The sequence below is a fragment of the Leuciscus leuciscus genome (assembly GCF_965113295.1).
Source record: "Leuciscus leuciscus genome assembly, chromosome: 7".
Taxonomy (NCBI): Eukaryota; Metazoa; Chordata; class Actinopteri; order Cypriniformes; family Leuciscidae; genus Leuciscus; species Leuciscus leuciscus.
The window spans coordinates 33,467,171-33,528,118 of NC_138731.1; the positions used below are offsets into that span (position 1 = coordinate 33,467,171).

Genomic DNA, 60,948 nt, shown 5'->3' on the forward strand with positions numbered 1-60,948 from the left:
AGTGATGGGTCATTCTTGTTGTATAAAAGTTATTAATTTAAAACATATGTCATATGAAAATAACAATGTGTAAACAAGTCTCAGTTGAATCAAAAGTTACATTAACCAATAAATATTGAATGTTTGTTCTGTTAATTCCTAGGGGTAAAAGAACTAAAGATTAAAGAAGAACTCACCACCATTCTCATCATCATGATCATCATCATGATCATCATCATCATCATCATCATCATCTTCAGCAGCAGCAGCACTGGACTTTGAAACAAAGAGCAAGGCAAGGACTATCAGGAGATACACACTCCAGTTGTTCATGATATGTTCCTCTCTCAGTTACTTATCAATGAAGAAGTCTCAGTCTTTACAGCACAGATGAACAGGTGACACAAGTTATACCTGAATCACTAAACCCTGCTGTTCCTCCACTCATTTCCTTCCCGTTCTCTCCCCCTCACTTCTTACTCATAGGTCTAGTGTGAGAGAGGGTTCTGATTTGTAACTCTCTCACATCACTAGTTTTGTTTTAAAGTCTTTCTTATTATTCAGTTCACATTTATTTCTTGGGACTCTGGTAGATTCTTAGTAAATTTTTTGTTGGTGATTTCACCCAGTTATAGGGGAAACTTTTTAAGTTCTTTTGATGTTATAAAACACTTTCATGATATGTAAAAAATATCAATGTACTGATGTTTACTGATGTAAGAACCCAGGGCTTTACTTCAGGTAATGGATGATAGATTAATATAAGAATTTAAGCACCAAATAACCATAAAAAAATAAATAATAATAATAAAAAAATAAATAATAATAATCAAGTCAGTCAAAACTGGTTATTGATAGGAAGATGTTTCTTTGCTGAAATCGAATGCAAAAAAAAAAAAAAAAAACTTTAACAAGCCTTTATTTTTTTTAGTGTAGAGCCTATTATAAGAACCTGCAAATTAAGACATTATTCATTTATTATTGGTGTCAATTTTCGTGTGTTAGAAATTAATTGCCACTTTCTTTTCTTCTTTTTATTTGATTTATTAACTGTATTTTCATAAATGTGGCCAAGTTGTGAAATATATGTTGAATATTTTCCCCAACAGTTTTAGCTCTCAATATGATTATCTGGTATTTTCTCACTGTATAGAATTCACTTATCTCACCACAAGATCAGATGTAGCTACTTAGAACCTGAGGGAGGAAGTAAACAAGGGTCAGACACATAAATAATCAGGCTAATACACCAACTTTACTGAATGTTTTTCTTTTACTTTTGTGTGATATTTAAAACTTACCACAATGCTTACTAGTCTTCTACAATTAGCAATCACAAAATCCTACCACCAGATGTTGTGACTGTGCCACAAATAATAAAAATGATGTTATGTTATGAGTAATTTTTCCAATTTTATATACCGTAACTGTTAGTCACATATTTGTCCCATTAACCAAACCTTACAAGCAGCTTGATAATAATATGTGTTCCAACCACAGAAGACAATCAAATACATGCAACAAAGACCATTTCTTTCTCATGCATTGTACATATCATATATAAATGACCACACAAAAGCAGATGCAAGAGTCTTGCGTGCGAACAGTCACATGTATGAGCCTGGAGCTGGTTTTCTTTTTTTCTTGGTAATAGATAATGATCGTGTTTTTGCACCTAGATGTTCATTACATATTTCAAAGTCAAAGGGAAATGAGCTGGTGTTTATTTACCCTCTTGTCATGAAAACATTTTTTTTTTTTTTTATGTCCCAGTGCATTTACAGTATGTCTATTGAGTTATTTTGTCTTTTTATTCCAATTAACCTGCAGGTTATGTTTAAACATTCCATTAATATCTCAAAAAAACATGCTTAACATTTAAGAATCAGTTGACTTTTCCTAATTGTATGCAAACTGATTCTAAACAAGATCTTAACTTGATAACATGCACTAATCATGAAAATGTTACTCGGGGTCTCATTATATATAAGAATTTTCACATGATATGGTTTTCTAATTTTCTGACTTTGTTTTTATTTGTTCACTTATTTATTTGTATTTCTCTACTATGTTTTTGCTGTGGTAAGTTTGTGAATATTGTTTTTTAAAGCTGCAGTCCGTAACTTTTTTGGGTTAAAGATTATCCAAAATAATTTTTTGAGCAAGTACATAACCAGCCAGTGTTCAACACTCTCTGCTTGCCGTAGCTCAATTCAAAATGGTAAGCTTGTAATAATGTTTTTAATTCCACCAGTGGTTCTGGTGGATTTCCGCGGGAAATTTCGAGCATGTCTTTGCATCATTACGTCACATCTGTAAACATAAAGAAGGAGTCTCGGCTAGTAGGCTATATTGCGTGTGAGGATGTTGGTGGTGGAGATTTATAGCCTTTTCTCACAGCACCTGATATAATTAAACTTACCAATTTGATGGCGGATTCAGAAAGGTTCAAACGACAATCACCAGTGACAACTGGAGATTGACCTGTTGTAAAATGCAAAAGATTTCGGACTTCGGAGTGGCTACTACAGAAAAAGAGTCTGGAACCGGCCCATGCGAAAACAAGGATAAATATCGGAAGGGCATTAAATGCAGTCACGCAATGCTGGTGTTGTTAACATTAACAATTTGAGAACAAAGTATAATTTGCACGGTTTGACGTGAAATGATAAGCGATCGTTAGATTTAATCGCTCGATTTACTGCAATGCTTTAATTTCCCTTAGTTGGTCAGAACAAAAGTGGATGTTACTTACTTATTCAGATGACATTTGCCGAGGCACAACCCACGTAAAGTTGATAATTCCGCGAATAACTGCAATCGCAGATTTCGAACAGAGATGGCAACAAAGAGGAAAAACTACAGACTGCAGCTTTAATAATGTTTCTATGTGTTAAAAAATAATTATGTACATTTCTGAGAAGTGCATACAGTGCTAGAAATTGTCAACCTATTGGGTTATGAACATTAAAAAAAGAGGGCAAAATCAGAATAATTTGGCAAATTACAAATTCTTTTCTCATCTTTTTTACATGAAAATTCTTGAGGTCTCTGAGATTACAAACAAAGACAGTGAAATCTCTCAATAAATATATATATATGACGATAGTTTTCAAAGATCCACTGCATCCCACTGTTTTTTCAAGATCTCTGCTTGTAATAGAGATTAATGAGACTTGTGCTCAGCATTATTTATAAAACGTTGAATGACACTGACCACACCAACCTTGTCATTTCAATTGTGCCACAGAGAGGGATGGAACGCCGGTCTGGAGATGTCAAGGCAGAGAGTGAAGGGGAAAAGAGAGAGTCGACTGAAAAGATGAGGATAAATCTTTGAGCAGCACTCGATTACGTCTGGGCTGTGGAGCGGTTCTCCCCCTCTGGGAAGGGCTGCGTGTCTGCAGAGAAACCGAGCTAAGACGAGACCTGTCAGGAACAAAGAGCGAAATTCCAATGATATGTTTAGCTAAAAGGGTGAGAGAAAAGTGAATCAAAGCAGTGCACGATCAAAGAAACGCTTCAGTAAAGTCAACTTGGCCGCCAAGAGACCAGCAGGGGATGCATATGATTTATAGGTTGTTCTTCAGAACCTTCTGATGTTGAACAATTGATTGTTATTGTTGCTAGAGAGAAGAAGAGAGAGACGTGGGACTGAGGTGGAGGGTCACCTATTTGCGCTTCAAAAGTGGAGCTTTGTGATGTGCGACAGCCGTCAAACACTGGAACGACACCAGTGGTCTTAAACAGAGGCACTGGAACATGTCAGGGCCAATAAGCCACCGCAACAAACGGCGGGAAAGAAAGCGACAGTTCTTGTTTTTTTTTGCTTTGACCACTGACTTACTTACAATCAAACAAACAGCTGTTGAAAGTCAACATGACTGCGCGTGATGATCAATGTCTGTTTGTTTGTTTGAGGCAAGGGCACCGTAAAGGTCGACAAAAAGGGTCAATGTCAGGGATGTGGAGTAGCTAGTTGTGCTTCAAGAGTTTTGACTAAGTTTTAACTGAGTTTTACAAAACATTCTAAGTGCATTCACATTCAAAAACCTGTCAAATTAGTTCACATTAATTGTTATTAAAATTGAATGTTATCAGGTTTGGTCATCACTTACATTTTGCAGTGTACAAGACAACAGTAGCTGAGCAAAAACATGTTTATCGCAAGCTAACCACACTAACCACTAGTTCCTTTATGGAACTAAATGTATTATAGAACTTTCTCCATATCTCAGAGCATTATCAGCCTGACTCAAGCATTATAAAAAAAAAGTAAGTGCATGCTTCTTTTTTTTTCTTTCTATCTCTGCATCTTTTTTTTATTTATTTTTTATGGGAGGACATTATTTGCTTTCTGATGCTGAAATGACCTAGGCTACATTTACTTTTATGGTCATTACAGGCCTTAGTAAATCAACAGATTGATGAATAATAATAATAATAATAATAATAACATTTATCAGAATCATTAACAATTATAATCTCTATAGCATAGTCTACAATGTAGTTCTTTAAAATATAGATCTAGATTTAAATAATCTATATTTTATTGTATATTTGATATTGTTTTTAATTGGATTTTAATTGTATATTTTTATATTTTATTTTTTAGTTCTGCAGTTTTTTTCCCCCCACAAATAAAATGTAGAACCCTATTATTATTCTAAAATGTGTATAAACAAATTTACTGATAGTAAAAATCAGGGTTTTCCCAAATCCAGGGAGTTCGGCAGGGTTCGTGAGTTGATGAAAAACTAGTGATAATTAAATTGTAAAAAAATGTAAAAATTTTTTTTTAAATTTAAGCACTCAAAAAATAAATAAATATATATATATATGTAATGAAAAATAAAACCGTTTTCCTGCATGTCATGTGACCGTTAACTAACATCACAAAACTGTCAACATGTAAAGTGAAATATTAACTTAAAATCTTCAAGTAATATTTTATTTTTTGTTTGGCTGACATAAAAGTGTATGAATTCCTGGTATAAATCATTGATTTAATAGTCTAGAAGTAAAAAATTCCTTTATTTTCTAACAAGAAAGGTCTATCTTTTAGTGTAAATAAATATCAAATTAAGGACACAACACCCTTAAAGTTACAGATACATGCTACTGTTGTTGTTTTTCAAACAGAATGAAAGAGCATAAAGGTGCGTGACATGACAGCGAACATGGCATGCAAGACATCTGAAGCGAGCAGTGTGTGTATGTATGTGTGTGTTTATGAGATGCAGCCAGCAGACTGCATGGTAAGAGTGGTCCGCTGGGACAACTCCGAAATAACAACAAAGAGTCATCAGAGGTCTGGATGAAAGCCCTGTCATGAAATATTTCACTTCTCACAGTCCACACCTCAATGAGTGTTTGCTCATAGATTGACTGACTGAGGCTTCTGCCAGAGCACATGGGATTTTGACCACAACAAACCTCGGATCTAGTGGATACCTCAATATAGCCACAGTTAAAGGGATAGTTCACTTTGAAATTAATTTTTGGTATGTTTTAGCTTACCTCAAGGGCATCCAAGATGTAGGTGTCTTTTTTTCCGCAGTAGTTTAAATTTAGATATTTTTAGGTCAAACCGTTCTTGTCTGTCAGTCATATAATGCAGGTCTATGGTCATTATCTCAAAGAGCATGCACAGAGTCCAAATTAAAACAATTCCCCGTCGTCCAAATTAAACAATTCCCCATCGTAAGTACACATTGATGGCCTAAGACACGAAACGAGCGGTTTGTGTGAGAAAACGAACAGTATTTATATCGTTTTTACCTCTTATACCAACACATTCTCACCCCAAATCGTCACTTTTTCGTCACTTTCAACCATGCTTCAATATCCGACGCACAAAGCACCCTTTAGCGTCCATATGTGACGCTTCGGTTATGGGTAGGTTTAGGCGTCATGTAACTGACGCTTTCGAAAGTTCGTCAATATCCGACGCACAAAGCACCCTTTAGCGTCCATATGTGACGCTTCGGTTATGGGTAGGTTTAGGTATGTGGTAGGGTTATGCGTCTCATATGGACGCTAAAGGGTGCTTTGTGCGTCGGATATTGAAGCATGGTTGAAAGTGACGAAAAAGTGACGATTTGGGTATGAGAACAGGCTGCTTATACACAGCCATGTCCAAGTGATCTGATCTGACGTGTACGCAGACTGGTGCATAGATATATACACTAGATGTCGCCTTGTCTACGGCAGTTCATTGGAACGAATGTCTTTAAGGCGACATCTAGTGTATATATCTATGCACCAGTCTGCGTACACGTCAGATCAGATCACTTGGACATGGCTGTGTATAAGAGGTAAAAACGATATAAATACTGTTCGTTTTCTCACACAAACCGCTCGTTTCGTGTCTTAGGCCATCAATGTGTACTTACGATGGGGAATTGTTTAATTTGGACGACGGGGAATTGTTTTAATTTGGACTCTGTGCATGCTCTTTGAGACAGTGACCATCGACCTGCATTATATGACTGACAGACAAGAACGGTTTGACCTAATAATATCAAAATTGAAACTACTGCGGAAAAAAAGACACCTACATCTTGGATGCCCTTGAGGTAAGCTAAAACATACCAAAAATTAATTTCAAAGTGAACTATCCCTTTAATGCCATATAACACAATCACTGAAGCTCGTTTAACAGTGCTTTAGCTGTGATATCCGTCAAAGGCTTAGTAGGTGCTGTATCTCAAACTTTTTTTGTTGCTTTTTTCCTCAAATTATGTCAAAATGGCTTTAGATTTACTAGATTTACTGATCATTTCAGAATGGATGATGCCACAAGCAAACAAAACAGTACAAATATAAAGAATAACTGAGATAGAACAGCATGCTTTTAATGTTAAGAGTTTGTTGAAAGTTCATGTTTGTTATGATTCTAGATCTGTTTCTTCTAGCAGTTCATCTTACATCTCACAACCCTTACTTTGTCTTATTTTCATTTCAACAGTGCCATCATGTGGACTTCTTATGTCTGCTTAGCAGTTGTAAATTCAAAACATAAATATGAAAGCCCAGACATAATCGTTATAGTGCAAGGGCAGATTTTAAAAATGTTTCACCAAATTCCAGTTAAAATGTATGAGAATTCATATAAGGGAAAGCAGATAATGTTTTAATTTCATGTCACATGTTGTCAATGAACACATAGTTTTCTAAAGTATCAACATGTGGTAACAATTGTACATTTCCTGTTATCTGAAGAAAGTTAATGGTTTTAAACCAGTCATTTTAATATCAAAGCACTTAACACTAGTATTATAATTACTTGCAGGTTGGCAATTCCAAACCCCTGTCAAGGTTGCATTTGAAGAAAATTACTTAATATTTATCTGACATGTACAGTATCTTGGAGTCGGACGAGGCAGTTCACATTACAGAAGATTGCTTTGTATTATGGCCATTTTGGTAAATTACATTGGCCTTTGATCTCTGTCAGTTGATTGACTTGCATGGTTTTCATTATAAAGTCTAGCAAAGTCTGTCTGTAGTAAACAAAATCAGAGGCATAATAGAGAGACTGTGTCCAGCTGTGCTTAAGATTGTAGATCAGCCTTGATTACAGAAGCTTTGAAATGCTCTTGCTGAGAAAGACAATTGTTTTGCCGTTTCACCCTTTATTGCAATGGATGCTTATTGCTATTCTGTTAATACACAGTATTGGCAATTTTTTTTCCAGTTAATCTCTACAATCTACCATTCAGAATATATAAAGTACCAGTCAAAAGTTTGGAAACGTTACTATTTTTAATGTTTTTGAAAGAAGTCTCTTATGCTCATCAAGCCTGCAGTAAAAAAAAACAAAAAAAACAAAAAAACAAAAAAAAACGTAATATTATGAAATATTATTACAATTTAAAATAATGGTTCTCTTTTTTAATATACTTTAAAATGTAATTTATTTTTGTGATGCAAAGCTGAATTTTCATCAGCAAGTACTCCAGTCTTTGGTGTCTTATGATCCTTCAGAAATCATTCTAATATGCTGATTTATGATCAATGTTGGAAACAGTTGTGCTGCTTAATATTTTTTTTATAACCTGAGATACTTTTTTTAGGATTATTTGATGAATAAAAAGTTAAAAAGAACTGTATTTATTTAGAATAGAAATCTTTTGTAACAATATACACTACCGTTCAAAAGTTTGGGAACAATAACTTTTTTTTTTAAAAGAAATTAGTACTTTAATTCAACAAGGATGCGTTAAATTGATAAAAGGTGATGGTAACGATTTATATTGTTAGAAATGTTTTTATTTTGAATAAATGCTGTTTTAATGAATAAATGCTGTTAACGTTTTACTCATCAATGAATCCTGAAAAAAGTATTCCAAAAAAATATATTAAACAGCACAACTCTTTCCATCATTGATAATAACTGAGTATCAAGTCATCATATTAGAATGATTTCTGAAGGATCATAAGACACCAAAGACTGGAGTACTTGCTGATGAAAATTCAGCTTTGCATCACAAAAATAAATAACATTTTAAAGTATATTAAAAAAGAGAACCATTATTTTAAATTGTAATAATATTTCATAATATTACTGTTTTTTTTGTTTGTTTTTTTTTAACTGCAGGCTTGATGAGCATAAGAGACTTCTTTCAAAAACATTAAAAATAGTAATGTTTCCAAACTTTTGACTGGTACTGTATATATATATATATATATATATATATATATATATAGGGTACAACGGGGCTATAGGCTCCACTGGGTAAAATGCTCCTTTGATTTGATTTTCCTCTAAACCACAAGATGGCACAAAAACTTGCCGCAGCACTTTCCAAAACATCCACTTTTCAAAATGCACGTGGAAATTTGTCTGATCCTTGACGTAAAGTTGATTCTGCGCTAATTTGATCTAATATTTGATTTTTATTTTTTTTATGTTGTAGATTTAAGTAGCAAATCAGATTTGCTAAAAATATAGAATATATTTTGAGACAACGGTCTTCTTAGTGATTTTCAGTTTTGCTCAAGCTAATAAAGCAACAGTTTTTCAATATCGAAAGAATTATGTAAACGTATGGTATTTGGGGTAAAAGGCACAATATTTAAAGGGCAACTCTCGCCAAAATGCAATCTAGGGTCTTTTTGTTAATCTACCCGAGGCAAACCTTCGTTTAAAAGCATAATTAGAATGGAAACGCCACTTTTATGGCGTTTGAACGTATTTTCGTTTTCGGTCAAATTGCCTTTTGAATGGGAGTGCATGGGGCACTTCTATGATAGCATCAAAAGTCGCTATTTTTAAAACACTAAGAAGGCTCGACACAACATGAAACTTTGCTTGAAGTATCACCAGAGGCTCTACACATGAACTCGAGCATTGACAACATTGTTTGTGTACACAGAGTTACAAAAAAAAAAAGATTTTGAACAACTCACTGTAGCTGTGTCCGCCGGCATTTTGACAGTCAAAAATAGTCTATCTATTTTAGTCGATAAGTTGGCTGTCCACCTTAGAAATAATCACCATATTTAAAATGAAACCATCAGATTAAAAAAATATATATATATTAATCATATAATATAGGCTAATAAAATATGATTTGTCACTACTGAAAATCTATATTAAATTATTATGGGATCTCATTCAATGCTTTCAGAATCTTTACTTTTTAAAATAATTTTGTTTATATATAATACAAATGTATTTTTATATTAACATATTTTAATGAAAGTGTAGCCTTTTTATTGAACAAAAATGAATTATTTTACTTATCAAAATAAACAGAAAATAGTGCAAACTTTGCAAAAGTGATTATTTTAAGTATTAACTTAGACATTATAAAAAATATTTTATTTTAGCTAAAGTATTTGTATAAATAATCTCATACATTTATAAGATTTTTAAACAAAATAAACCACTTTTATGATTTATTTTCACAAAAAATCTGTTGCTCTATAAATGTTCAATACAAACATGGATATCTTTTCTGCAATCATGGGAATAGTGAAAAGCAGTTTGTTTCTTAAGGTGTGTCTTTAGCCCCGTTGTACCCAGCTATATTAGCTGTCAGTAGATGTTATGTAGGGACAGTGTTGGGTGTAATGGATTACTAAGTAACTAATTACTGTAATTTGATTACTTTTCCCTTGAAAAAGTCAAGGGATTACTCTTAAAGTCTTGATTTTTCTGAAATTTAATTAGTTAGGGGTGAGCGGGGCACAACCTAACGCAGGGCTAATTGTAACAGGCATGTTTTAAAAGTTTCCACACATGCCAGCATGACAAAACTTAGTGTAGCTATTTACTAGTTACCATATCAACACTATATAGAGAAAGAATTGCGCCAAAATTCAATCTTTGGAAGATATCACTGAACATTTATTTAACCATAGCAAATTTCTTACTGAAGTAAATTTTTCATCTCAGTTTTTAGTGTTTGTATACAGTACGAGACAAATCTGCATTATTTTAATCTCCAATTATTGTTATTTAGCAGTTGAGATTTAATGCTTTAATGTTGTCCTTTAATGCTTATGAATTCTATTGAGAAACCATGAGAAAGGTGAATAAAGACTGATAGTCAATGTTCAAAAATTATTAGTTATTATTGTTTTGAACTATGCTGTATTATTGTTTTTCGGTGTTCGTTGTCAAACTAAAACATTTGTTCATTTGTTTAATTATTAAAACGTATATGAAAAGGTTAAAATCTGCATTTTATTGACAAAATATTTTAGTTTGTCTTTTATATTTTTGGATAAGATCAGATAACATTTTAAGCTTTCATATGGAGATAGAAAATTTTAATGTTCATAAACGTTGAATTGCCACAAACCCTAAATGATTAAAAATCCAAAAACATAAGAGCATAATAGGGTATCCACTTTTATTGAATTCACAAGCATTGGTGTTCGTACATGACTGCAAGTTGAATCTGTAAGTAGGCTACAGCCTTTTTCTCCATAAAGTGTGGAATAATATTACAATAGCTCTACATGCTAAAAATGAGTGTAACGTTCCAGTGTCATTACTGAACTCAAAATACCCTTCCTTACTTGCCCTCACATTTATACTTCTAAAAGCGGGATCTAGTTCATCAAGATCAGCCTGACGCAACCAAACACTGAGACTGACAAGAAAATGACCATGAAAATATGACTCCCCTCATTATCCAAGATGGAAAATACTTAAGCGGACTTCCAAAAAGAGAAATCATGGAAATACACTTTTCGTGTCACATAAGGTCTGACTGTGAATGCCATGTCTCTGGCTCCACATTCTCTGCTGGAACACTTTACTGGGCTCTCTTTCATTGCTGAGACACATAGAGGGCAAATCTGTTGTGAATTAAAGCGTCATATTTAATACGTCTATGATTCCATCGGACACTTGCTCTCAGTTGGTTTTTCAAGTCCAACTTTGAGAAAACGTTTAAACTGTGGAACAGTATTCTGTGTGTTTGAACTCCACATTTTGTTTTGAGAGTGATATTGTATATCCTTGTAACCACAGACCTTGGCTAGAAGAACTGAAGGACTACAAGAACATGGTACTGTATATGAATGCAGAACAAAATGCTGTCGTGTCACGCCATCTTGAGGAGGAATTATGGTATTGCACGGTATAGACAACATTTTAATGATTACTTATAACGGCTCAGATTTATGGAGGAATATTATAGACAAAATCTTTTTTTTAAATACTTTTGAGCATAAATACGCAACACATTTCGCTTTATTTTTCTTTTTATAATTTTATCTGTAATATTTCTCTGGCTGCACACTTAAATCACACATATACAGTAGATGCTTTCTTTTGATACAATTTTGATTTTTTTTTTATCATCAAAGGAAAGAGCATTTTCTGAACATAAAAATATAGCAACCAACAGAATTAATTTAAAATAATAATATTTTTTTGCTTCTAACACAATTTAATTCAGACCACATCTGTGCGGAGTGGAGAGGGTTCGGTTAAAGCTTGACAAAACTGTGGTAAAAGCTATTCTACGTTCTTTTAGCATATGTTGTTTAAACATACTTCTTGAATTCATCATAAAGCACGAGCACAAATGCGCCCCCCATTCCTCTGAGTACATTAGACAGAGCCCCTTTGAAGAACGCTCTGCCACCCTCATCACGAGCGATCTTTCTCCAGCAGTCAATGGTTCCAGTGTACATAATATCCGCTGGGAAAACAAAAGACAAAGGCCTGAGTTTAAATAAATGCATATTTGATAGAGAGCAGGGAGTTATTCAAATGAGCGAATATGTTTGAGCATATGTGTGTTGTATACCTCCTTTGCGCCCAGACTGCATCATCATGCGACGCCGCACAGTGTCAAAGGGATAGGAGACCACGCCAGCCACTGCCGTCACAGACTGTGCAATCATCCAGCTGACCACAATGTGGGTGTTCTTAGGGTCAGCAAGCATGCCTGTACGCCACCACACAAGAAACAATGCATGGACCTCGTTTAATTCAGAACTCAAGAATTAGCCGTATGAATTTTAATTGAACTGGCCATATCACAAGTTTAACTGGAATGACAGGAAGAGGAATTTACTGAGTTGTAGCTAATCTAAGACTTTAGAAATACAAAAACAGTGCACTCATATTACTGTGAATGGGAGAAAGTGCAATGGCAATATGGCGGAATAAGTCCCGCCTTCTAAATAAAAGAGCCAATCGCCAATAGAGTGAAAAAGTAGGGTTTCGGAAGTAATAAACCTTTAAAGACAGACCTACTGTGAGCTACGAGGTTATTTATCCATGGTATTGCTTTCTTTCAGCTTATTTTTTAAAACATTCATGTTTAACAGTGGAATTCCTTGTGAAAAACTACACTATCCACGATGCTGTACAGAAAATTACACCAGAAAGTTCCGCCCACTCCCATGAAGCACTCCGAATTATGTAATCGAGTCGATCTCCCTATGCTCTCAAAATACTTGTGTATATATATAATGTAGTTTTTCAGAAGCAAATACCATGGATTAATAACCTCATAGCTCACAGCAGCCTTAAAAGGTTTATATGTTATCGTTCAAAATCAATTTCCTTGTAGAGAAAATGAATCGAGTTTGCACTCTATTCAAAGAAAACAAAGGTAATGCATTCTGGGAAGTGAAGTGTTCTTCTACCCTGGTCAACAAAAGTTAATTTTTAAATAGGAAGAAATATATAAACTAAATACAAATTTTCAAAGCTTGACTTAAAAAAAAAAAAAAATTCAAAACTTTCAAACCAGTGTCGTTATTATTAATTAAAGCGATTACAAGTTGCTTTCATTAATTTAAATATAGCTGAAATGAAATAAGTTGAAATACTAAAATTACTACAACTGAAATAAAATAAAGCTAAAAACCATAATTAAAACTAATAAAAATGACAAAAGCACATAACAAAAATAATTAAAACAAACTAAAATGAAAATGAAACCTGAAAATATACAAATAAAAGCTACTATAATACTCTGAATCTAGTCTCTGATCCTGAAACCTATTACCTTTAGCAGTGTCATAGACTCCGAAGTAGGCCGCCCTGTAAATAATGATGCCCTGGACAGAGACGTTGAAGCCCTGATACAGACCCCGCAACCCATCTGACTTAAAGATTTTGGCCAGGCAGTGGGCCAGCCCATTGAACTCTCTGGAGCTCCCAGCTTTCCCGACATCTGCACCCAATCGGGTACGAGCAAAATCTAGGGGGTAGACGAAGCAGAGGGAAGTGGCTCCTGCAGCTCCACCGGAGGCCAAGTTGCCAGCAAAGTATCGCCAGAACTGCGTGTGCCTGTCAACTCCACCCAAGAATACCTGTTTGTACTTGTCCTTGAAGGCAAAGTTGAGGGCTTGTGTGGGGAAATAGCGAATGACGTTGGCTAGGTTGCCACGCCAAAAGGCAATAAAGCCTTGCTCCTTAGGAATCCTCACAATACAGTCGATAATACCTTTGTACTGTTTGTCTGCAGTGATCTGCTTGCTGGCATGTTGTACCTGTAAAGTGAAACACAAAATCCTACAGTTACATGATATCTGGGTTGGAACAATATTTGTATCAACCAATCAGGGGTGCGTTTCAACCCGTACAACTATATAGCTCGCTGCTTAACTACCATAGTACGATGCATCGTTGGAGAAATCAACTAGCTAGTCACGACTGTTTCCCGAAACCGTATGTCGCAAATTACATTTGTATGTATTCTGAATAAATAAACGGGTTGTACTGAATGCCAGCTTGCTTGTTTTGCTAAAGATACGGATTTATTCAGTCTACATCTCATGTAAACTAGAAACTATGCTTCTAACCACAGCTCGAGAGCTGTCGTTCCAACCACACAAGTTTGCGATGCTGTTTGCGAACGTTCGTTGGCTAACGATGCTTTCGGGAAACGCACCCCAGTTTGATGAGTGGATTTAGTTTGATGTTTGTATCTTGAGGTTGGGGTTTTTACAGGGACAGATGGAGTTAAATACTGAAACCACCATAAATAGTGTCTAGTAATGAGAAATAAAAAAAATGTATGCTCACTAGGCTGTGTGTCCACCAAAGCGTTTTTAGCCAGCTGAAATCGCTAGGTGCTCTGCTGAAAACGGCTAGCTGTGGGCGCTTGAAAGCGTTTTGGTAGCGCAGCATTTTTTTCAGTTGAGACGCTTTGCTTGTTATGATACGGAATATCCGCGAAAGTGTTACTAGTATCTCACTTGTTGATTCTATATAAAAATGTTGATACAATGTAACGTATTTTCTCTGGCTCTTGTTTTCAATTATTTTGTTTCGTTATTATGCTTGTTGTTGTCATCTGTTGACGTTGTACAAGAAGAATGTGGCGGTTGGCCAGTGTGGTATTAGTCCCGCCCCTCCTCCACTGTGATTGGATGGTTGGGTAAAAAGTGACAGTGATGAGCGCTGCGTTTTACCCAAAGTTGAACATTCTTCAACTCTCGGCGACCTGTAAAAAACGCTGAGCGCTCAGTGCTTAAGCGTGAAAAAAAAAACGCCCAGCGCCTCGCTCATGGAGTTTTAAAAACGCGGTGCTCCCATTGAAAACAATTGAAAAAATACACCAGCCGCGTGAAAAAATGCTTTGGTGGACACACGGCGTAAAGCTGCATTTATTTAATCAAAAATACAGTAAAACAGTATTATTTTATAATACTATAAAAATATATTTTATAATAATTTAAAATAACTGTTCTCTATTGTACTATATTTTAAATGTAATTTATTCCTGTGATGGCAATGCTAAATTTTCAGCAGCCAGTCTTCAGTGTGAAATCGTTCTAATATGCTGATTTGGTGCAAAAGAAACATTTCTTATTATCATCAATGTTTAAAACTATGATGCCTAATATTTTTGTAAATATTTTGCAGGAATCTATGATGAATACAAAGTTCAAAAGAACAGCATTTATTTCTTTTTGTAACATTATAAAAGTCTTTATTGCCACATTTGATCAATTTAATGCATCTTTGCTGAATAAAAGTATCCACTTCTTAAAAATATACTTTTGTACAATAGTGTATGACAGTTTCCACAAAAAAATATTAATCAGCAACAACTGTTTTCAATATTGATAATAATCAGAAATGTCTTATGAGCAGCAAATCAGCATATTAGAATGATTTAGGAAGGATCATTCAACACTTAAAACTGATGCTGAAAATTTCAAGTGGTGCTCACTGCAGAGCCCAATGACGTCCAGCTCCCCCTCTCTGGACATAATGGCTGGAGCTTGTCCTAGTCCAGCTCCACCTCTGTGGACCTAATGGGTGGAGTTATGTTTAGCCATAGAGTTATGGGTAGGGTTAGGTGGTTGACCGTCCAGCTCCACCCATTACATCCAACGAGTTATTCAAGTTCCAACCACACCCTAACCCTCCAAAATCCCTCCACCCCTTTAGACGTCCAGTGAGGAGGAGCTAGACGTCATTTGACTCGGCAGCTAGTGCCACTGGTAAAAAGTCTCAATAACCTTTTTAATTCTGTGGCAGAAACAAGCCTCCAAAATATATTTTAAAATATATTAAAATGGAAAAAAGTCATTTTTAATTGTAACATTATTTCACAAAATTACAGTTTTTACTGTATTTTTTATCCAAAATGGTTAGACTATGCTCATTTAATAGTAATTTTGATCCTGTAAGATCTAAACATAATGTCGCGGCCTGTAACACGAGACAAGACTGCAGGGGACAGAATGTACCACCTAGCACGCAGATAGAAATTCACAGTTTGACCTTAAAATACATTCGAGTAACTACAATTTTGATATAAAGATACAAATAAGAGAACTCACGAATAGACACTTGTTATTAGAACGCAAATTTGAGAGCAGAGATGCTCGAGGGATGCGGATGTTGCGAACAGACAACTCAAAAATGGCCTCTGAAGGACAAAGTCGTGTCTTAACGTTAATCAACGTCAACGCCACAAGATAATTCATGTTACTCTTAAATGCGACAGAAAACGGGTTATGTATTTGCATGCATCATTCATAAGATATCAGAGTGCGCTAAGATTAGTCAAGGTGATAATCCTCACGGTCTCACCTGCAGCAGCAGTTTGACTCTCTCTATCGGTGCGACTGCGGTCTTGGAAATTGCCGCTGCGACACCACCAGCCAAAAAGTCTTTAGCAAAAGAAATGGCAGCATCAGCCATGGCAGCGTTGATTCTTTAGCTCAGTGTATTAGAAAACACGATGTACTGAACGTGCTTGCTTGCAGAAGCAGGAGGTAGAGTAGAGCGGAAAGTGATGGGGAGATGCGTAGTGTGTCCTGTCCTCTACAGCCAACTCTCGAGGATTCTCGCGATGTTTGCACCCGAATCAACAAGTCCTATAGAACATTTTATGACATGCTATTTTTAACTAATTTATAACCTTGTAATGAATTGGGTTATGCGTTATATAATGTAGAAATGCTAGTTTATGTTCTAACTGATTACATTTCTTATATGATTCTAATTTAAAAGAGTTTTGAACAATAAACCAACATACAAAATCACTGCTAAAGGGGGGGAAACATTTGTATGACCTTTTTTAATTAAAACCTCAGTTATGAGAAATAGCCCTTGTGATAACTTCCCAATATGACCACATATAAAAAACAACCTAAAGACAAGAACACTATAGATTCAAACCATATTTATTTCAGCATAACATTACCGGTTAAAAACTTGATCTGTAATTAATACCAATCATGTACAAATACTTAGTTTGAGCTTTTAGATCAGAAACATTCATAGTACTTGAGCACAGCTAAAAAAAAAAATTTCACAGTTGATGAACTAGATTAAGTCAATTGTAGTGTTTCCGATACAAATGCTGTAGTCTTTATATCACTCAAGTTCAGCAGTCTCAATGGATGCTGAAGAACAGCCTAGTAATGTTCTTTTGTCATTTGGATCTTCTTTGACAAACAGCATGGCATCCAGCAGGTTGTCTGTGTGTTGGATGTGTCTGAGAGTGAAGCCATGCTTCTCTAGTAAGTCACTGTATTCTGTGGTGCTTCTCTGCTTTCCTTCTGTCATACTGAGGGCCTGCAGCAGGGCCCGGCTCGGGCTTTTCCGCTCCTCATCCAGGAAGATCTCAGACACCAGAAGTCCACAACCTGTTTGTTATTAATACATTCATAAAGCAAACACTTCAAACAACAAAAAGTGGTTTACTTGCAGCTGTCTCCTCATATTATGCAACTGTAACAAAGTTACAACCAGTAACAAAGTCTGGATTTTGTTATTGGGGTCTACTAGAATAGGTTTTCATGCTTGATTGTTAAAAAAACCAGACTTCCCAGTCTGTCAGTAACACTCTGTTTAGTCTGACTCAAAATGAGCCAAGAACGGGAGATCCTCTGAGCTTGTGGACACGTGCAAATGAAAATCATATTTAGGTCAAGGCTGTCAGTTGTTTGTGAACTAAATCTGCTGTAAAAAGGCAAGCTGTTAAAGCCCATTGTATGAAATGCTTGAATGTGGACATGTCCATTTTTGTGAATTACCATCTGAACGGGGTAAGTTTTAGGTTAAAAATTAAACAGTTAAAATAACGCAGATTCCCTGCTGCCGTAAAAATGTATCCAAAGTTCCAAATGATATAAAACTAGCATGTTTGCATAGCGTTCTTCTAAAAATGTTAACACATTTTGCCCTTATGTGATGTCTGTTTTTATTGGAAGTTTATATTTGTCAACAAACTTTAATAAATCTTCAATAAATGTTCACTTGTTAGCACACTTGAATTATCAATAGTAATCAGTAGTTTTGGTAATAAAACAAAACGTTTTCTTACAGATCAATAAAGTATCTGCATAATCTTCCTTATTGTCTAGAGCTGGCTATTTGAAAATTAATTTGTAATGATTATCATAAGGACCCCATATGCGATAAGAAACAGAGCAGGGACCCCCGATATAAAATGTGTCAAACAGAGCTACATATTAGCCATCAAGCCTTCGATCCACTAACCATATTATGATCAAGAATAAGTTATATTATGTTAAGACAATAGATCAGAACTATACACAATTTTGTTGTTGGACATGCATCGATGTGTGTATATCACTCATAATAAACATGTTGCGAGAAAAATCACAATTCATTAGTTGTTTGCAGTTGTTGTAAATTATTTTAATGAATTTGCAGTCACACATTTTTTGTTTTATTAATCAGATGGACAATTAAACATTTAACTGAACTTTATCTACAAGTTTATAAAAAAATTATATTTAAATTTTACTGTCTGATGGAAAATTAAGAATCAAATCAATGAGTATGTGAAATGAGTGCGTGTTCTCTTGTAAAGTGCAGATGTAATGTGTACTTTCACAAATAATTGGAATGGAATTTAAAAATATCTTGTTACGAACATTTTTCTAGTAATCTATTAGTCTGCATTTACATTGCGCGTATCTATTTTGGCATGCCATATTTTTGTCCAGTGTCACTTCCAAAACTTTCCACGCGTAATTGGCCATCGGTGCTCTTTGCAACATAAAAAAACAATACTTTTATTGAATGGACTAATTTATAGCTATAGCCACGAAAGCGCGAAACAACGCTCACTTTATAATCACTTAAAAGCTGTCACTCATCTCAGTTCGGGATCTTACAACGTTCCATTAAAATCAATTAAGTTGTCTATACACACTGCATAATGAATCTCTAACTTACATTGTGTCTTTCTTAGTTAATGAGAGGATCCGCAAGAGTGACCAAACTCGTCACCGAACAAAAACTCCGGTGTTTTGAGCAGTGAGTGGATTCTAACTTAAACATCTCTGATTGGACATTGCATTCAAGAGATCAACAAACATGTCTGTGATTGGCTACATTTACATTTAAATGTAATGATTGGCTACATTTCCACCGCTGCAAAAACACGCTGTAAATAGGAACATTTCACGGTCACCAATAATATTATATTATTACAGTATCAACTGAGGGTGCTCTTGCTTTCGTTTCAGGGTGCTTAAATTTGACTTTTTATTTTTTAATTTTTTTTTTTACAAAAAAATTATTTGTGATCAAACATTAATTGGAGGACCCCCTGCAGTACCACTAGGGGGTCACGGACCGCCAGTTGAAGACCCTTGAATTAGGCCAAGGGTTTACAAGCAGGGGTGCAGAAAGCCCCAAGGGCCACAAGGGAGCGCTAGAGGACAATTTGCAAAAGGATCATCATATTAGACCAGGGATGAGAAACTCTGGCCCTCAAGATCCACTCATCAGCCTGTAGCTTTCTAGTAATCCTGATGACATTGGCGTTTAGGCGTGTTTTATTAGGGTTGGAGCTAAACTCTGCAGAAAAATAGTAGAGGGCCAGAGTTTCCCACCCCTGTATTAGAGGATCCTTGGCATCAAAACGTTTGATACTTCAGAATCAGGCTTACACTTTAAGAATTTAATAGTGTCACATTTTAAAGCACTTACCTGGTGTGCACATTTTGGACAGTTTGCTCAATAATACATGCAATTTCTCATCAGACCAGTCATGGAGGATTCGTGCAAGAATATACAGGTCTGCTTTAGGCAGGTCATCTTTAAAGAAGTCTCCTATTTTAAAAAAAAAGTAGGAACAAAAAGTGCAAGATTTTTATAAGGCCTTTTGCACATTCCTCAGAATAATAAATAAATTCCTTATATATTAGATTAATACATTTTTAAATGCTTCATCATAAAAATGGTTATATAAAGTATTCACTGACCCGCAACAAATGACACTCTGTCATCATCTTCTTTAGGTTTAAAGTGGCGTCTCATCTCAATGACTTGTGGCAAGTCAAATACAATAACTGACAGTCCGGGGTGGGCTTTTGTTAACTCGTACGCCATGGCACCAGTGCAACCTGTGCAAGAACGCTTTTCTTAACATGCATCATACCATAAAAATATACAGTTCATAAATCAGTAAAAAAATGTTTAACATGTTTTTGAATGAAGTATCTTATGCTCACCAAGGTACAGTAAAAAAAAAGTTTTTTAATATTGTGAAATATTATAACTATTATTTCTATTTTAATATAATTTAAGATGTAATTTATCCTGTGATGGCAAAGCTGAATTTTCAGCATCATTACTCCAGTCTTCAGTGTCACATGACCCTTCAGAAATCATTCTAATATGCAGATTTTTTTAGGTTGATTTAGGTCAAAGCGGGAGAAGAAAATAAACAGAATACAATAAATACAGATGTCCTTGGCATAAAAAGCCCTTAAGAAAACTGGAAATTAGAAGCACATATAATTTGCATGACAAATTCGAAACTCCTTTTCAGATAAGCAGCTTTTGAGAACAAGCTCTTTCAGAATAAAATATGCATGCACTATCCTCTAGTGAAATCTCAAATTATGCAAGACAGCACATATATAAAAGACATTATTTCAATCTAAGTATACTACAAATCCATTAACATATTTCTGCACATCTTATCTTTGAACTCTCGTGGTCACTCGCTCCCGTCTCAATGGGAAGTCTGCAGGGCAATGTTTTATCTGTTTTTGTAATCACAGTTTTTTATAAGTGGGGAATGTTGAATAATCCTGAACATTAGAAAAAAATCTACCAGAAAGTTTTTTTTATTTATAATTATTTTTTTATCTATTTTTTTTTTTATTATTAAATACATTGCTTTCCTAATTTAATTAAATTTTCTTAAAACATTTTAAAATTTACTTCACTTTGAATCGACGTTATATTAGCGCTAGTGAAAAATAAATACATTAAAATGTGTTTCAAATACATCTATACAAATACAAGTATACTACAAATACATTTTAATATTAATGTACTTTATATAAATACCCTGCAATTTTACTGTCGGCTAAACTGATATACTTCAAGTCTGCTAAATTTGAACTACTAATTTTGTACTAAATGTACTTTAGTTATCCGGAAATAATAATGAGGTCCAACTAAAGATATACTTAAGTATATTTGATTGTGCTAAAGTGGAACTATTGCCAGTATACTTTAGGTACACTTTAAATATATTGCATTTAAAGACTGGTATTATACAGAGATCATACTATCCTTACTAATAGTGATATTAAAACACATTTTAGGCTTAATATTAAGAAATGTGCATTGTGCAATAAAGAAGTACTCCAAATAATATTTATATCAGTAAGTCTCAAGCGATATGTCAGTAAATATGTTAATGGACTTAGATTGAAATACATGTATTCTAAATACATTTTGTTTTTTTTAACTAGGGAGTGCTGTCAAATTCATTTAGTGTTTTCCCCACTCACTTTTACTTGATTTGCTAAAAAATAGTTGTGGACTGTATTCGATTTTAATCATTGATTTAATTATCTAAAAGTTAAGACTCTTATTAATCTCTATTTTTGAGGGAAGATCATTTACCTCCGATGTCACAGGCTGTTTTATAGGAAGAAAGATCAAACGCTGTTGCCACATCTTTTCCAGTCACTCTTGCAATGCTGTGCATTGCATCCATGAATCGTATCTTAACTTCATCTTTACTGTAGTAGGCATCCTAGAAAACAACAAAAAAATTCTACTCAGTGTTAGAATGTCAACAGATTTTAAAAGTGCACGATCCATGGGTGATGTAAGCAGAAAATGCGTGTCGACCTGAAACACATCCTCATTCTTCTTCCCAAAGGCCCGCTCATGTTGGCTGATGCCCTCCACGACAGCGTTCTCTAGATGACTGAAGAGAGGCCACACCATATCATTGCAGTGGAGAATGTAGCCATGCAGAGACACAGGGCTGTCCGATACCAGGAAGCGACTGGCCTGGTCTGTATTTCTATACACTGGAACAGACAATAAACAATGTTACATTCACAGTCCACCTCCGGACATAACAAAGAAGAGAACATGTGTCATACAGTAGGAGGAATTGCATCCATGCATGCAAGTGCCTTGATTCAATGAACAGAGAAACTATTTGTAGGTTATAAATGAACAATGAGCTTTGAGAGGTTTCAAAACTCACATTTAGGAAAACCACATGTGATTTCTACCACAGTAACACCATATATGAGAGTAAAATGGCAGTGCGTAAATCTTACCACTTGTATCTCGCTGTTTGACCCTTTCTAGCAACCCTAAAGAGACAGCAGCTTCCAGAAGCCTCTCAGTGCCTAAAACAGAGGCGTTGATTTGGCCAGCAACCTCTTCTAATGTCAGACTTTCAGAGCTGTTCAATACATCAAACACCTTGAGTTTGGATGCTGTGAATAGAGTCTGTCGAAATGCATTGTAGAACAGTTACCAAACATTTCTTCATTAATGATAAAGACCAATCCATGTATATATTAAAATAGACATTCCTTTCCGTTTGTATTTTAATGCTACATGTATTAATGAATGCACTGACAGCATAATATCTAAATTAAATAAACATCTCAAAGGGATACTTCACCCAAACATTAACATTTTGTCATTATTTACTTATTCTTGCGAAGGATCTAAGGATTCTCAATAGCAACCTGTGTGTGTGTGTTACTTTGAGAGAGCAACAAATACATCTGTGTTGTGTTTTACTTTCTTTGTTTTCATGTGGTTTAATTATACCATTTAATCATTTATTAATACTACCATTTTTTTTTTTTAAATATTACTTAATATTTCTTGTCTATTGTTGTTTAAATCTTATGATTGAGTGGTTTTAAGGGATGTTTGTCTTTATGACAAGGAGATAAGAGAATGTCTCTATTTCAAGGTTTTTAACGTCACATGACGATGTTGTGAAGCAGTAATTTTCCATTGTTTTTCCCTTGGTATAATAACACTTCTTGGATTTGTACTGGTCAGACGTATAAATCTGAAATATACGCAACTAAGATTATTCAATAAACTCTGCTATTTTTATTATTATCATCACTTCGTCTCCTGCTTCTGCTTTTCTCTGGCTTTATCAGTCAAACTCTGAGGCAGATAGAAGACTGTTAATAGAGTTTTGGGTTACCAGACAAGACTTTCTGTTAAAAGGTTTAACTGGTTTTGGACACCAGACAAAACAGATATCTTTTGAGAAGATCTGGCGTCCGAGATCGGATTTGACATTTCTGATGTGGGGGATTCCATCCGATCTAACACTTGTGCCAGTCAATTTTGTTGAACACAACAGGAGAATGTTTCACCAAAAATTCACTCTGGCATCAGAAGACTTGGAATATAGTGCATTTTTCATTAGAAATGTGTTAATGGTTTGTTTTTCCTTGAGAATAAAGCCCATAGTCACTATGAACTGTAGTTGAATTGAAAAAAATCTGTGTGAATTTCATTCCAAAAATTCTCCTTTTGTTTTAAACAGAAAAAACAGTTTTAAGCACGACATGAGGTTGTGTAAATAATGCCAGAATTTGTGTTTTTTAGTGAATCATTACTTTAATGATTCACTATTAAAGTAATCTAATCACTGTTACCTTTGAAGCTTTGAACCCATCCAGTAAGTTGATAATACGGTGGGGGACATCCTGTCTGCTGCACTTGGCACACTCCGGCCCCATCACATTCTGATCTTGCATAGACGCCCTACTGCCATCTTTACCATTCTCCAATAGCTTAACCTCCACATTTGCAGCACCTTCAGACAGGCTGTTAACCCGAGTCCAAGACGCATCCGAATCCCATTTGTTTTCGAGTGTGGGACTTTCAGGTGGGCTGTTGAAAATCAACCCCAGCCTTTTGCAGAAATGGTTAAGAGGGAAGCCTACCACGTTAAGAAAATCTCCTTGCACATACTCCACTAACATGCCACCCAATGCCTGGATCCCGTAACCACCAGCCTTGTCCCTGTCAAGCACAGATAGATCTGTCATTCTCGCCATTCACCAAATTTTGCAAGGCAGGTGAAATGCCAGACTACAGCAAATGGACTTATTTACTCAAAAGTGGACTCTTTACTTGAAATGTGCTTTGCTGAATTTTCACGAGTCATTTTCAGCACGTCATAGCAAACACAAAACGAATGACTCCACCAAGGTTCAAATTCCACAGGTTCAACAATTCACAGACCAAGCTCAAAAAATGTGATGACTGAGCTTCAGAGAATTTAGCAGAGGTGTAAAGTCCAGGTTCAGAAAATAAAAGTCCTCCTCAGTATTTTGTTCCAATCACCTGGATTTGCTAATTAGCACAGTTTTTCAGCCAGGAGATAGAACTAATTAGTGAAATCAGTTGGCTGAGTTCATGGGTGGAATAGACATATGGCAGGACTTTTACTTTCTGACCCCTAGACTTTACACCTCTGGAACATAGCATGTCAAAATCTATCCTCATAAACTCACATGGGCTCTCCACTGTTGATGTATTCCCAGAGCATCTCCTCAGATAACTCTGCAAATTTAACTTTTGTCTCTTCATAAAAATCCACTACTTTGTAGTCCATATCTGTACCTGCAAAAAAGAACAAATCATTATTTAAAATGACCTGTCTCTCTCACAAAAACAAGACTATAATTGTAAAAAAAACTAAAATAATAAAACAATCACATACCAGTGTTTTCATGGCAGATCACAATAGCAACACCTGTGAAGACGCTATGTTCCTTACCACTCAACCTGAAATAATGTATGCAATAAATGCCACAAATTCTCACTCAAGACAATAAATAAATAAATAAATGAAAATGCACCTGGACAGCATACGGTAAGCATCTTGTTTATCCGTAGGTTTCTCCAAGATCAAGCCATCAACTGTCTGAGAACGAAAGGAGACACATTTAGCAAGGCACTTTTCAGGAATGAATATCAAATGTAGAATATATAAAAACATACAGCAACTTACCACAACAGTGTCTGCTCCGATTACAATATCTGGACTTTTCAAGTGTTTCTGAACCCAGGACATATGAAATCATACATAATAAAAGGGACATTGTAAATTGACCGAAACAAAGTTAGAGAACAGCTGCTGTTTTCAAATACAACTTACAAATGGCATTCGTTGAGCCACCTCCAAAGCCTTTTGTTTAGCCGTCTCCACTGCATATTCATATGGATTTTTAAACAAGGATTTGTCCAATGTTTCTTTAAACCAGGAGGGAACAACCTCGAATCGTAAACCCTGCCTCATCGATGCAGAAGAAAAGATAAAGATAAAGAACTGATCATTTCAAGTTCAGTGCCTCTGTAAACAACAAAAAAAGAAAAAGAAGAAAGACAAAAAAACGTACAGCATTCGATAAAATCTCCAGTCGTCGTGGAGATGCACTTGCCAGGACAACAAGCTTTCCACTCAGCTTGGATATTACTGGATTTAACAGCATGTTGTTATCCCTCTCCTATCTATCACTTCCAGACGTCTATCCTGGGAATCAAGAGAAACACTAAATTCACGCAACTGCACAACAACTGTGTGTGCTGAACCATCAAATGTCTATGTTCTATGGGACCGCAAAATTGGTTAAAGGTGAGCTTGTCTTTGTCATTGTTTTTCGGAAATTCAACAGAAAAGATCAGCCTATCCGTTTCTAAGAAAAAAAGCTGCACGCACAGTGTGGCTGCATTAAAAGAGTTTTTAGCTACAGTGAATTCATACAAGACTTGGCGTGATGATGAGCGCTACTCATTTATGTTTTGATTTTTATTAATACAGTCAGGAGTAGACAATTACACATATCTAAAAGAAGCAAATGTTAATTTATCAGGATTTTACTAGGATTTTACCTGGAAAGGACTGTTCCACTCAACTCTGCGCTTCACGAAACGAAACGCAACGCAGCTGCAGCACTCACTGACCAAGATCCTGAAGAGGAGGAGTCTACCACGCGCATGCGCAGTAAGCTCTTGTAAAAACGTCACTCATAATAAAGAGAGTTTGGAAACATTGCTTTTAAATCAGCTGCAGCAGTATCATGCCAAAAGACGCAAATGTTATATAAAATGTTACACCAAAACTTATATATATTAGTAATTGTGTTTTAATAATCAGTTATGCCTATTAGTGAAAAGTTCATCAACCTAATGCTATTTACTGTTACAAAGAAACGAAGCAACTTGGCGCGTTCTGACGTGCGGTCCTACGCGTCGCATTCAATTCGAATTGACTCTCGAAACTAGTTTCAAGAAGCTTTTTGGAATGGTAAGATGACGAGGCTTTATATGGCAAGCCGTTTTAACATTTAATCATTTTAACCGACTAGTCTCTATTTTCATGCTACTAGTACTTATTTTTTAGATACTACTAGTATCTATTCCATTAAGTACTAGTACTTATTCATTAGCTACTAGTGCTTATTCTTTAGGTACTAGTGCCTATTCTTTAGATACTAGTAGCCTACTTATTCATTAGATACTAGTACTTATTCATTAGATACTAGTACCTATTAAATAGATACTAGTACTTATTCATTAGATACTAGTACTTATTCATTAGATACTAGTTCTTATTTATTAGGTACTAGTACTTATTCATTAGATACTAGTTCTTATTTATTAGATACTAGTACTTATTCATTAGTTACTAGTACTTATTATTAGATACTAGTACTTATTCATTAGATACTAGTACCTATTAAATAGATACTAGTACTTATTAATTAGATACTAGTACTTATTCCAATAGTGACTAGTAATTATTCTTTTGTTACTAGTAACAAATAAAAAAATTTGCCATTGAATTCTATGGGGATCTGTCATTTCTGACTAGTAGCCTATGTATTCCAATTGTGACTAGTAGGTATTTATTAGATACTAGTAGTTATTCTTTAGATACTAGTACTTATTCATTAGATACTAGTACCTATTAATTAGATACTAGTACGAATTAATTAGCTACTAGTACTTATTCAATAGATACTAGTACCTATTTATTAGATACTAGTATTTATTCCAAATGTTACTAGTAAGATTTTTAATTTTACTAGTAAGATTTTTAATTTAACTCTCCAGTGGCCGTTCTGACTAGTCATAACATAAGACGGGTAAAAAAGCAGTTGTGACTAGTAAAATAAAAAATCTTACTAGTAACATTCGGAATAAATACTAGTATCTTAAATAGGTACTAGTATCTATTGAATAAGTACTAGTAGCTAATTTATAAGTACTAGTATCTAATGAATAAGTACTAGTATCTAAAGAAAAAGTACTAGTATCTATTGAATAAGTACTAGTATCTAATGAATAAGTTCTAGTATCTAAAGAATAGGCACTAGTACCTAAAGAATAAGCACTAGTAGCTAATGAATAAGTACTAGTACTTAATGGAATAGATAGTATCTAAAAAATAAGTACTAGTAGCATGAAAATAGAGACTAGTCGGTTTAAATGATTAAATGTTAAAACGGCTTGCCATAGGCTTTACTTTTTAAATGTTGGGGAGAGTGGATTTGGCTAGCCAGTAGGAGTAACGTTAGTGGGTGTCATTCTACATGGCAAATAAAATTTAAAGCTAAAAACACCTTTTTCCAGATCTAAACGTGTAAACATGTTGTAAATGATTTTTCTCAAGACTACTAAATTATGAAATAAAATTTTTTTCTCAAAATGGTAGCTGTGGGGTCATATGAGACAGTTGATAAGCCTCCAAACTCAAGACAAATTATAAGAATTACATTTCTTATAATAATCTAAAAAAAATGATGTCACTGCATTGAAGTAGGCCTACTGAATAATGAACCTTGTCATTGCTGGTTCATGGAAATAAAATACATTTTCTTTTAAAAAAAAGTTAGAAAAGTTAATTTTCTTTAAAAGAAAAACATAATGTGCAACAGATTAAGACATTTATATGGGACAATGCATTATTGTTCAGTTTTTTGTAAAACACATTTATGTATTTTATTTAGAATTCAAATGACTGTTATTCATCAATGAATTCCCCAATCAATGACTTGCTCATTGTTATGACAGCTTACCCCTAACATTCTACCAACCCTTTTCATATTTCAAAAGTAAAATTGCTTTGCCTCTATGATATAGATGCAGACGCACACACACTTTTGCTTTTATCTTCTGTCTCATTGTCTAAAAGACAAATTAAGCAAACACTTACTCCACTCTGCCCTACGTCTCTGTAGGTAACTCTATAGTTTGATTTAGGCCTATTTTAATATATGTATCTCCTGTGGAATATGCTTTCTTTCTCGCTCTCTCTTGAACCATAATCTCACCTGTCTAAGCACACTTTGAAGTGGTATTTGCAACCTGCTTTATTTCCTTTTTGTGCATTGCCCTGGGCAATTGCAATAGCATTGAGTTATTGTACAACTGTATAATTCACATCAATATAATTCACATATCAATGACATTACAGTACTGATTTCCCAGAAGCCTTGTACTCATTTGTTTTACTTTTTAAAAGTTGTTCCATACATGCAATAGTTCCCAGCTTAAAAGGAACTGAAAAAAAATCTTGACCTCTCTGTGACACGCTCTGCAGGGCATGTAGCCGAACAACTGAAAATAGACATTAGGTGATCGTAACACGGATTTTGTTGAATAGTCCATATGTAATCTTTAATCGTAGAATGACAATAGATGCAAATTATTTACTCAAATGTATTTATTAAATTTAACTTTACATAATAAATGCCCCATATGACATTGTATACTTTATGTATATAGAAAAATATAGAAAAAAATGTTTCATTATGCCCAGCAATACAAACAAATACAAAACAGGTAACTAAGCAATACAATTTTAATAATGCATGCACATTATAAACAGCTTAAGTAAAATAAATATTGAAGCACCATGGCTCAATTATGAAAAAAAAAACAATTCAAATAACTACACATTTCACAGTATAAAAATAATTCATAAATCAGCGATATGTCAAAAATAGCTGCCAAAAGCAGTGAGATATGAAACTACTGAAGTTGATGCATAAGTTTAACCACACAGCATTGTATGAAGAATATGGAAACTTTTTTGGTAAGAGGATCTTGGATGTCTGATACCAAAAAAGAAAGCAAAAAAGAAAGATAAACAATATCATGCGCCCTAAATGCATGTGAGCAGCATGCTTTTCCTCAGCTGCTCAGTCAGGAAATCAACACAGAACAAAAGGGAAACACTACAAAACAACAAAAAGAAAACAAAATATGGGAAGTGGTTTGAATTTGAATTAAATAGATTCTTATAAACGCTAAAACACTGCGTCAGAGCCGTGGCCTAGTGGTTTGCGCTTCCTTGTGCTCTGACACATTTAACAACAGTGCGAGTTTGAATCATGACATTTTCTGATTCTAATGACATTTCCCCCATAATCTTCTCTCCTCCAACATAAAAAGTAGCAGAGACCAAAAGTAATAAAAAAAAAAAATTGGTCATTCTTCATTTGCATTGTACGTTGAACGTCCAGAGAAAAAGCTTTCTCTGTGACCCTCAATCATTTGAGTCTCACCACCAGTGCTGAGAGTCTGCAACCTCAGAATTTGCCTTAGCTTCCGACGAAACTCTTTAGATGCAAAATAATAAATAAATGGATCTACGCAACTATTAATGCAGCTAAGAGACAGCGAGAGTTTGTAGTAGATATAAAGAGATTTGTCAAAGTACAGCCTTGAGATTGAGTGGGCCAGGAGCAATATGTTATTGGGAGCAAAGCAAAAGATGAACACAAACAAGACAATGCACGCCAGGCGCACAGCACGGCCTTTCTGTTGACTATTGGTCTTTCTGATAAGGACACGGATGATGTTAACATAGCAATACACCGTTATGATGAACGGACAGAGGAAGAGGATGATGAACATGCCGAATAAGAATCCCGCCCAGTGAGCGACGCTAGGGAGCATGTCCTTCTTCAATATGTCAAAACATGTGGTAATATTGCGCTCATGTACATAATATGTCAGGTTTGTTTTTTCCAGAGGGCTCAGAATGGCAAGGACCAGCAGCCACATCAGTATACAGGCAATTATTGCAAATGCTTTCTTCTCCCTCCTCTCTCTGAAGCGCATCGGTTTCACAATCCCCAGGTAGCGGTCGGCACTAATAGCAGTCATGGATAAAATGGAGCAGTACATGTTGGCGTAGAATACCACAGTCAGTACATTGCACATGCCCGTGCCCAAAGTCCAGTTGTAGCCTTGCATTTGGTACATAATCTGAAAGGGGAGCACAGTGCCCAGTATCAGGTCAGTGAGGGTGAGGTTGATCATGAAGATGATGGAGGGGGTTTTCGGAGAGGTGCGCATCAGCAGCAGAAACAGAGACATGCCGTTACCGCTGAGGTTGGCCAGAGTCACAATGACATAGACGGCTGACACAATATCACTGGCTAATTTGTTGTCAAACATGGCCAAGGTGGCATTGTCCATTTTGACGATGTCCGGTTGCGAACCATTCATGATTGCCTTCTCCACCTGTTGGAAAAGGTTGAAGAGACAAGAAGAATACACTTACCATAAACTTTATCACTTACACCACAAATTGTGTGATAAACATCTGCATTGTTGGTATTCTGGCTGACACGAACAAGCCGATAAATGTACAATATTAAAATGAAATTAAAACTAAAATCTTTTTTTTAAATAAATGCAATTTTATTTGTTGTAGTTGTACTATGAGCGCTTGATTTAAGATTATTTTTATACATTATAATGCATAATAATTTACATCTAGTTTTTACATAAAGTTGTATAATCTATATGTAAATGATATTATAATTTATGAATTGCAATACAAATAAAATTAATAATAATAACAGTGATAATATTTAATACAAATATAACAATAATTAAAAAGAAATATAATGTTTATTATAATTGACATAAACAATGTTGCTTAATTTATCATTTAATTTATAAATAATTCAAATAAATATTTTATTTTAGTATAACTTGCCTAAGACATTGTAACGTGTTGCTGAAAACACACACATTTGAGATATACCTCTGATGCTTACCTCTCGCATACATTTGAGTTCAGTGAACAGGAAGTGTGAGGCCATGTTATAGGCTTTCCAAACGTGCTACTTCAGCAAGTACGCACATGTACACACATATGACCAACAAATCACTGCCTATTGTAAGTCTCTGCTGTTTCACAAATGTTAACTGAAATGATTCACACGGACAGTCTCGAGCAAGGGACTTTTTTCGTGTTATTTCAAAGGAAGTGAAAAATTGTTTGATTGCCGCAGCGTGTGCCAGCATCAGATTTGGCATAGTCATTACAGCTTTAGTGTGGCTGTCTAGCACAGATTGAAATTGTATGGGTGGGCTGTTGACGTAAAATAATCTTTCGGAAACCGTGTCCCCTTTTCTTGAAAGGATTTTCATAGATGTAATAAGCCTTTTTTTTTAGGTCATGATGCCAACTAAAGGGTACGCCACCTTTCTGCAAACCTAAAGGGTAAATAGTGACTAAAATGTGTTCCCAGGTCTGTTTATAAAACCCTATGCTCTGAGTTTTTTATTTTCTGATCTATCATTTTATAATTTTGTACAACCTAAATGAGCAGACTTAAAGGGATGGTTGAACCAAAAAAAGAAAGAAATTCAGTCATCATTTATTCATTCTTGTAAAACAAGCGGTCTTTCTTTCTATTGCATAACACAAAGAAAGATATTACAAAGGCTGTTGGGTGTCTAAACAACATCGAACCCTATTAACATTCAATTTATGGACGAAAAAAGCACTGATGTTCTATTGTGTTTCTCAGAAGAAAGTAAGTTTGGAACAACATGATGGTTAGTAAATGATGACAGAATTATTTTTATTTATTTTGTGAAATACCCCTTTAACTGAACCATTGTTCATTACCTAGATCGATCGTTTGTTTGCTGTTGTTTAGATTTTAGATTTTCCTGCTAAACCAGCTACACTCTGTACTTGAATGCCATCATTTACAAAGTGATTTATATGGGTGTTTCTGTCTTTAAGTAATAAGCAAGTTTTAAGTAAAAGGTTTGCACAAGGGCTCAAAACACCTGAATGTACTGCATGTCATTTTGGATTTGGAATTACAAAAACGCAGCAACATTTATGGGTATAATGGGAAAATGTATAACCTTATAACCTATGATCACACTTTCATGTTTTTTTGCAGTGAAACCACGCCTGTGTGAAGAAAACAACCTACATGCAGAACCTTCAAAGTAGGTTAAAACCATGTCTAGTTTTCACACTTTTTACTTTTGTGAATAATAGTTTGCATGGTAGGTTTATTTTTTTAAACAAATTTCCTTACAGACACAAACGTCTGGGCTACAAAAAAAGCATGAACATTTCCACAGTAGCCACAGTTATTGGCCAGAAAAATGATATTACTAATGTTAAAAACATGTGTTGCCCCAATAATGATGCCTGTTATCATAATAAATGTGGTAAGTTGTCTCAATGTAATCTTTAAGATTGTCAGCGAAATTTAAAGTTAACAAACACAAATTCATAAAACAGCAAGAATGTTAAAAGTAACATAAAAATGTCCATTAAAACATTTTGATATGGAGAACAGAACTCAACCAAATTATTATGATTCCATATTTTACACTGTTAAAAAAAACACTACTGGATCAGAGTAAAATGTCAGTTCTCAGAGTACTTTCTCATAACCCGTGAAGTGTTACACCAACATGACTCATCTACTAGTCAAAACTATAAAAGGCTCTCTGTGTGAAATGATGTTGATAGTATGAGATCAGTGAGTTTATACATGCTATCAGTTACTACATTTTTAACGTTACATTTGCTGTTATTTGTAGCAATAGGAGATTCATTTGCAACTCAATACTTTCAAAATACTTGTCAAATCTGGAGGAATTACGGACTGAGATTTTATGCGATCATCCGTCTAGCGAACGGTCACACAGTTCTGACTCAACAAGAGCAGCAAAACATTCAGGTAACAATGAATCAGTTCTAACTAACAGCAGAGCACATCCACAAAATGTACGATTTTACTAAAATCAAAATAGACAATGATCTTGTAAGGAAAGCCACGTAAAGTCCCTGCTATTATCAGAGCGACTCAAAGTGTGAAGTATACTGGCACATGTTTAGGAAATACATCATTTTAAAAAGCAATTTCAGGCTTATGTACATACCTTAAGAAGCATGTGCGACTTCTCTCTTGTGTTGATGGCAGTTAATCTTCGGGCATGACTGTTAGACTCAGGAAACTTCTTGACGAGAGGAAGTACGCCGCCTGACTACTCATTTAGATCAAAATAGTAAGCTTAAGAGTTACACATGTGAAATTTAACAACATATTTCATTTCAAAATATCATAAATTGATCATTTAAAACATTTACAAGAATATTGCATACAGATATTTCATTATCAAAGTTCTAACATCTATTCATTTACCAGTTTACAAACAAAACTGAATTTATAGCATCCAGAGGAAGTTCCTCTAATGTCATGCTGGTTTTACACAGTTTCTCTTTCTCAATAATGATGTGTGTCTTTGAATGTTTTATTGATTTGGATTTTTAAATGACTGCGAACTCGAAGCTGAAATTGATGTGGGAGGATGTGGTGAAAGGCAATACGCCACATAAACCAGTAAAAATAAAGGCACACACCTTTCCTTACGCCAAGCTAATGTAGTCTTGAGGGCTCCCACCCCAAACAAACAGTGAAATGAACATTTTACTTTTGGGATATGCCAAATTTTTATTAGTGAACTTGTAGATGCATTACTAGAAACCTCAGTGTTTCATTGGCCAGGCCTGTAAAATCTGGTGTGTATATATATTTATATATATGTGCTTCTCTGTTATACTGTATGTAAAAAAAAAAAAAAGAAGGAAACTACAGTGAAGAAACTCGTTCAGGGGGTTTTGTCTCTGTCATACCTATGATCTTGTTTCCTGTTTGCTTTGTGAGCTCTACTTTTATATTGGTTATTCATGCACTTATTACATACAACACGTGTTGCCTTGGAGAACGTGGAACTTCTATTTGCTTTATAAAGACTGATTACAGATAACTGCCATTAGTGACATATTGCTTCTGTACAGGATGATTTATCACATCTTCCATCGATACTCTTTCACATTTCACAGAGTGCGAGAAAAGCAGGGGCAATAGGAATGAACAAAACTGGCTAAAAGTAAAATTAGAGGTAAATAGTCATGTCGCAAAAGACACAGGAAAGTCATTATGACTTGCTTTCTCTGTCAGAAAGTGTGGGAACTAAAGTAGTATGAGAAACATGCAAATTCTATTAATTTCTGTCTTCTCAGTGCAAACAGATTCTGGTTTAGAATTGACTCAGAAAGAGCAAACTTAAGCTGCCGAGCTGTTTTGCAAGCGAAAGCAATAAATCTCACAAAGAAATCCAGCCTTGAGAAAAGTTCGTCCTTTAGTATTATTTCAGCTGCATTTAAGTGGAAAAGAGAAACTTTAATTATGGTACAATTTGGTCTATTATCTTAAGAAATATGCCCATATGTAATGCCGTAAAATTATTGATACAGAATTGTATTTTTTTTGTGTGTTAATTTAACTTCTTTAAAATTTCTTTAAAAAAAAAGCTATACATTTTTTAATCAAACTAATTTAAAGTGTAAAAGTCAAAATATAATTTATGAACAAAAGATCCATACAGCTCTTTTAATGTTTTTTTTAAGTCATAAATACAAAATAAAAATAATAAAATTCAAATATTACTTTATATAATCATATATCTTTATTGTACACAAATGATCAATCCATCAAATACAATATCACATTTTTAAAGTATTCTACAGACTTTTTGTTGGACTAACTTATGGAAGTAAAATAATTCAACAAGCTTTTTTGTTTCAAATGCATTTGTCATTATTGTACTTCCATACTAACTAAACAGTAATTCTAAAAACCTGTATTTTTGTATTTAATAACGGACGGGATCTTTAAGTGCAAATCAAAGGTAAGGCAAGTGACCCCATGTAGCCTCCCACCGCTGAATGACTGCAGTTTCTCAAAAACATGCACACTGGTTAGAAATATCACAAAACAACATCTTATTTGACCTAACAGAAAACAGTTTTAACAAATAATTTTGTTCTTCTTGGCCCGCAGGTGAAACGATGCTATGAAATTTGCTATATCCTGTTGTGAGATGAATTTGGTAATGCAGAAAAGCCATAATGTCTATACATCAGGGACAACAGAGGCATCATTCAAAGGCATTACAGTGTGAAAATGTGAAATTAAGAGTTACATGCTTATTCATACAATGTAGCATTTTTATATTCTTAAAGAAAAAATATGTCTCTGTTCCCCATCCCACATTACATTTATTTAAAATACAGATTTCACAACACACACTGATTTTCTTTACTGTAAAATCTCTCTCTCTCTCTTTATATATATATATATATATATTCTCTTGTTTAGTGGAATCAATTTCTTGCACTACAAAAGGCATACAAATCTGATCTCTGTAAATAATGAGGTATTTGTCTCAATGAAGTGGTGTGAATCCTTGATAAGCGTACAGAAGCCGATCATTTTACATTTATGACACTGTTGACTTTGTTTATAAAATATTAAGTGGTGATTTCGATGCACTATACTCACAGGTGACTCAGAAGACAAAAAAACAAGGTTGAAGTTGAAGTGTTCTTCCTATACTGGCATAACTTCTTCCTGTCGTGGGCTTTTTTTTTTTTTTTTTTTTACTCGTCAGCACTCTTTTCTGAGCCTGTACCAATGACTGTCTTGTAGCAAAGTTCTGCTCCGTGATCGGGAGAGATTGGCGAGAAGTCAAAAGCCTTGTTGCCAGAGCCCATGCGCTTGCGGTTTCTAGCCCCAGGTTGATACAGCTGCATTGCTGGTCGGTCCTGTGCCGTGAAATGAGTAAGACAAAAGAGACAAAAGCAATACACTCATATTTCATACCACAAATGCAGAAAACACGGCTTTTTTCATGGCAGGTTATTTAAGAAAGTGCTGTTCATGCATACAGTATAATCAATTTCTTTCCCCGTCTTAATCCCATTTCAGCAAGACAAACAACCAGCTATTGACAGCCCCTCAAAATCCATTTAGTCCATAACAAAAACATTATACTGAATTGTATCTGTTATGCCTTTGTTTGTGTTATACAGTTTCTGTTTACGGTGGTGGTGACGGGGGTGGCACATAAAGCTCAGGCCTAATAACCAGACTACCGTTGCTATCATCACTTCCGGAAATAAGTGTATGGTAAGTCACTTTAGATAAAAGCATCGGCTAAATGACTACTTACTAAAGGTATAAACAGAATCCAGCATGTAAGCATTTCAGTGTGCTTACAATGTGCAAGATCTTAAGTATTCTTCTATATACATTTAGGATTTGTTCCAAAACCAAGCGAAATGCAATTTACTGTCTACATAGGGAGCTGCCTTTTAAGACGACTGTCATAGAACCATATACTTTACAAAATTGTAACACTTTACATATCAGCAACTCAATGCAAAAGGCTAAGGAGACTTGACTTTCAATTCATTTCAATAGAGTTTGGTGATAACATGTTGCTAACTAACAGTGTCAAACTCTAATAAGTATAAAACCACACAAATATTGAGTGGAACAGGAACTTTTTAACCAGATTTAACAATTGTATTGACATTTTTAACTATTTATATATCTATAATATAAATATATATACATTTCTCTCATCTCATTTAAACCAGGAAATAAACTAAAAGTTTAAGGAATTTGAACTATTATAAATTATACATAAAGTGAATACAAAATATTTTAGAATCTGATCTATTTTGGGGTAATTAAGGTGAGGTGAAGTGAGAGAAATGTATATATATTTATATTATTTATATATCTAGAGAGAAATGTATATATATTTATATTATTTATATATCTATAATATAAATATATACATTTCTCTCACCTCACCTCACCTTAATTACCCCAAAATAGATCAGATTCTTAAATATTTTGTATTCACTTTATGCATAATTTATAATAGTTCAAATTCCTTTAAACTTTTAGTTTATTTCCAGGTTTAAATGAGATGTTGAATCTATTTTACAGATTTTTTTTAACTATATTCATAATTAAAAATTCTCTCACCTTGGGCGCCTTCTTGAATGGATTTCCCCCCACGAAACAGAGCAGAAATAAAAAAATAAATTAAATAATTCACGTTTCAATTATTATTATTTTTTTCAGGTTTAAATGAGATGTTGAATCTAATATGTTTTCAACTATAATAATAATAATAATATATAATCGCCATTTATCGTCTGCCATCTTGACTGGATTTTTTTTCCCCTGAGCTTGGCGCAGTGCATTATGGGATAGCCTTTTGCAAAAAAGAGATAAATAAATGAAAGATAAATGTGATGCTCATATTAAATTTGGCCAAAATAAGGACTATTAAAACTTTTGATCCAATTCTACATTGAGGGCATGCATAAAATGCCTTAAAATGCTGCCTACATAGGCAACTCGCTCGGTTTTGGAACAGGGCCGTCGTTTTCAGTTATGTAAGCTCCTTCTATTGGGAAGCGCTCCTCATCTGTTCCATTACAGCATAACCAACATTCTGCTGTCATCAAGTACGCCTGGCACTGTAAGGTGCGAGGCCTCGCAGTATACAGCATGTGAAGCATCCCCTCCCGTGGGTAGAAAGGCTCAAAAACTAGCTGTACCTTTGCTGGCAGAGCCCCTCCTATCTGGTCTGGCCCCTCAGACTGGGAAGTCCTTTTCTCCTGATGCGCTAACACAGACTGAGAGACACGTTGTCTTCCGTCAATAATATTGCCAACAGCCAAATTACAGCTAACTACCTCAACACATCAGTGAAGGCTGCATTGAAACCCCCTGGAGGGAGGCAGATTCGTATTGTATTTCCCACAGACATAATGATGTATAAATCAAGTACAGGTGTGTAAATATTGAATGCATTAGTGGATTCATCTGCTACACAGACCGGACAAACTGATGACAATAACTGTACATAATACCAGAACCAGAGTTGCAAATGGCCTGTGGTTGAGATATTGCTACTCTTTTAGTTTTTATTTACCTTATTGCGAATCCGTTCTTTCCTGCTGCCCATGTCCTCTCTGTCGTCTTTGCCCAGTTTGTCTCCGGTCTCTGGGCAGTAGGAATAGGCATGATGTTGTTCTTTCTTGGCCCTGTCCTGGCAGTAGCCTTTGCCCCATTTGGTCTCCTCCTTGCGTCGCATGAACTTGTCAAACTCGTAGTGATGCCTCTGACGCTTACGTTCCTCGTCTCTGCCGCGATGCTCTTTGTCCCTCTGCCGACGGCCGTGACCTTCCCGCTGCTCCTTGTCACTCTCGATTTGACTCCTACTACGGAAAGCCCACTTAGTGAAATCAACCACCTCAATATGACTTTATAAATAAACGTATATACAGTGGGGTCTTTCTTTTCAGTAACTTTTCAAAGTATACATTTTCATTACTTCATTACATTAAGTTGTAATGAAAAATCTGCTAAATCTGATGATCTTGTTCTCCAGTATGATTTGAGAATTATCTAAAGAGTATCTTGGGCCTTTATGGAAGAAAAAACTTATAACCAAAAATTCACATGATCCTTGACACAAATTTAATTGATTAGTGAACACAGTGCAGATATTTCTTCTTTATTTGAGATCACTTTTTTTTGGTTTCAAAATGTTTCAAAATCCTTAAAGTCGCGATGAAACAAAAGTAGCGGAAAATATTTTAATCCGTATTGTGATGTACATCAGAGTGAAATATTTTAATAAAAAAAGAAACAAATGTCATCAGATGTTGATTGGATGGATTCAGATCTCAATGCCAACTTGCAGTCAATCGGAAGATTTGACATTTTAATAATAAGATCATTAAGATGCATTTTGAAAATATATAGACATTTTAAACTTTTTGTTTAGGTTTGAATTACAGTAGATGTTTTAACCTCACTGTATCTTTTGAAGGTAAGCAAGGTGAAAGGTAACTTTTAGGTAGCTCTTACTTATCCTTCGAATCCTTTGACTTAGTGTGTCCTGCCGGCTTTTCCCATCTGTTCTTTTCCATCTCTCCGCTGTCTCCTTTATCTTTCAGTCTGTCTGAGTCCATGTCATCATCTCGGTCACACTTCTTCAAAAGCTAAGCGATTCAAGATCTTATGTAATAACTGGTTTACAGTTCTGTACTGATAACCACAAGTTAGAAGTAATCAGCTTCAGGATGTGATACGGTTTAAAATCATACCTTGATCTTAATCTCTTTTTCAGAGAGTTTCTTCTGCTTTTCGGCCTCCTTCCGCTTTCGTCTCTCTTCCTCTCTGCGTTTCCTCTTCTCCTCTTCTCTTTGCCGCTTCTTTTCCAGCTCTCTCCTTCGCCTCTCCTCTCTTTTTTCCTCTCTTATTCTCTAGAATCGAAAAGAATCATGTATATACAGTACAAAACCGCAGTGAAAAACATGCCGACTGATGGTGCTCATTGAGCCCTTACCTGTTTCTCTAATTTCTTATTTTTGATGTATTCCAACAAGGGTGTCGTCCTTTTGGCTACAAAAAAGTCACACAGAGGGAACATATAGCTTAATTTATAGTCATAAATCATGGAAGAGAAGCATTATGTAGCCATGGATTCCCTCCAAAATGTCTGAATAGTGTTTTTCTGTTAATGAGCAATATAACATATGTGGTTATCCTTAAAATATCCAGCAGATTATTTTTTTAAATCACACAAAAGTTTTAAAATTCACATTTGAACATATGTTCTGTTCTATTTTAAAAAATAAGGTGATTTTCACAACAGACTTTTTTGAAAACCGCTATTTTGAAACACACAGCAATATCATGATTGGACAGCTCTATACTAGAATAACATTTCTCAACATCAAAAAGTGTTCTCATCAAAATGAACTAAGACCAGCTTTGTAATACTTGTCCTGGACATACATTTATCTACACAAATGATAACAGCACTAAACGATTTCCAAAACCATACCTATAAGCTCTCGGGTTTTAGCCTCAATCTCTCCCAGTAGTGTTTCTGGGTTGGCCATGGACTTCTCTTCATCACAAGAGTAGTTTTCCAGAAATCGCCTGTATTCTGGGTCTGAAAAAAGATTGAAGTGTTTAACAAATGTATTAACTTTTCGCCATGTATCAGTAGTCGCTTTAAATGTATATATATTAAAAAAAAATATTATTAAAAATTGTAAATACCTTCTTCAATAGTTCCTGCTTTAGCATCTTTCTTCTTTAACTTTTTCTTGGAAACCTTCTGAAATGGGGCAAATTCTACAACAGCTGGATACTCTTGGCCTAAATAAAAATACAATTAATATATTATAGACCTGTTATGAATTATATTTAACTTAAGTTATTTATTAAACTAAATATAAACCATTTATATTACCACTGTTGTGCTTTTTGTAAAAAGTAAATCTATTATAGTATAAGTGGGATGAACTAGATTGAGAGAGGATAAATATTAAAAAGAGTAAAATGAATCACCTTTATTGTCAATGAATACGTAGCCATCGAAACGATCTCTGAAAATAATGATATCCTCTGGGTTTTTGAAGTTGATGTATGCTCTTGAGAAGAGATGCGGATATAAGCTGCAGAGAATAAATATATAAAAACATGCATATGTATAAGAGTGATAGTGATCATGATCACAGAATATTCATACACAAACCGAATATACCTCTGATCAGCTGGGAAGAACTCAAAATAGTCAAAAGATGGAAGAGGACTCAGATGCTCCTCGAGCTGGTCTTTTGATAGACTGGGTGGCAGTCGGCGTATGACAACCTATATAAAAGAAGCATGTATAAACAAAACTACCAAAAAAATATTAGAAATAAAATTGTAATGACAAAAATGAACATGTATAAAACATTGCAAAAGAGAAAAAAAGAGAGACATTTATCCTAACTGGGACATTTCTCATTTATTTACAATTCTTCACAAATTGTTTTTCTAATTTTATACAGTAGCTTGTTTCTCAGCTTGAGGTTCCTGGTTATCAGAGGCCCCAGGGCTCTGGTCCCATTCAACAGTCCAACATCCCAGTGCATAAATCAATAATCACTATTATGGTGCTTTTCTTTCTTTTTTAAGAAATTAAGAATTCCAGTGCCCATTAATTGCTATTGGATGTTAAAAGAACAAACAGTATATTGTTGAAATTCTCCATATGTGTTCCACATAAGAGAGTGCGATACCTGAGTGTGAGTAAATAATGAATAAATTACAGAATTATCCTTTTACACACACATAGGAGATAATATATAATAAAAGAAATAATATATATATATATATATATATATAGCCTATATAAATGTCTATTTTCAAATGTCTCTATTGCACCACTGATTTGTGTTGTTGTTTTTTCTCCCCAAAATGATGTATGCGTATTATAGCCTACATTCAACGCCTGGATTTTCAAATGTATTCAAAGGGGTAACTAACTGTTTAAGTGTACGAATGCATTTTTGTTTGAAGTGATTGATGCCAGTAGTATATTCGTTTCGACTGGCTCTCCTGTGTCTTCGCTGTCTATGGTGCTGAATCCCGTTCCCTCCATCATCATCATCATCATCACTCTCTCCCAACCTACCAAACAACTGCGCCATTTACCTTGGTGAAGATCTCCTTTTTCTCCTCCTTGTGCTTCGGGTTCACCGCGACGTTGTCCTGCTCCCTCTGACAGTCCCTGAACTGGATCTCGACGCTGCCTCTCTCCCTGCTTCCTGTCCTCTGCTCCTTTTCAGACCTCATATCTCCATTTCGCCCTCTTCGCTGTCCGAAATCCGACAACTCTCGCGGGAATTCACCACCAAATACCGCGAGGCTTGCACGTTGGTGTTTATTCTCTTGTCATTAGAATTAATAGGTTTGTTTGTATACAATAAATTGATAAAACAAAACTATGGAGTCGTGCTACGTTATTTTTATGAATTAAAGCTAAATTGAATATGGTTATAAGGGCAGTAGCATACATTTGGTTAATCTTTTAATTTTAAAAGACACCGACGAGATAGGCCTACTTATTAATATATTATATTGATGTATTATATTATGTTATATACTCAAGTTTTTCAATGTAGTCTATTACTCTGTTCTGAGTACAACAAAATCTTTTCATTTTAGCGGGTTGGAGAGGCATAAAAACAACGACCATGATGATGACACTCATTGTTTACTGCCGGCTGCCGCGCTGTCGTCCTCGGAGTCGGTGTCAGTGCAGCTCGGCTGAATGCACGGTCGAGCCGGGCCGAACGGGCTGCCGGTGCTGACTGTGCTCCATCCGTCCGGGCTGCTGGGCTGACTCACGGAGCGCCCGTAACAGTCAGGACTAGGCACTGCAAGAAACAAGTTACCACAGTCTGTCTGCAAACGTATCCATATTTCTGTTTGCAATAGCATGCCTGCTACATGTCTATCCGTTTATTTATATGTCTATCCATCCGTCTGCAAAAGCACAATCCATCCATTATCCATCCATAGCCTAGGTCTACAAAAATATCCATCTGCCAAAGTAGGCTATATCATCTACCCATTTATTTATCTAACCAAATATGTCTAACCATCTGCCCATCTACAAAAGTATCTTCACAGATTTATTTATCTGCAAAGTCTTAATTTCCTTTGTCTACAATTATATATCCATTATACTATCCACCATTTATTTATTTAAACAAATGTGACCGTCCTTCTGTCCAACAAAAGTATCCAAATTTATATTTATCTGCAAATGTATCAATCCACCCATCTATATGCAAAAGCATGCCAAATATGTCCATCATCCATTTGCAAAGGTATCTATCCATCTGTCTGCAAAGCATGATGCATACATTAAGTATCCACCCACATATGATATCCTACCGTTATGCCATATGTATCTGCAAAGTATTCATTGCATCTACAAAACTATCTATCCATTTAGCCTATTTATATCTATAATCAAATGTGTCTATCCATCTATGATCTATCTGCAAAAGTATCAATGCCAATGCAAAAGTGTCTATTCTATCCACCTATTTGCAAAAGCATCCATCAGCAAATCTGTCAATTTTCTACAAAAGTATCTATGCATTCAATTAACAGCAAACATATCCATTCATCTGCAAAAGTATCTATTACCAATTGTTATATCTACAACATTATCAAACCCACTTTATATTAAGTGTCTCTAACTACTATGTAACATTTAAATTTACCATTTGACAGTGCACTTAAGGTGAAGTCATATTAGCAAAATTCTGCATACAAAAAAAATACCCTACACCTTAATCTGAACCATACCACAAAACCTGTCCTTAACTTTAACCATTTCCCATCTCAATAGCTGCAAAGTGTTCTGATATACAATCTTCTATATTCTCTCCTCTTGTGTATCACTATCCATATTTTTTAGTATGGATGAACTAATTTCTTACCACTCAGAAAAGTTTGCTTCCCACTGGCCGTCTCAAGGCAGAGCTGAGGCGAAGGCTTCTCTGGCGTAGAAATTGAGCTTTTTAAACTGGGCACAAACGTAGAACAGGTGTCCAGATCTCGACTCAAGCGCACATGAGAGTAGGGGAGTATGTTGGATTTGGATGGTGTGCAGCCCATGACTAATTCTGCTACTCACAAGCCAGCTTCCATCTGAGGAGCATCCAGAGTGGCACAGCCTGCACATTTCAATGACAGCAGTCAAAGACACTTCTGATCTACTTCAGAGGCCGGTTTGAAAAGACCCCATGACGTTCCCGGATTCACAATTAGGGAGGCGGTGCCTGATGTCCCCTTGAGAAGGGCTTTGAGTACAGTAAAATAAATGAAAGACTGCTTACTGCAGAGCCATGGGTGGAGTGTGAAGTCCAGCTCCCCTTCTCTGAATGTACTTTGGGCGTAAAGGTGGAGCTAGAATATCCAACCACACCCTAACCCTACACATACCTCTATAACCATAGACGTCCAAAAAGGTGGAGCTGGACGTCATTTGGCTCTGCATTGAGCACCACTTGAAATAAAAGAAATCAGTAACACTTTATAGCTTTGAGGGTCCCACTTTATATTGTGTCTTTAACTACCATGTACTGACATTTAAATGAATCATTTGATACAATGCACTTATTGTTAACATACATGTTTTAACATTGTATTAATATTTTAAAATTAATCAATTAATTAATTACATTGTTGACTCTTCCTTTAGCCTTTAACCAACCCTTAAACCTAACCATACCACCACACCTGTTCTTATACTTCCTTACCCATATCCCACTTCAATAGCAGTGTTATTGCATAACACATTAAGTACATTGTGCCTAACATTTTTTATGTAAGTATATAGTAGTTAAATATACCTAATATAAAGTATGACCACTTTAGGTCGTAACATCATCATACATTGTTATAACATACACTGCCCGGCCCAGAACTGGACTCAGAGGTGCCAATTCATGTGTGAGAATGATTCACCTCACTCCAGTCTAGACTAGGCTCAATTATTTTTTTAGGTAATTTCTCTACACATTGTCATATAAATAACCTGGAAATACTGTAGTTCATTATGGTTCAATCTTGCTAACCTCTCTTATTAAAATAAAAATAAAAATTGGGGTAAGCACACTTACATTCTCATTTTAAGAGGTGTTCTGAGTAAATGATTTGTAACACTTTACGATATGGTTTGATTTGTTAACATTAGTTAGGCTAATGTATTAGGCTAATAACTAACATGAACTAATGAGCAATTAATTTGTTACTGTATTTATTAATCTTAGTTAATAAAAATACAGCTGTTCATTGTTTGTTCATGTTACTTCACAGTGCATTAACTATGTTAACAAATACAACTTTTGATTTCAATAATGTAGGCTGTTAGTAGTAGCCTAAATGTTGAAATTAACATTAACAACGCTGTAGAAGTGCAGTTTATAAGTAGTAAATGTTAACTAATGTATAGTAGTTAACTAGAGTTTAATAAATGGAACATATTGTAAAGTGTTACCGATGTTATACACCGGTTCAGTGTTGGACAGATCAGTTGTTTTAACCATTCATTAAAGTGAATCGGTTCAAATTAGTCATTAGTTCGCGAATCGGACGTGTCACAAGTGGACGTGTCACAAGGCACGCGTTGTGGGATTTATCTCGGAAGCTTAGGACATCGCACAAGATTTATGTCTACACAGAAAACTTTTAATCACTGGATAGGTTTTTTGTTGTTGTTGTTGTTAATTGAAAGTGTTGTTTATGGCAGCTGAATGTGCGGAACGCTTTTCAGAGAAGAAAATGCAACGTTTTTTGTAGCAGAATTCATAAAATCTCCGATTGCTCCACGTGAAACAGCGCGCGGCCGGGGCTCTCTCTCTCTCTCTCTCTCGTGCCCTGTCAAGCGCAGCAGTCATTCTATTCTACATCACTCACTGATCAAATAAGACTTTAGCGGGACAAGAATTCGCTTTGGCGGCCGCCAAAAAAAAAAAAAAAAAAAAAAAATCCAATGCAGGAAAACCCCTGATTGTTGTTTAAGAAATTTAAAGCTACACACTCCATCAATTAGGGTTAAAACAACTGTTGCCAAACATATTACATGCTCGAAACCTAGCATCTTCCAAAATAATAATCACTGCAATAATGATCAGACTCTTAAGCATTTGCATATTTAAATCCAAACAGCGACTTTTTGTTTTGGCTGGGCAGTGTATACTGTATTTTTATTTAGTATCATATTGTTATATTTACTACTGATCTGGTTGTACAATTTAACTCAGTTTTTTTTTATAGTGTATAAAGTGTTACAAAAACGAATGTCCTTTAATGTAGAAAAAGCAACATCATCATTAAAGAAATCTGTGCAAAAAACATGCACAGATTCCCTTGCCTTCTGAACAGACAGAGTTGAGATAACTGATAAAAACAACATTTCAAAGTCATTTCCTTTGGCTGACTAATTTCAGGGTTTTAAACTGAAGCAGATGCGCACATGTGATTGGCAGTGCAAAAAACATTTTGTGCAGCCTCGTCCACAAAACAGGCGTTTTAATAGAGGACCAATGAGAATACACAAATCGTTGTAAAAATATGGATGCAGGGTTTATTGATTGAATCATTAGAACCCATTTGCATTCACTTCTTTACATTTATTCATAGTAAAAAAAAATCCACAGGGGTCCAACACGGAGGACACGGCAAGGATGGCGGAGGGAGGAAGGGCGTGTCGTGTCCTCTTCAGAGTCACATTCTTATCATCTCAAGCTCAAAGTTCCTCTTTGACCCATTTACAAGTCTAAATCATGTGCTGGTATCAGACATGGCCGTCTCCAGCATCATGTTCTCATGCATGTCGCATTCTAAGAGGAAGCGCTGGAAAGCATCGGTTTGTTTGTCGGCGTTAAAAGATGGCGTTTCCAGGCACACGTTCACCTCTTCTACGGGTTGTGCTCTGCTCTCATTGCCGTCTGTGGAAGTGTTGAGCATCTTCATCAGTGCAGGCGTCCCAAGGGTCTTTCTCACCTTGTCTTTAATGTCAGTTCCTGAGAAACAAGATAAGCTTACGAGCTGCAAGGACACTTTGAATCTGCAAGTTTACAAAGCACATGGATGGTCGTCTTACCAATGTAAGCATCCGAATCGCTGATATACATCTCAATGCAGTGGCCCAGCATGGTTACGGAAAATGTGTCGTCCCTTTTAAGACCGAGTGCCTAAAGAAGGAGTTTATAACTCATAATTGATTGAAAAAACTGACCAACAATACAGAATTATGATTGTTATATATTCTCACAGTGTGAAAGTAGTCAATGGCGCTCTCGAAATCTCCCATGAGGCTGTGAACGTAACCGATGGCTGAGTAAGTAGAGGCATTCTGTGGGATGAGGACCAACGCTTGCCTGTGGTATTCAAGGGCCTGGTCGTATTTCCTACACAAACAACATGAAAGCAATCAGTGACCTGATTTTTGTCTACTGCATCAGATAAACAACTAGACAAGCTCACTACAGAGGCAGTGAAAATTATTCTCAACCACTGGAATCAAGAAGTTTAAACATTGCACTTTATTATTGAATGTTCTTCAAATATTTAGTATGGGAGGCTGGGACTAATTTGCAATTCGGTACAATAAATCTCTAGCAACTTCACAATAGATGATTGTTAAAGAAAACCAGTTGTGCATTTCCTGAATGAAAATACCTTATGAAGAACGTTGTTAAAGTTGGATGTGTGCTTAGGTTTCAGGTTTTATTTCTGAAATGCTCAGTTCTGCTCAATATATGTCTCATTTTCGGATTTGGCGATAAACGATTAAATACTTGGGAGAAAAAAAACAAAACCAATTCAGTATTCAAATATTGCAATGGTGTCGTTACACTAGATTTGGAATTCTGAACATTCTATCAATAAAATTGGGAAGTTTTCAAAATTAAATCGTTCAATCTTAAGTTTCTTATCTTAAAAAAAAAAAAATTGCACTAAAAATGATCTACAAAACTTTGAATGCAGTTCTGTTTTGAGCCGAATTCATTGCAGAAGTTTGTAGTTAGGGTTTCAGGACAAATCACCATATCGATACAGTCCAAACAAACAAACAAACATAAAATAAATAATTAAACAGCCATTTAGAAATAAAGAATCATGAGTGGAATGATCTTCAAGTGTGAATTGCGAGCCCTTTGATATTCAGTGCGTGGACATGCATAATTCATCAAACACTAGAGTGACAGAACAAAACAAGCACTCTGTTGTATATCTTGTTTTTTCCACTTTAATAGAGGAGAGAAGCAATGTGACCATGCCTCCCAATTCATGCTCTTCATTTAAATACCACTCGAGACAATTTTAGAAACAGGCACTTTTAAGTCACAATTATAGGTTAGTGCACACTACGGCCCATATCCCGCCTATTTTAACTGGGATATAATGAGGTACTTAAGCTGCAATAATTGGCAATATGCATTGCATTTATATACAATACCGTCACTATTTTAAAAATATTTTTTGAAATAAGTATTTTATGCCCACCAAGGCTACATTTGTTTTATCAAGTAAAAAAAATTATGTAAAACAATAATTAAAATAATAAAAAATGACTAGTGCGGTCAAATGATTAAAATATTTAATCGCATTAATGTCATTCATTAATCGCACATTTTGATCTATTCTAAATGTCCCTTGATTTCTTTTCGTTGAAATTTTTTTTCTCATTTTAATGCTCTTATCAACATGGAAAAGTGGATCGGCTTGCTTTGTGCAAATGTTTTTTTATTGAAAACAACATTGGCGTATACTGTAGTGTTCAATTTCACACTAACATTCTCACTTGGAGCAGTCATTCACACTTGGAGCAAATAATCGCATCAGAGAATTCACATTAGCTGTGTTCTTGGCTGTCAAGTGGTATTTCAGACTGGACGTGCTGCGATGATAGCTCAGTTCACAACGACAAAACACACAGATCATTTTGGTATTGTCAATGGAACCATTTGGCAACTTTTTAAAAGTAAACTTTCCATTCAGAATCTTATTGGAATCCATTTCGGCATCTCACGCTCGCCATCCACTAGCCTATTACTCTTTGACTCGGCCGGCATGCCTGTTGTTTTGTTTCTGGTCTAGCTAGATCTGGTGTGGTGTTGTAGTTTTTCTAACGTTACTAGTTGCTGCAACAGCATGTGAAAAAAACTACCAAGTTTGCTAGGCCAAAAAGAACGTTAATCTCACGATAAAAAAACTGACACTGTTAAAATGGGTTTGCGTTAACGCCGTTAATAACGTGTTTAACTGACAGCACTAAAAATGACTGTTTTCTATTTTAATGTATTTTAAAATGTAATTTATTCCTGTGATAGCAAAGCTTCACTGTCACATGATCCTTCAGAAATCATTCTAATATGGGTTATTTCACCCAAAAATGTAAATTCTGTCATAATTTACTCAGCCTAAAGTTGTTCCAAACCTGTTTAAATCTCTATGTCCTGCTAAACACAAAGGAATATATTTTGAAGAATGTCGGTAACCAAACATATCTATGGTAGTCAAGATCTGCTAACATTCTTCAAAATATCTTCTTTTGTGTTCAGCAGATACTTTTTTCAGGATTCTTTGATGAATACAAAGTATATAAAAAAAACAGCATTTATTTGAAATAGAAATCTTTTGTAAAATTCTAAAATGTCTTTACTGTCACTTCAACAGAATGTGTCCTTGCTGAATAAAAAAAATATATTCTTATGGACCCTTAAACATTTGAGTGGTAGTTTAGTTTTTTTTTTTTTTTAACTGGGTAAAAAACAACTAAAACTAAAATGTACTGTAAAATCAGAATTCTTTCAACTTACTTCAATTTTCGACACACATGACCCAAATTGTTTAAGAGCGGCTCCCATTTGTCGACTGTGACCTGGAGAGAAATAATTCATTAAGACAGAACAATTTACAAGGGTATTTTTTCTTACCATGTACCATAAAACAATTTGTAAGTGAATACAAGAACCTCTGTATATTGGAAATTTGGTATTTTCATTGTTTCATGAGTTGACCGATACACCCAGGAACATAAAAGTATGTCATAATGAACAAGCTGCCCTTCACTCTATCTATTCTGATTAAGGTCTATTCTGATTTTAAAAAAAAAACAAGTAGAAAAACAAGTAGATTATAGAAGCAAGAGGGTGGTTACCTCATTTCCGATGGCTTTGATCTTGTCCATAGCATCTAGAAACAACTTCTCGGCTGTTTTATAACTGCAACAATGCAAAGCGCTCATCAGTAAAACCACTAACCACCGATGTAAATAGTGTGAATTTTTTTTGATCACTTACTCTCCATTTTGGAAGGCAACCACAGCTACCTCATGTATGACAAAGGGGTCTTCAGGCGCGATGCTGAGGGCCTGGCTAAAGAAACGTTCTGCCAGCTTGGGGTTGTTAGTGAGTCCGTACTCCAGACCAATGTAAAGCATGGGCAGGTGACATCTGCTCAAACAGGAAGCCAGAAAGTTTTTTTTATAGCCTAATGGTTTTACCAATTTCAAAATACACAAGTCATATAAGAGAGGCAAATATTCTTATCCTAATTTAATTGTCACAAGCACTGTAGGTCTACAAACCCTTTCATAAGCTGGGCAGCAGTGAAGTAAGCAGCCATGGCCTGATCATGCTCACTCTCCACAGCAAACGAGTGGCCGTATGCTATCCATGCCGGTCCGTATGTGCGCTCAAGCGTGGTGGCTTTACTGTGGAAGGGAATTTTGGTGTTAACCACAAGTTTCGTCGACAGATCTACTGTCATCATTATGAAACCTTTCCCAGATTTACCACAAAAACATGTTTGCTGAAAATGACCTGGGGCTTGATTTCTACAGTATCAGCACTAAAACGTTTCTCCGTTTATGTAATAGGGCAAAAGGTTACAATACTTAAATTTTAATTCACTCTTTTGCCATTTTTTTCAAAGATACAAGTGACTTCCTGAGTAAGCAACGTATATTAGAAATCATTAAATGATTATTTCAGTAAGATTTTTCTAATGTTTTTGTGCTTATGCTCATCAATGCTGCATTAAATCAGAAATACAGTATAAAAAGTAACAATTTGAAATATTATTGCCATTTTAAAATGTAATTTATTCCTGTGATGGTAAAGCTGAATTTTCAGCATCATGACTCCAGTCTTCAGTGTCACATGATCCTTCAGAAATCATTCTAATATGCTGATTTGGCGCTTAAGAAAATTGTGTTGTGGAAACCATGATTTTTTTATTTTTTATTCTTTGATGTATACATTTTTTTTGTAACAATGTAAAAGTTTTGACTGTCACTTTTGAACAATTTAATGCATCCTTGCTGAACAAAACTCTTAATTTCTTAAAAAAAAAAAAAAAAATCTTACTGACCCTAAACTTTGAACTGTAGTGAAAGTCCACAAAGCAACTAAATCCAGTCATACCTGAGATACCGCCTTGCATGTTCGTTTTTATGCCCAACCATGAGGTAGTAACATCCAACAGCAAACCATGAAACCTTGGAGAGGTTCATAAAGAAAGAAATTATAAGAAAACAAATCACATGAAACTTAACTGAAACTCATCTTCTGAAATACAATTTCCTTGTTACTCACTGGATTGCTGGGATACAAATCCACCAGTTTATGAGACAGGTAAAACAACTCTAAAGAGACAATGTATGGTAATTGTTATGATTCCACATTCAAATTCTTAACAAACACTTCATTTAAACCTGAAATCAATATTAATCTCATACCATTTGCTTTGCTTAGCTCAACGAGGGTTCCTATGTGCACTGGTAAACAGTTGGCATGAAATGGGTCTTTTACCATAACCCTTGAATAAAAAAACAAACATTAGACAAATTCAACCTTTCCCTAAATGTCAAACCGAACATTAGATACCGGTGTTTGCAGACTTACATTGATGTAAGAGAGTAGCACATTTTAAAGTCACAGTTGTAATAATGTCGCTCTGCGAGGGAGACGACAACATCCAAGTTGTCCTGGAGACCGTTGACTATATCTGGGACGACCATCTCGCTAGGTTTGTTATACTGAAAGAGAAGAGTTGCTGATTAGCTCTTCGGTGAGCACTTCAAACCCATTGACTGAATAAACAGGTACTTCAAATTCTCAGAGTAATTTGTGTATGTTCTTTTTTAAACTAAAGAATAACAAAACAAAATCAGGAAAAATAATTAACAACATCTGATCCGTGTGATGCTGTAAATGTTGGCTATTTCATATGTAAATCACAGCAAACCATCTTTGGTACACAAATATTTGAACTTATAAGAACTTATGAGAGTGAAAGGGGGCCCTCTCACCTTCTTTAATTTATTTTCAAAAAGGAAACGCAGCAATTCCACTTCCTCTTCTGTACACTGTTGACTTAAGGGCAGAGAATCCAAGAAATCTTTTTCTACAACAAGATAACATTTTATTAATTTGAAAGCATTTATTCATTTTATCCACGGTGACTTTCAAGTGACGAAAATGAGGACATTATGACTATAGGTCAGAAAACAAAAAAATGTAAAGGCATCACATCTTTCTTATGATTTTATACAATCATTTTTGTTTGGACCACTTACAATGTTAGTTAAGCTTTAAGTGACTTTACTTACAAACAGGGACTAAAGAATTTCAAACATTGCATGTACATATGAATAGTTTCTCTCACCCTCTTGGGCGGTCAACATGTGATGGGACGTCAAAAGGTCAAAGGCTTCAAAGCAGTAGACGTCCAGTTTCAAGGCCTCTTTGTAGCTAGACGTGGCTAGGGGTCTGTTGTCCATGGCATCATAGATCTTCCCCCGCAGGAGACAGATGGAACTATTGATCTGAGAGAAAAGGCCACAGGGAGTAAAAGATCCAGTCAACCTCTTATGCCATTCAAATACCAAGTTTGTTTCTAAACTCAGCATAAAACATAATAAACACAATCAATGACAAGAAAAAAAACCCCCAACAAATAAGGAGTTAGACTCACTGAGGCAGGAGACATTTCCCATTCCTTTACGGTTTCCCTTGAGCCATTATCCTCCTTTACATTCTTGTCTAATAATCTTTTACTGGCTGCTTCCTCCATGTCCAGTATGTCTAGAGCTTGTTGATATTCTTTGGCGGCATACTGCAGAAAATAATAACAACAACAATAAAGTACAAATCATTGATTATTTCCTTATTTAAGTTTTAGGAAAAATTTGGTCTGTTAGCCATAAAATTACACAAATGCCCACCCTTTGCATGTTCATTTATCACATATTTCGGCAAATCTGATCATGCTTTCAGCAACCAATAAATATAGTACTATTTGCTATATTAACATTTACCATGTAAAATCCATTCCACAAATTGTCCATCAAAAACAACAACAATATTTTTTTTTTATATTGTACCATGTATAATATAAATAAAATTTGTGGCATTAATGTAAATACTCACGTGACATCTTGCAGCTAGATACTGACAGGCTCCATACAACTAAAAAAAAAAAAAAAAAGTATGGCATAAAAACAAGAATTGAATACTTCTTCATTAATTCCCTTGAACATTAAGCTGATTTGTTTGCTCCATTCTATTGCATTAATGCACTTCAAACATGATTTCAGTGATAAACATTTGTGTAAATTATTTTACTGGGTTACGTATTTGAAAGACTACAACTTGGAGAACTAAGAATATCTGATACTATTGAAATGACTTATTTATTTACCCCCCCAAAAAACAATAGCTCTTACCTTGTCAAGTTTGCGAGATCTGAGCGCATGAGAGGCTCTGTGATACTGTGCTGTCAAATAAAGGCACTGCGCTAACCAATAAATATCTTGAGGATCCTCTATAAGAGATTAAAGAGTCTGTGATTAATCCAATAGACATTTAAGAGTCAAGCTAAATTAATTCAAACAAAATAAGCATTTTATCTAAGAATTATCAACTGCAATTTGATAGTATATACATACTGTGTTCAGGAGGATGAAGACACTTACCATGTGATAAGGATGATACTTTGTCAGCCCAGAACAGAGCACTTTGATACTGTTGCTATAAAATAGATCATGCAAAAACAACAGAGGGAAACTACATTTAATTCATATTTTGAGATTTACACTATTGAGGTAAAATTGGACTTTTATTCAGCAATCAACATAATATAACTAAGATGAAATCATTTTGTCACATTAGTGCAGTTTGACGTGCACAAGCCCTCATAGATGTTATATTGCGTATCTATTCCTGAGAATAAAATACCCCCAAACAACATGATGTCATATTTTTTGTTATTTAAATGTCATTTAAGAAGCTTTCAAACCTGGTAGCATGAAAGTCATCTGGGTAACGTTAGCTTCGTAAATACACAAACTATTGCCTAATTCAGTGTACCAACCATACTTCTTTCTTTTTCTATAATATTCCGATAACGTAATGTCATATGATCAGCTTCATACAATCAGAAATTAATAAAATCGAATTTGCTGAGTAAATAAAAGCTAGTGTTCATGCTAAATATACTGCCTCTACTTACCTGATCAATGTAGTGTCTCACTCTTTTACGAAGCCTGTCAAGATTCATTGTGATTGTACTGTTTGTCAAATACAAAAAACTGTCATTCTTGTCAAATGTAATAGATTGAAAATGAGTTTGTAAGACTGATCCTCTGTGTGTAGATTGAAGCCCGCGGTTAGCATAAAACGTGTGTTACATTGATACCACTCCGTGGAGAAACACAGGTTTTGTGAAGTTCCGTCATTTTTAAATATTTGTATATGGACTGGAAGTAACAACGCAACAACAAAAAAAACAGATTTCAGTGAAAATACTTTTTTTTTCTTTTTTTTGTACAGACTGAGAATATAACATACACATAAACACAAATAATAAAAATACAGCAATACATAAATACACAAGCTCTTAAACGTCAAACGTAAAGCTTCTTTGGGTTATAAACACATTGCCGCTCTCTTGTGGTACACAGGGAAATCGCATTGCACAAGTCCATTTCCGCCATTAAAGGACCAAAATAAAAATTCTGTCATCATTTAATCACCCTCATGCTGTCCCCAGATCCACAAGGCTTTCTTTCTTCTGTGCAACAGAAATATTTCGATTTTCAGGCAGAATGGCAGCCGTAAATCTAGTGTTCCTCAGAAGAAAGTCATAGCTACATAAACATACTGTTTTAAATAGCCTAAATTAAGTGAAATAATCAGTTATTTTGAAATGTACTTCAATTTTAACTGTTCAATCCACTAAAACAAACGATCTGCCTGTGATGTGAAACTCTGAGATTAATTAAAGGATTAAAAAAAGCTACAAAAAGTTATATTATATATTGTATATTCCTACACACATTAAGTTCATTGTGGATGGAAGTTCAACAGAATGGATGAAAGAAGCATGAGCAATCCACAAAAACAGGGAAGATGTCATATGGGTGACCAAGAGGCCAGATACAGTACTGAACGCGTTGCAGAGCATTTTGTCTGACATCAATATTTTCAACACTGCAGATTTGGCACTCTCTTTGGTGAGAAGGAAACCACTCCTGAAAAAGATGAACATTACAGCATGCCTGGTTTTTGCTAGAAACCCTGTGACAAACCTGAAAGCTATTAGAAGAAAATTGTGGTCTGAAGACACTAACATTAACCTCAATGTCCTGAATGTTTGGTGCAAACCAAATACAACCCAAATGCAGTTATCCCTACCATCATTCTCTGGGGTTTGTTTTGCAGCAGGATGAATTGCAAAACAGTTTGAAGCATTGTGATTTATGAAGTGAGATATTAATATTCTGGAATGATTATTTTGATTCATAGGTGTGTTGAAGTTGTGATACTGAAGGGAGAATGTTTCAAAGTGAAAGCTAGTAAAGCCTCTTGTTGTCAAATGCTATTATATGAGTCCTGTTAAAGAATAACAGGGTTGTTGTAGATTGAGAAGAAAGTAAAGGGCAATAATTTATTTCTTAACATAAATCTGGTAAACAAAAAAGGTGTAACACTGAACCGCGTTGTTACAAGTTCCGCAACAGGGCAGATGACACGTTTGACTTAAAATCACACAAGAACATGGTATGGAGGCATCTTTTTTAGACCACGCTTTTCTTTCATATGTCTCGTATTTCATATAATAAAACATTACTGATAATACATTTCTCTCTGTACATACTGCTGCAGTATACAGTATTTTACAACTGTAACAATAGTGCTGGTGTTGCGAGCCGCATGCTGTGCTGCCCATGAACATCTGGCTTAAAATGCCGACATGATCAGCATCAAGTCCTGCATGAGATACACACCCAGACAGATGGGTACATAATCTAAAACAAAACTGGAGAGACTATTCCATAATTCAGACTGTAAGGAGTGGGTAGGCAATGAGGACTCTGCCCTATAGAGTGACACTGATTGCTATGGAGATGAGGTACTAGGTTCAAAGATATCCACCCAAAATCTCCAAGGGTTTCGGGCTAGAAATGAGTAGCCAGTGCAAATATAGCTGGCCATGTGCATTTGATGGCTCTATCAGAAATCTTGAGTCTCGTGCTCTTGTCCTTCCCGTGGGGTGTGTGGAAGTCTGAGACGTATTTTCCATCCTGTTTTCCTTTTGCAAAGCTTGTCGGGTTCAAGTGTTTCTCTTAGTTCTCTCTTATTATGCTTACAAGTCTTTAAAAAAACTACAAAGTCAATGAGGCGACCAAGGTGCGAGTTCTCGCCCGATGGTAGCATTACTATACAGTTTTGCGTTTTGATCCTGTCACGATTGGCCGAGCATATTCCACAAAGTCATCAATGAGAACAGGCCATGCTCCTGAAACAAAACAGGAGGTCACATGATTAAAATCCATCATAATCTATGAATAAAGGTAGCCAATTTACAGTATAACTTCAAAAATACAAAAACCAACCACTAAAAATTCAGTCAGCAGCATATTAGTTCACAAAACACAACAAAAATGGATGATGTGTCTCACCTTCTTCATCATAGTTTGACATGTCATCTGCAATCATGTTGCCGAAATCCAGAAGCAAGTTCCACGTGTCTTTGGGAATTGATCTTTTATGATGCTCCTGCGCAAAATAAGGGCAGAGACTAGAGAAGCATCTAAATTAATTGCTAAAGGAAATTATTCCACTATGTGGTTAATGTGTTGCGTAGCAGCCAGAAAGCCCATTTTAATTTGTATTGAGTGCTAAAGAGGGTCAAAAGTCCAATGCTGCTATGACTTACCAATAAAAATCTGTTCCAGAGGTCTAGGAACTTAAAACGTCCAGCCAGAACCAGGTTCCAATATGCTACTGCCATCTCTAAATCTGTAATGGAAAAAGACAGTTAAACCAATAACATAGACGACTGTTTATTCAGAGTGAAGAGACAAAAATGCAGAAAGAAAAAATATTATGGTGCCATTACCTAAACCTTTTTGTCCAGGATTCTTTGCAAAGTTGAAGGTGAACTGATAAAAATCTTTAAACTTTCCGATGTCTTTCAGATCCTGTTCTAATCGGGGCAGAAGAGCTCGAAGTTTCTCTGGACTGTCACAGCTGAAGAAGAAATTCAACTCATTTAGGCTCATCATTAGTCAGTCTAATCACTGGCTCATATCCATGTCATTCATACACAAAGATGTATATTAAACTTGCTGTTAGCGATTTAAACCTGACTTCCATTCTGGCAATTTCAACTACAGCTTCACTTAGCAAATCTAAACATGCAAAATAATTTGAGAGACATCAAACATTTCAATTGGGACCATTCTTCTGTGGTTATTAGAGCCGAGGACTGTCACAGAAACTATTTCAGTGATTCTGTCAGGTGGTAGGACATTTTATGTGTAAGATTCCAAAACCTTTCATTATTACAGGATGATAATCCCAGCCGCCACACAACCCAAATATTGTCCAAATAATGACTAAATAAATTAATGATTTCATAGCCCACCCCAGTTCTGTCATTCCATCAATGAACTCCTTTTTGCTGAATTCACACTGTGTTGCTGCACGGAATTTCCATGCCACAACCAGAACACTGATGCTCGCTGGATCCAAATTGAGGTCATCACAGAACTGTTGAATTCCATCAATCCCAATCTTATTCTCATCCTGGGGATCTGAGGGAGAATAAAAAAACATCTAGGTCACTTAAAAAATAGTGTTAGTTCAGCAAAACAAAATTTTTTGCGAGGAATTCAACATTTAAAGGTGTACAGAGAAAGTTTTTCTTTAGGTTTTGCTGGCTCTTCTTCATCCCAGTGGTTTTGGGCTTTATAATAACACATGGACGCATGAAGTTTGTTTATGAAGGTCCAGACATTTTTTTCTTCGCTCTGTGGTGTGCGACCTCGACCTGCAGGTCTTGTTTCATTGCTCTAACAGGAACGGCAATGCAGGAAATGTTTAGAGATGTTTTTCCACTCAAACATACATTTTATTCTAAGTTTTATTCAATTACGTTTTTGTTTGGTTAAAGTTCCAATGACAGATATTTTCTTCCATATTGTGACGCACATCCGAGTGAAAAGGATTATCGAAAAAACAAAAGAAATGTGGAGGGGACTTGGTTCTGAATGTAAGTCGACTGTAAGAGCCGGGGTTTATGCGGACTAAGATACTTTTTTATTAAGATACTTTTTTTTCTCTTCAAAAAGTTATGACATTTTGAAGAGAAAAAAAACACATAAGCATGGATGATTTTTTCAAAATAAGATCATTAAGATGCACTTAGAAAATATATAGGGTGTATTTCCATTTCATGCTGACTTTAAGCACATGATAATACCTATATAAAGTAAAGTTGTTTTTTATTATTAGTAACTCAGAACTGCATGACACAGCTGGTCGCGTGATCTCAAAATGACAGCCCCCATGAGGGTGTAACCCACTCTGTGTAGAAAACTAAAATAGCTTTACATTTAAATCATAGTAAAAAGTAATAGAATTTTTTTTTTTAAATATCCATTTCTTTATGGGTAAGCCTTTTTTAAAGAGTAAAAAAATCACCTTTAAGCAAGCATTGGTACTCTCAGGCATAATAAATATCAGAATTAGAAGAACTCACCTTTATATCGATTGTAAAGCTGCTCCAGCTTTTTTCGGTCCACCGAGCTTTTCATGGATTCCTTGTGGTACAAATCTGGGTTCTGAAAGTAGTTGTCGGTGGCCACCTCTAGTTTCCAGTCATTTTGAGTGAGGCAGTATACGGCGGTCTTCTCCCCGGCTTGAGTGAAGGACATGAACTGCCGTACCTTGTCCTTTTGGGAGGATTTTAGCTTATGCTGTGTGGACACAAAAGATATGCCCTCAGACATGAACTCAGACAGACGGAGGAATACACTCAGCAGTGTGTACAAACAGAAAGAGACACAAACAAACATACAGAGAGAAAAAATTGCAAACATTCAGGCACAAAACTAAAGCTGACAACCGTAAACAAAGCGTTGAACAAACGTCCAGACCAATGTGTCAATACAAAAGGACATTCTACCGGTTATAGCAAGTTCGTTTGAAGCACCAAGCATGTGAGGACCTGTGACAGGCCACTTGCTCTTGGCATGTAATATGAGATGGCAAGCTCAGGGCGGCCAGTGCAAAACAACCAGGTTACCCCACAGTTATTTCCATCGATGCACAGTAAGCTGTTTTTACTCTAGTTCTTTAAATAAGTTCAAAAGAACCATTTTGACGAGGCCATCACAAGACATGGAACCAGAACACATTGTGCAAAAAGTTTGATAGTCCACTCAAGACGTGTTTAGAGGGAATTGCAATCTGGTAGCTAACCAGGCTACTATTGAGGGCTGGGTTAAAAAGGCAGGGCTAAAAGACTGACGTTTGAAATTTCATGGACCGGGTATGGATGACACTTAACCCCCCTGTTCTGCTGACATTGACTGCCTGGTTGTTTGGGGTCCCAGAGGCCCCTATTGTATATGTGTAAAATAATGGTAAACATATCAATATCAGTGCGGGTTTTTAACTTGGGGTTTCAATGACACAATAACAGATATCGGCTTTGTTTTGAATGTTAAACAATGAAAACGTGTCATCAAAGTGAAATCTTGTTTAGAATCAGATCGCATGCATTTTGGAAAAGTCATGACGTTTAACCTGTTCAATGTTAGGTTCGATTTTGATGTATTAAAAAGGGGCTTGGGGTCTCTAAAACCCTCAACAGAACACCAGGGTTAACAGCATGCATGTCTGGCTAAAGCACAGAATAATATTCATTATCGTATGTTTTATGCATTACATAGGATATGATTCTAGGACCAAAGCGGAAAGGTACATGCTGAACTCCCTAAATATCAACAACTGACCTTCCTGCACATACAAAACATACACACAATTATGAGCATTCTCGGTGCGACACGCGAAGACAACGACTGGTACAAGACGTGGAATATCTACGTTTGCCGGATCTTCTCCGTCGAACACAGAAGCATAAAACGAAAGCAATATTTTTAAATTCTATGTCACCTACCATTTTATCACCCGCTGTTTGACCAAATTGATACCCAATGCTCCCATGTACGACTGCGCATGCGTGTAGGCATCAAGGGAATGCGCTAGAACTCCAGCGAGTCTGCGCGGTGACACAGTTAAGTATTGGGAGTTGTAGTTTGTTTAAACCTGCGTTCAGTAGTTCCTTCTGTCTATGATTATACATTTTCAACCAGTGTTGGAAATAACTAATTAAAAGTAGCGACGCTGTTAATCTACATTTAACTACATTTTCTACAGTGTGTAAGTAGTTCAGCTTTTTCCATTATCTCGTACGAAACGTGAATGGTTCAATTCAATCGGTTCAAAGTCCGATTCATTTTAGAGAATCGGTTTGGTCAGACGGCTCATATCTGTTATGAATCTGCTTCTCTGCTGCACTGCTCTGTGCAGCATGACAAATTAGTGGTAGCCTATGCCTTCTACTATTGATAGTTCTTTTTTTTCTTTTTTTTAATAAGTAAAAGGTCTTTTAGTATAATTCTAAAAATCTTTAATGATTTTTATGAAATAAACATAAGAACAACTTTTATATTTTAAGTAGCCTTATATTGCAAGATGAACATTCACTTCATGTTTATTCAACATGTTAATTCAACATTCATGTTAAAATGTATGTGTCATATGATACAACAGGCTTTTGAGGAATTTTCTCAATCTT

General features: G+C 35.4%; 8 protein-coding genes and 2 long non-coding RNA genes across 15 annotated transcripts in view; 2 read left to right on the forward strand and 8 right to left on the reverse strand.

Moving 5' to 3' along the window:
* crlf2 (cytokine receptor like factor 2) overlaps nucleotides 1-823 on the reverse strand; it is a 10,012-nt gene extending 9,189 nt beyond the window's left edge. The window contains exon 1 of the mRNA XM_082174521.1: nucleotides 177-823. Within this exon, the coding sequence (XP_082030647.1) occupies nucleotides 177-312 (136 nt within the window). The 5' untranslated portion in view covers nucleotides 313-823. The remainder of the gene's footprint in view (nucleotides 1-176) is intronic.
* A 10,007-nt stretch (nucleotides 824-10,830) lies between these two features.
* slc25a6 (solute carrier family 25 member 6) lies at nucleotides 10,831-16,765 on the reverse strand. The gene is made up of 4 exons (XM_082175459.1): nucleotides 16,511-16,765; nucleotides 13,467-13,953; nucleotides 12,255-12,395; nucleotides 10,831-12,146 (listed from the first exon to the last, which is right to left on the reverse strand). Exons 1-4 carry the CDS (start codon nucleotides 16,619-16,621, stop codon nucleotides 11,989-11,991), a joined length of 897 nt encoding a protein of 298 aa, XP_082031585.1. The 5' UTR covers nucleotides 16,622-16,765; the 3' UTR covers nucleotides 10,831-11,988.
* Nucleotides 16,766-17,088: 323 nt separating this feature from the next.
* Nucleotides 17,089-26,223, reverse strand: asmtl (acetylserotonin O-methyltransferase-like). The gene is made up of 14 exons (XM_082175443.1): nucleotides 26,105-26,223; nucleotides 25,612-25,745; nucleotides 25,371-25,502; nucleotides 25,224-25,271; nucleotides 25,072-25,136; nucleotides 24,933-24,997; nucleotides 24,724-24,832; nucleotides 23,860-24,229; nucleotides 22,501-22,675; nucleotides 22,058-22,242; nucleotides 21,827-21,959; nucleotides 20,167-20,307; nucleotides 19,892-20,014; nucleotides 17,089-17,571 (listed from the first exon to the last, which is right to left on the reverse strand). Exons 2-14 carry the CDS (start codon nucleotides 25,702-25,704, stop codon nucleotides 17,300-17,302), a joined length of 1,911 nt encoding a protein of 636 aa, XP_082031569.1. The 5' UTR covers nucleotides 25,705-25,745; nucleotides 26,105-26,223; the 3' UTR covers nucleotides 17,089-17,299.
* Nucleotides 26,224-26,232: 9 nt separating this feature from the next.
* Nucleotides 26,233-29,493, forward strand: LOC309502881. Its single transcript, XR_014207423.1, has 2 exons — nucleotides 26,233-26,532; nucleotides 27,734-29,493. It is a non-coding gene; the product is annotated as an uncharacterized lncRNA (long non-coding RNA).
* p2ry8 (P2Y receptor family member 8) lies at nucleotides 28,925-33,713 on the reverse strand. The gene is made up of 3 exons (XM_082175457.1): nucleotides 33,697-33,713; nucleotides 33,434-33,538; nucleotides 28,925-30,748 (listed from the first exon to the last, which is right to left on the reverse strand). The coding sequence occupies exons 2-3, from the start codon at nucleotides 33,443-33,445 to the stop codon at nucleotides 29,708-29,710; spliced, it is 1,053 nt and encodes a 350-aa protein (XP_082031583.1). The 5' UTR covers nucleotides 33,446-33,538; nucleotides 33,697-33,713; the 3' UTR covers nucleotides 28,925-29,707.
* On the forward strand, nucleotides 30,755-37,362 carry LOC309502879. Its single transcript, XR_014207421.1, has 2 exons — nucleotides 30,755-33,231; nucleotides 36,429-37,362. It is a non-coding gene; the product is annotated as an uncharacterized lncRNA (long non-coding RNA).
* Nucleotides 35,001-42,375, reverse strand: upf3a (UPF3A regulator of nonsense mediated mRNA decay). 4 transcript variants are annotated; one of them, XM_082175452.1, is made up of 11 exons: nucleotides 41,920-42,374; nucleotides 40,985-41,091; nucleotides 40,789-40,895; nucleotides 40,498-40,596; nucleotides 40,277-40,387; nucleotides 39,776-39,831; nucleotides 39,534-39,692; nucleotides 39,295-39,428; nucleotides 38,354-38,642; nucleotides 37,977-38,054; nucleotides 35,001-36,161 (listed from the first exon to the last, which is right to left on the reverse strand). In XM_082175452.1, exons 1-11 carry the CDS (start codon nucleotides 42,058-42,060, stop codon nucleotides 35,997-35,999), a joined length of 1,446 nt encoding a protein of 481 aa, XP_082031578.1. In that variant the 5' UTR covers nucleotides 42,061-42,374; the 3' UTR covers nucleotides 35,001-35,996. The 4 variants fall into 4 exon arrangements, with proteins under 4 accessions (XP_082031578.1, XP_082031579.1, XP_082031580.1 ...); XM_082175453.1 differs by having other exon boundaries at nucleotides 38,354-38,639; nucleotides 41,920-42,373; XM_082175454.1 differs by lacking the exon at nucleotides 37,977-38,054 and having other exon boundaries at nucleotides 41,920-42,375.
* A 96-nt stretch (nucleotides 42,376-42,471) lies between these two features.
* On the reverse strand, nucleotides 42,472-45,925 carry LOC309502877 (uncharacterized protein). The gene is made up of 2 exons (XM_082175466.1): nucleotides 43,722-45,925; nucleotides 42,472-42,644 (listed from the first exon to the last, which is right to left on the reverse strand). Exons 1-2 carry the CDS (start codon nucleotides 43,897-43,899, stop codon nucleotides 42,475-42,477), a joined length of 348 nt encoding a protein of 115 aa, XP_082031592.1. The 5' UTR covers nucleotides 43,900-45,925; the 3' UTR covers nucleotides 42,472-42,474.
* A 421-nt stretch (nucleotides 45,926-46,346) lies between these two features.
* cdc16 (cell division cycle 16 homolog) lies at nucleotides 46,347-54,488 on the reverse strand. Its single transcript, XM_082175444.1, has 18 exons — nucleotides 54,310-54,488; nucleotides 53,774-53,828; nucleotides 53,525-53,622; nucleotides 53,229-53,267; nucleotides 52,774-52,914; nucleotides 52,465-52,624; nucleotides 52,109-52,203; nucleotides 51,702-51,835; nucleotides 51,536-51,615; nucleotides 51,393-51,442; nucleotides 51,222-51,295; nucleotides 50,384-50,509; nucleotides 50,097-50,249; nucleotides 49,955-50,018; nucleotides 49,614-49,675; nucleotides 47,063-47,198; nucleotides 46,892-46,982; nucleotides 46,347-46,811 (listed from the first exon to the last, which is right to left on the reverse strand). Exons 1-18 carry the CDS (start codon nucleotides 54,355-54,357, stop codon nucleotides 46,570-46,572), a joined length of 1,848 nt encoding a protein of 615 aa, XP_082031570.1. The 5' UTR covers nucleotides 54,358-54,488; the 3' UTR covers nucleotides 46,347-46,569.
* A 98-nt stretch (nucleotides 54,489-54,586) lies between these two features.
* Nucleotides 54,587-60,387, reverse strand: dcun1d2a (DCN1, defective in cullin neddylation 1, domain containing 2a). 3 transcript variants are annotated; one of them, XM_082175460.1, is made up of 7 exons: nucleotides 60,268-60,387; nucleotides 58,846-59,062; nucleotides 57,730-57,898; nucleotides 57,202-57,332; nucleotides 57,019-57,101; nucleotides 56,762-56,858; nucleotides 54,587-56,598 (listed from the first exon to the last, which is right to left on the reverse strand). In XM_082175460.1, the coding sequence occupies exons 1-7, from the start codon at nucleotides 60,268-60,270 to the stop codon at nucleotides 56,519-56,521; spliced, it is 780 nt and encodes a 259-aa protein (XP_082031586.1). In that variant the 5' UTR covers nucleotides 60,271-60,387; the 3' UTR covers nucleotides 54,587-56,518. The 3 variants fall into 3 exon arrangements, with proteins under 3 accessions (XP_082031586.1, XP_082031587.1, XP_082031588.1); XM_082175461.1 differs by lacking the exon at nucleotides 60,268-60,387 and adding an exon at nucleotides 59,272-60,199; XM_082175462.1 differs by lacking the exon at nucleotides 54,587-56,598 and having other exon boundaries at nucleotides 56,763-56,880.
* Nucleotides 60,388-60,948: the final 561 nt, after the last annotated feature.

Bases quoted from the DNA above. Each gene is read 5' to 3' on its own strand.
- upf3a (XM_082175452.1), bottom strand. From the start codon at position 42,060: ATGAGGTCTGAAAAGGAGCAGAGGACAGGAAGCAGGGAGAGAGGCAGC. The intron at 39,429-39,533 runs GTATGATTTTAA...TGAATCGCTTAG, and splicing joins AAAAAGAGATTAAGATCAAG to CTTTTGAAGAAGTGTGACCG. The intron at 38,643-39,294 runs GTAAGAGCTACC...GGCTTTCCGTAG, and splicing joins TCAAAGGATTCGAAGGATAA to TAGGAGTCAAATCGAGAGTG.
- cdc16 (XM_082175444.1), bottom strand. From the start codon at position 54,357: ATGAATCTTGACAGGCTTCGTAAAAGAGTGAGACACTACATTGATCAG. The intron at 50,250-50,383 runs GTTTGTAGACCT...CTGTTTGAGCAG, and splicing joins GCTGCCCAGCTTATGAAAGG to ATGTCACCTGCCCATGCTTT. The intron at 47,199-49,613 runs GTAAGTTGAAAG...TTGTTTGTGTAG, and splicing joins CATGTGTGTCGAAAATTGAA to GAAATACGACCAGGCCCTTG.
- asmtl (XM_082175443.1), bottom strand. From the start codon at position 25,704: ATGCTGTTAAATCCAGTAATATCCAAGCTGAGTGGAAAGCTTGTTGTC. The intron at 25,137-25,223 runs GTAAGTTGCTGT...TTTCGTTCTCAG, and splicing joins TCGGAGCAGACACTGTTGTG to ACAGTTGATGGCTTGATCTT. The intron at 24,833-24,932 runs GTATGTGATTGT...TCTTTTTTGCAG, and splicing joins GATCTGCCATGAAAACACTG to GTACAGATATGGACTACAAA.
- dcun1d2a (XM_082175460.1), bottom strand. The intron at 57,333-57,729 runs GTGGGCTATGAA...TTTCTTCTTCAG, and splicing joins GATGGAATGACAGAACTGGG to CTGTGACAGTCCAGAGAAAC. The intron at 57,102-57,201 runs GTAATGGCACCA...TTTCCATTACAG, and splicing joins TCCTGGACAAAAAGGTTTAG to ATTTAGAGATGGCAGTAGCA.
- slc25a6 (XM_082175459.1), bottom strand. From the start codon at position 16,621: ATGGCTGATGCTGCCATTTCTTTTGCTAAAGACTTTTTGGCTGGTGGT. The intron at 12,396-13,466 runs GTAATAGGTTTC...GGTGGCGTACAG, and splicing joins AGTCTATGACACTGCTAAAG to GCATGCTTGCTGACCCTAAG. The intron at 12,147-12,254 runs GTATACAACACA...TTGTTTTCCCAG, and splicing joins GCAGTCTGGGCGCAAAGGAG to CGGATATTATGTACACTGGA.
- LOC309502877 (XM_082175466.1), bottom strand. From the start codon at position 43,899: ATGGGCTGCACACCATCCAAATCCAACATACTCCCCTACTCTCATGTG. The intron at 42,645-43,721 runs GTAAGAAATTAG...TGTTTCTTGCAG, and splicing joins GAAGCAAACTTTTCTGAGTG to TGCCTAGTCCTGACTGTTAC.